Below are 72089 nucleotides of genomic sequence, written 5' to 3' on the forward strand. Positions count from 1 at the left end.
AGCATATATATGGGTCTTGTTTTTATATCCATTCAGCCAGTCTATGTCATTTGCTTTAAATAGACATGAGATATCACTTAAAATATGTTCTAAGTGCATTCCTGAATATCTGTAAGTAAGAAAAACTATTGTCTTCTTGTTTCCCATTGGCAAGACATTGAATATTTGGATTTAGACATGTTATAATTTTATAATAAAATATATAGAATCAGGTAAAGTATACTTACTACCTGTGCTTAAGACTTACTTGCTTGAAGACCATTAATATTTGAGGCTAAGGACAAGTATATCAAGTTTAAAAGTTCCCTAAGCACTTGTCAGTTTCAAAATATCCCACAGCAGAAGACAATTTATACATTTACTTTTCTCTGTTCTAGTTTTCAAGCACTTGGTGAAAGCTGCTGCCTTTGAGAAAAGACCAGGTTGATCTGAGATGAAGGCTGCAAGGAAGGGAATTAGGCAACAGGTATGGATCATAGTTATGCCTCCCGTCCTATGTGCTATTATTACATTGTGACCAACACTGTGTTCCCACCTCTTGAATTTTGCATACTTATGACTGTCCCAGCCAATAAGTCATGATGGGAAATTATGTTATTTGACTTCCAAGATGAATTCATAAAAACATTACAGCTCCTATATGGAGCAATTTATCTGTCTCTCTCTCCATTTCTCTCTCTGTTTCTCTTTTGCCATACTTGCTTTGGGGACCCATGTGGAGAGGCCAGGTTTGGTTGTTCCAACCAACAGCCCCAGATAAGGTTTCAACAAACAGCATCTACCACCAGACATGTAATTGAGTAACTTTTCAGAATATTCCAACCTCCAGACATCAGGTCAACTCAACTGGATGCCGAGTGCAACACAGATATCTTCCTCAACAATCAGAGCCCAAATTATAGATTTGTGAACAAACTAAATGCTGCCATTGTTCTAAGACACTAAGTTTAGGGGTAAATTTTTATAGAGCCATAGTAACTAGAACAACTCCAGAATTGTATATACAATTGCCTACTTGCTAAATGCAATTTAAATATGGTAAAAGCCAAATTCCTTCTTATCTTTCCCTCATACTTGTTCCTCCATCAGTCTTTCTTATCTCAGCAGACAGGTACTCTATTCTTCCAGTTTCTCAAACCATAGGCCAGAGTCATCTTTGATTGCTCTCTCCACATCTGATATCCAATATATCATTGTTGCCTCTACCTTCACACTATATCCTAAATATGACTATTTTCCTTACACCTACCACTCCCACCTAGTCCAATTCATCAACATTTCTCTTCTGGATTATTTCAGTAGCCTCTAAGTGGTATTCCTGTTTTATCCCTCAAACATCTATACCTTAATTTCTACAATGCTTCCAGCAGAATCGTTTCAGAATATGTCTCATTTTGTTATTTCACTGTTCCTTCTGAGTAAATACCAAGGTCTTTAAAATAGACCCCCAGTTTCCTCTCTAACCTCATGGCCTCACACTCTCATCTTTGTTCATTCAGCAACAGTTACACTGGTCTCCTTGTTATTCTATGATGACATCTGGTACTTGCTTTTCTTTGCTGTTTTTGCTGCCTGGAATCCTCTTTCATTAGTTATCACATTGCTCAGTCACTCACTTCCATCTTCACAAATATCATGCCTTCAGAGGAGCCTTCCTTGGCTATCTTATCCCTTAAACCTATTTTATTTTCTCTTCATTATTTACTAACATCTGACATTGTTACCCGCTCTATATTTGTGTAGTCTCTTAACACTCACTAGAATGTAAGATTCATAAGGGCAGGGACTTTGTCTATTTTGTTTACTGGTATACTCCAGCACCTAGAACAGTGATTGGTACAGGGTGCTTGCTAAAATATTTGTTGAATATAAGGCCAAGAGGCTCCTAAAATCTCCTCATGTAGTAGTCTTGAATAACAAACAGTAGCTCTCTTAATACAAGGAAAAGGATGATGCTGAATATCTCTAAGGGCCTTTACTTTAACCTCTAAATGTGCAAGTGCTATGTGCTAAGCACTTATGTTTAGATGAAGGATGCACTGAGGAAACAGTTGATTAAGATATTTTGAAATCAAAGACTTTAAAAACAAGTGCAATGAAATGTAACAGGTCATATGATAGAAATTTTAAAGGAACACAAACAAGGAAAGAGTTGTTGATTCTATCTTGAAAGAAATTTCCCTAAACCCCCTTTCCAGATAGGATTGACAACTCCTTCCTTATGTGTGTTCCTTTAAAGAAAGATGAGTAGTTTGTGAGATAAATGGGAGAGGCAGCATTACAGGTACAAGAGGGCATCACAAGCTGCAAGAGCAACATGAATAAAGGAAAGCCTGGGTAAAACAGTTTGGCCTGTTCAAGGCCTGAATACCTCTCATGGATGCAGCTTGGGTAAAATGTATGGTTATATGATAGAGGAGATTGAAGAGATAAAGTAGGCAGAGGACAATTTGTGACAGGCCTTTTTAGGCCATATTTATTTATACATTATTGTGTAATGAATGAAGATCCTATAAGGATTTTAAGCATAGGTCTTTCCTGTTTTCAGTTTCTTAATGACAAAAGATGTGGCTAAAAAAATAGGTCAGCTCATTACCCTGTGTTCTATTCACATAACACAAAGAGTTTCCAGAGACACAAAAATGCTTCTCTCAAATACTTCTCTAAGGAAGGAATTAGACCAGCTTAATTCATCAAGTCTAAGCTGGGTACAGTCATAAGTAACACTTTATTTTCCGTTAAAACAAAATGACAATTGTTTTTATGGGGTTAATATTGTGAAAAGACTGCTAAGTACTTCTATAAAAAAAGAAATGATTAACTGTCAAAATTATCTATTTTAGAATGAGACTAAATATCAAGAATAGTGTAATTGATAATTAAATTATGATGGAGTACTACATATTCATTGAAAAGGATGATTATGATGATGATATAATGAAGAGAAATGGTTTTATATATAATGTTAATTTTAAAAGTAGAATTAAGAATAGCATTTACTATAGAATTTCAACTAAATAGAAAAAAAAACCCATTGTGATAGCCAGGCTCCAAAATGGTCCCCAAGGATATTGCCTCCTTGTATGTATGACTGGTATCATCCCCTCCCACACTGAATAAGGCTGACTTGTGTAACCAATATAATATTGCAGAAATGACAGTGTCTGAGTTCTAAGGCTAGGTCATAAAATATATTATAGGTTGTCTTTTGCTTTCTCTAATGATCACTCACTCTGGGAGAAGTCAGCCATCCTATCTATGAGGATACTCTAGCAGTCATATGGAGAGTTGCACATCATGAGGACAATTGAGACCCCCTTCTGACATCCAGCAAGGACTTGCCAACCATGTTCATGAGCCTTGGAATCAGATCCTCCAATCCTAGTCAAACCTTCAGATGATGGCAACCTATGCTGACATTTGGACTGTGTTGGAAGGAAAAGGTTTCCTCTACCAACTTAGGTCCATGTGGTAGCTATGGTGGTAGTGGGGCTGTGAATGAATTGATAACAGTAGATTAACAAGAGAAAACATGAGTTCTGGAGCACTTTACAAGAAGTGGCTCTCCAAACAATCAGGGGTAAGTGTTTATATACCAGCTTAACAAAGGGAGGTGGGGATTTGTGGCTTCAGTGAGAAAGTATGGAAGGTTCTATTGGGCTTGTTTACACAATTTTTCACCCTGGTGCTAATGGGCAGTCTCCTTTTTGGCTGGAAGCTTCCATGGAGGGGGATTTATGGCAGTTTAATCCTCAGAAAGCCCTGCTTTAATCATCAATCAAAGGGATGTTCAGACAAGGCTTTTTCTGGGGCTGTTTGTCCAAAATTTTTCAGTTTATAGTAGTCTTCATGCCACTCTAGTGGGTTATTTGTCCCTTCCACTGCAACATCATGAGACACCCAGTTAAGTCACTCTTGAAAACCTAATTCAAAGACTATGTGAGATAAAATGTTCACTATTGCTATTTTAAGCTCTTAGATTTTGATGTAATTTGTTATGTAGCAAGCAGTGTAATTTGTTATGCAGCAATTGATAAGTAATTCATCCATGCATTTTATTTCCAAAAAATTCTGTAATGTGATATTAATTTTATGATGAAAAAGCATAATGGAAGAAAGTCAACTATTTGATATTGGTTAACAAAATATAGTGCTAAGGTCTCTAAAGTGATAAAGACTATCTTTTAAAAGATTTAAAATTATGAAATAGAGATGCAATGAAAAACTTAAAACACTGGACTTCATTAGACCTTTCACTAACAAAAGATTTGCATAAAACAATAGGGAACAGTGTTACCAAACACAAGTTTGGCTGCCCTCTGATCAAAAGCCAATAATCAAGAGGCAAGTGTTGGTAGAAAGGAAAGTTGTTTAATCAGAAAAGCCAGCAATCTGGGAAGAAGGTGGACTCATGTCCTGAAACCAACTCCAAAGATTCTGCTCAGCTATGACAGTTTTTAAAGGGAAAAAGGGGAAACAATCTTAGTTAAGCATTAAGGTAGGGGGTCAGATTTTTTGTCATTTTTCTGTTGCATGCAGACGTACTGACTTCTCCTGATCTTCCTTTGGATGCTATCTTTCCTGTGTGAACCACCTGCAAATTTGCTAAGGGGAAGATGGGGGTAAAGAGTCAGTTATTTTTTAACTACCTAATTACTTATTCCTACTACTTTTAATCCAGGAAAGGAATCAACAGGTTAGGCAAGGCATTTAGTAGAACAGAAGTCAGAAGTTAGGTTAAATATTACCTGGTGATCTCATTTTTATAATTAAGGTTTAAGGGAAATAGGTAAGCAGGAAAGGGGCAAAAGAGCTGCTTACAAATCCCTACTTCTCAGATATCATTTCATTTCTATGGGAAGAGTGGTGAAGGTCTATCTTCTGTAACCTCTTGCTGACATAGGATGCTGTATTCTCAGAGTGGGAGATGTCAACATGGGTCTGTAGCATCTCTTTGCTGACAATCTGAGTTGCTGGCTTACATATATGGGCAGAGCAAGCTACAGTTATTTTGATGCCCACAAAGATATAGATTATTACGGGCAATAATGTTAAACTCATTCTCTTGAGTCCAGTTCTTGGAATTGTGCTAGCCATAGATTTAGTACTGCCCCAGATTGAGCAGCTTATGTCATAGCTACAATCTGGTCATCATGCAGTTAGCTTTTTCCCTCTGGTAGCAGTTATAGTACCTGTAAAATGACTCAGGACTGTGCATCAGATACTGAATCTGTAACTTTATTGTCCTCATCATTAACTGCTTGAACCTGCTCCTTTGTGATTTAGGGAGGCCTGGGAGATTTCAGCTTTTCTACAGACAAGAGGCAGTGGACATGGAAGAGCCTTTGTACTTGGTGCACAGGGTTCTCCTCAGTTTCAACACTACAGCCAATAAACCAATACTGTAGGCAGATATGGTAAGAGGTCCCCAGGGGGAGAAAATGAGACATAGCTTTCTTAAAGTAAGAGAAGCCAATTTAAGCCTAAGCCATCTTGTGATCTAAGCCAGGCCACAATGCTTGCTCATACAGAACAGGTCTGAGTAGTTAATAATTTTAAGGGAACAAGAGAATGTAGGAACAAACAGCTATTGCCAGGCCAGAGAAATAATGATATCAGAGACAATAAATCAGTCACTAAGACTCCCAGTTCTGACACATATTTTTGAACTGTTTTACAGTATCTGAACCCCCTTGAACAATTGGCCACGAGACTAACTGGAGCCATAGAATTGATGATGTGAACTTTGCTGGCCCTTGTGACTTCAATCAATTAGAACCTGGATCCTGCCAACTTTATCCCCAATTCTACACTAAATTCTTCTTTGCACAAGTCCCTTCATAAATATGCATGCTCCCTTAGCTTAAAACTTCCCTAATTTTGCTGTTCAGGGAGACACTGCTTTGGGAAAGATCCTCAGTCTTCTCCTTATCTGTTACAAGTAATAAATGCTTCCTTGTCCTGCTCTTTGACTTGGTTGTGTCTTTTGGCTCGACAAGCACCTAGAGGTGAACCCAGTTCTCAGGTAACAATACCTCAATAAACAGAATAAGATTCACCAAAAAGAGGAATATGTTGAAATACTTTGATACCATGATCTGTTTAATGGAGAATCCAAAAATATTAATATGAAAATGGAAAGAATAATACCATAAAATGTGTTTACCTGAAATATCAGATCAAAGATGGAAAGAAATTTTTAAAGTATAAAATAATTCTGTTTTTCTCCCCTTCAGTTTAGCAAATTAGATTATGCTTAATTGTCCTCTCACTAGAAAAACAAAGAAAGATTTGATAATATCCTCAAAGAAATAAGTGATATCTAGAAATCAATAAGAGGGCTTTGGTAAACTGTTGTACAATCATATTCTAAAGCATAAATAACCGCTTTTGATACCTTGCTTATCTGGATATGTCTATACCTGAAAGCAGTCATAACAGTCATTCAAAAGCAGACACACAATGTTAGGGTATTGAAGGTAAATTGCAGCATTATATGTTAAACAAAGATGGGGGATGTGACATAGAAAATGTATTCAATAACCTGAAATAAGGAAATGAGGGGATTTGCATGACTTACATTATGTTGCCCTTTTAAAAAGGAGAGCTAAACCCTTCTTTGGTATTTTCTTCTCTTGCCTTAAAAACAAGATATGAAAAAATAGAATATTTTACATTCACCTTGAATCTCATCAGCTATTCTTAACAAATTTGAAGACATGAATTGCATCAGGAACTCATTATGGCTCCAGAGGAAAGTTAGAACAAGGAGCATACAAAACTAAAGAAAAAAAAAATGTTTGACCTTTTTTTTTCTGGAACCTATTATCATGACTTAGAAATATTTGACATTTATTGAGCATTTTCTATGTTCCAGACAATGTAATAAGGGCTTCATTTATCATATTTATTTATCTTTTTAACACTGGAAACAATGCCATGAAGTAGGTGGCATTAGTAACCCCATTTTAAGATGATGAAACAAAAAGTTTAAATATCTTGCCTAAATGTTGCCAGTATTTTAACCCATTTGTGTTGAGCTTCAAAGCCAGGACTCATAAACACTTTGTGATATAAGAGGTAAAGCCTTTCTTAAGATGACACATATTTAAAAGTGCAGTGGGACCAAGTGCTATTTCAAGGACATTTCCAGCTTTCCTAGAAGGGAGGCCTACTTGAATTTCTAATTAATTTACTAATTTTGATGCTGATTATGGTGGAAAATTTAGAAAAACTTCCTTTTCTGTTTTGGGATAAACATTGTAATAACATCCCATTTATGTTAATACAAAGCCAAAATCCTATCCTAGAATGAGGAACTTAACCACTTAACTGATTAACTACTTAAGTTTCCAAATTCTAGTTAAAAGGTTATGTACTGAGTATAGTAATGTAAAAATCTCTAGTGTGGCCTGAGTTGCTGCTTTAAAAAGTGGGCCATTTACTGAAGGTAGAGAATGTCCTTTTCTCCTTCAGGTGGGGACAGCAAGGGAGATTGAGGATGGGGACTCTGGAAAGAGAAGACAGGGTCAAAGCAAATCCAGGAAGTGAGTTATTCAAACTTCTCCTTGAATATGGAAACAGGTGGGGGAAGGCAAACTGAAATAGCCAATTAGGAAGCTCCTGTGGTAGGCACTAGACAATAAACATGAGGTAAAATATGATACCCAATTTTTGGTGATTTTTCTCTTCATTGACATTTTCATTATTTTGTTCCCAAACCTCTATATGAATAATACTGTGAACTAAAATTCATATTTTATGGCAAGACAAGAAAAGATTTATACATAACATATTCTCTCTACCAATTTGTTACCAGAGAACTGGGTTTGCCTCTTGGTGGATGTCAAGCTAAGAGACACAACCAAGCCAAAGTTGGGGAGATGGAAAGATTTATTACTTGCAGCAAGTAAGGAGACCACCAGGGATCTCTCCCAAAGCAGTGTCTCCCCTAACAGCAAAATTGGGGAAATTTTAAGCTAAGGGTACATGCATATTCATGAAGGGGCTTGAGCAGAGGACAATTCAGCATAAAATTGGGGAAAAGTTCAAAAGTCAAGAGAGTCCACCTTTAGTTGGTTGAAGTTAGGAGGGTCAACATCATCATTCCATCCTCCACTTGGTTGGGGGCCTTGGTTCCAGCAGAACTCAAAGACCTGTATCTGATTGTTACATATATCCCCTGAGGGGGAACTGGGACTCTGTTTTATCACTAAACTATTGTTCTTGACTGCTTTTCCTTTGTTCCTGCATTTCCTTACTTCCCTTAGATCATTAATTACCTAGACCTGTTCAAGGACAAGCATTGCCTTGACTTAGACTTAGATCACAGACTTAGATCACAAAATGGCTTAGGCAAAAATGGCTTCTCTTATTTAAAGAAAGCCATTCCTGGTTCCCTTTCTTTGGGGACCCCCTAACCTATCTGTTTACACTTTGGCCTCCTCTCTCCCCTCTACTTTGCATTGTGTACCTGCATTATGCTTCGACCAAACCTCCTCCATTGGCAGAAATACCTGCTCAACCATAAAAAGCAACATTCTCCTAGCACCAACAAGACAACTGCTTAAAAGATATATTCCTTCTTGATCTTATAAGGGGTCACAATGATGACACTTACATCTGGATTGCATAAACTGTCAATAATACATCCTTTAATGTATAGCCTTCTGTCTCAAAAAACTTATATAACTGTGCCTTGACTTCTAATGGGTGGAACAGTTCTCAGAGCTTTCTGAGATGTTGTTTCCAGGTTATTATCCTCAATTTGGCTCAAATAAAATTTTCCATTTTTTTTAGATTTATTAATTTTTTCATCGACAATACTTATATATCACTTACTATGTGGCAAGCACTGTTCTTAATGTTCACTTGGGATTAACCCATTTAATCTTCATGGCAGTCCTATGAGATAGATACTAGTATTATCTCCATTTTACAATAAGGAAAATAAGGCACAAAGAGTTCCCTAAAATTCCACAGCTCCTAAGTGACCAAGTTGGGATTAGAACCTAAACAGTCTGGTGTCAGTGTCCATACACTTAACCAGAATGCTATAATAGTAAATCTCAAAGAGATTTGTTATCTTCTACAACTTAGAGTTAGCAAAGATTAAGAACAGTAAGGAAGAGGCATTTGGCCACAGTGGGGTGAAGTGGCATTGAAAAAGACAAAGCAACCTGGAAAAGAGAAGCCCAGACCAGTTGTCTGAAGGAAGAGGTGATAAGTGAAAACCAGAATGAATTTTGCTAAACATGTAAGTATTTCCCAAGGATAATCAGAAATGGGGAAAGAGAATGCCATAGAAGACAATCTGGTAAAATGGGGAATCAGATTAATTTAGATATGTACTAAAGGGAATTTCTAGGGGCTTGAGAACTTGGAACATGGCAGCATTCCAAAACATAAGTTTAATTTATTATTTAAGGGTTTCTCACGTCCTGAAGAGTGCTTGACTGGGCAATGCCAAGTTTTGCTTTACGACACCTCTATATTTTTTAAGTTCTCTGGTTTAAGCCCTGCCCCCAACATACTGCACCACCATCCTCCATCACCCCCACACAAGCAGAAAGCACAGCTATATCTACACATTCCATCTTTAGGTATATATATATATATATATATATATATATATATATATATATATATAAACCTTAAAGCTGGTTATCATTAAGTCTTTACAGGGAAAAAATCATTCAATTTCTTGAGTTATGTAGGGGAAGAAAAAGTTTTCCTCCCTCCTCTTAGGTTATCTAGCTGGGTCTGAAAATTAAACTGACAAAGATTGGCAGGAGAAAAACATACAAATTTATTTAATATAAGTTTTATGTGACACAGGAGCATTCATAAGGAAATGAAAACCTCCCAAATTAAACCTGAGTATTTTATTCTAGGTTTGATGAAGAATGGACAGTTGTAGAGGAATAAGGTAGGTTAAAGCATATGAGGTAAATCTAGCAAACTGGGGGAAATTTAGCAAGAATGGATTGTTTGGATCCTTTTAGCATCCCTTTGTCTGTGGAGATAAGAATGATCCTTTCCTCCAGGTATAGGGTGGGCACCTCTCACACGAGGGTTTTATGTCCTGTTTCAGGGGAAAGGGGCAAGCCCTGCTCACTTAGAATTAGATCATTTAATCCTCAAAGGAAACCTGATAGGTACTCTCAGCTACTTTCTCAAAGTCCTTCAGCTTACCATATTCAATATGCCAAAGTAACATATTTTGGAGTAGCACGTTCTGAACCCCATCAGTTGGTATATCAATCCTTTGACCTATTAAGTGTTAATATTAACTGAATTTATTGAAGTTTCTACATTGAGATCCTACTGCTGTGTCTCTGTACATCTTGCTTAACATTTCAATTTTTATCAGAGATGTCTCCAACTTGTGTCAATTTGACTTATTAGAATACAGAGTATATGATATTTCAAGATAGCTTTTTAATGAATTGTGTATGTACTATGGTTGAAAAACAATATTCAACTGAGTAAATTTCAAAGATCTTATTGGCTTTATTCAACAATTCATGAATCAAGCAGTATTCAATTTAGCAGGTAGAAAGGAGCTCCAAGGAGCTCTACAAATGAAAGGTTTTTATAGGTAGAAAGGAGCAAGAACAAGGAAATTACACTACACAAAAAGAGCTGGTTGATTATTTCAAGGTCACTTTCCTTTAGGGGGTGGCAGAGGTTTATCAGACAGATGACCTCACTAGGGCTGATCAGGTGATTCTTTTTTTTTAAAATAAATTTATTTATTTGTTTATTTATTTTTGGCTACATTAGGTCTGTGTTGCTGCGCACAGGCTTTCGCTAGTTGTGGCGAGCAGGGGCTACTCTTCATTGCGGTGTGCAGGCTTCTCATTGCAGTGGCTTCTCTTGTGGAGCATGGGCTCTAGGCACACAGGCTTCATTAGTTGTGGCACGTGGGCTCAGTAGTTGTGGCGCACGGGCTTTAGTTGCTCTGCAGCATGTGTGATCTTCCCGGACCAGGGCTTGAACCTGTATCCCCTGCATTGGCAGGTGGATTCTTAACCACTGCGCTACCAGCGAAGTCCCGATCAGGCAATTCTTGATTGACCAGTTTAAGATTTCATTTCTGGGAGAGCAAAAACTGTAATTAAGTTGGTTTGATGACATGGGGCTTAACATAAGCAACACCATTTGGGGTCCGTTTTCTTATTTTTAACATTATTTTTTATTCTATCCAACATCAAATAAATATTTTGATTCTCTACCCAGTGCTTCCAGTATCCATTTTGTCAGTCAGATTCCTCTACTCTCCATCTCCTCTAGATACCCTATATTCCCCGGGTGAATTCAGATAACATCATAAGAGTTGAACCTGTCTGCTGACACTCCTCCTTTTCATACTATATTCAGGTCATTTATTCAACATACACACTTCACTTGCTCTGTGATCAATTCCACCTCTCTTCTGTATGCTTTGTATTTCTAACAGTTTCCTATGTTATAATACTTTTGACTCTAGATAGTTACCAACTCAGTGAAATAAGTTTCATTTATTTTATTAGATTTTATAATTTATATAAAACTTTGCTAGCTAAGAAAAGTAAAAACAAACTAGTAAACAAACAAACAACTCTACATAAATCCCTGTACAAAGAAACTATTTTCAGAAAGAGAACACAAGTTTTTAATTTTAAGCCTTAATTTATTAATTTAATATTTATTGCACACTTACTACACACAGGCAGTTTGAACCACATAATCCCTAGTTTCATTGAGCATATATTCTAGGGAGGGTGTCCCAGATAAGAATCTCATTTATGCACTCACACTTAAATAGGTCTATTAACTGTACTATGCTGGAAGTACAGAAGTGAATAAGATATTTAAAGATCTTGCCCTCATGAAATTATATTTTAGTAGGGGGAGAGAGATAGTAAGTAGGAAACTAACAAATTAAAAATATTTCACAAATTATAAGCACTAGACAAAGACAAAGCAGGGTAAGTTCTTTTCAAATAAAGAAACATGTATTATATAAGCAGTTTTATTGACTTATTTCGGAAGAGAGAACAACACTACATGGGGAATTCCAAAATATCATTTCATTAAAGAAACTGAGTGCATGATATTTTTGCTCATGGTTTGGGCTGGGAAGCTTTTAGGTTGAGATATGAGAGGCCAGGTGAGGCTTTGGATTGGTTGATTTCCTAAGACAAAGCTAGATGCAACAGAGTCAGATGAAAATATTATATGAGTCACAGGACATTCTGTGATTAGATTGCTTAGTGAAAGTGTGGCTGTTCTAATCCTCCACCCCTTAGGCCATCCTGGCCAGACCATAAGGTTAGCCACAAAATTATTCTTACAGCAGTTCTATACCACTCTTGTGATTACTAGATAAGATCATTGCCTCAGAAACAACAGTCTGGAGTTGAACCAGAGTTTGACCTTTGTGTTGATTTTGTCAAATGATGAGTTGTTGGTTCATCTGATGTGATATTAGTGTCACAGCAACATATAAAACTCTGGAGAGTACACACCTGCCCATGACAACACACATAAAGACTAACAGGAAAGTAAGGGTTAAATTATATAGAATTCTATGAGTCCATGATGCAAATGAACAAATCCAGGTGAACAAAACAAGTTCCCAAGTGGCCAGCTCTTTTGGTTTAGAGATTGATTGTTATAATTGGCAGTAGTATTTATCTGAATGCAACATTAGACACCATCTTGGCTAATAGAGAATCTAAAGTTACTCATTTTTCCATTATCTCTTGGACCAAAAGAATTACACTTGTCTTTTGAGCCTTGAGAGCTGTGGAAGTATCATTTACAACTTCAGCTACAGTTATTGATAATTGGCTGAACGTTATAGAAATCACTATTTGGATGGTAGCCATAAAAGTGGAGTAGTGAATTTTCTGTGTAATTTTCCATAGAAGCCTTTATTTTTTATATTACTGGGCTAATACCTCATTAAAAAATGGTCCACAGGGTGTATATTGGTCTTGAATATATAAAGTCTCTGACAATTATCCCATATACACAAGTCAGGCTTATAAATAAGGAAAGAGCTTGGTCCACATAAAATATAGTATGCTTGCAAAAAAATATATAGTATGCTTGTGACATAGAAATTATATTGGAGGTGTACACATTGCTTAACATGAGAGGAGTGCCCTAGTTAACTGCCTGGTTGAAGCTGAATAATTTTTATAAAGCAGGTTGGATACTTTCTGAGGAATACAAATAGACTACTATAGAAAAAAATAGTGTTAATATTTAATCCTACTCCTATTGTGTTTCTGGTCCCCATGGACAATTCTATAAATAATTTTGCAGAAGTATTTTTCTGTTCCATGATCATGGTCCAATTTTTATATGACTGATGCTGAAGTTAATAATATGAGGATATTTCTAATTCCAGAAGTGTCCAGTGGAAGGAATATGCTCCTCTGAAGTGTTTACAGGAATGCCAATTAGCTTGTTTATGCTCTTTATGGAGTATAATTTCCATATGTAAAAGTGAACATAAGTGAACAGATCAATGCATTTTAAAAAGCAGAGCACACTCATATAACCGGCTCCTAGATGTAGAAGCAGAATACACAACAACATCCCAGAATTCCCCTTTATGTGCTCTTCCAGTCACCATTTCCTCTCAAGGATAGCACTATCTTAGATAATTATTATAAAATTAATAGCTTTATACCCATCATGCAGGTCAAGAAATAGAACTTTGGCGCTCACTCCAGAAGCCCTTCCATTTGCCCCATCTCAATCATAGTCCTTTCCTCCCACCATAAGTAACCATTATCCTGATAATAACTTTCTTATATTTTTAAAATGGTTTTATAGTAATAACTTTCTTATATTTTTAAAATGGTTTTATCACCCAAGGGTGCAACCCTAGATACTATAGCTTAATCATCTCCAATTAAACATCTGATATGGCTTTTAAGTCACTTTTAATCAATAGATGTCCCTTCTATATATTTTGCTTTGTTACAGTTTATTTGTTTAAGAACCTAGGTATGACTTGCCAATATTTCCAGTCTAGGATTTTCTGCTTGTTTAATCATGGTGCGGTTCAGCAAGTTTCTTTGTATTTTCTGCAAATTGGCAACTGGATTCAGAAGTGTGATCAGAGTCAGATGCAATCCCTGTGGCAAGGTTACTGGTGGTGTTTTGTTGTTTCATCAGGATGCACATGTCTGTTTTTCACACTTTTTTTTAATGTTAGCAACTTTTGATCCTCAATGCCTAGATCCATTGGGGGTTTCAAAATGGCAACATTCTAATTGTATCATTTTGTTTGCTTTTACAATCTGAAATAATTTTATAAGGGAAGAGTTCTCATCTAATGTTTGGTTATTCTGTGGTACAGTTTGTGTAGGAAAGGCAGGGTAGATGCATGATACTTTCATTTTATTTACAGAGTTTTCAGATAATGAATTTGTGTTTTGTCATTTTCAGAAGGTGAGTAATTATTTTTAAAATTCTTATAAAATTATAGATTTAAATATATTTAATGTTTTCAATCTGTTTCAATTCTTAACCTCATTGAGGCTAAAATTGTATATTGTTTGACCAGGAGAGTCTCTTCAAGTTGACACTTGAGTCTTATTGACATGACCTTCATAGTCTTTGATAGCTTCCTTACTATCTGACATGTCAAGGGGTTCCAGACTCATCTTGTACATTCTCTGATCCATGCCTTGAATCAACCATTTCTCTAAGAAGTTTAATTTATATTAAATGACATTTCTGGTATGTGACATGGTATTTTAGCTTCATAGTCTGAGCACTAGGAATGCTCATTGTTAATAGGTTGGTCATCGTTTCTAGGCATTTTCATATAAAGAATTCTAGTAAGGGCAATAAGTTCTGCTATCTGGGCTGATTTAGTTTATGTTAAAGAATCATCTTCTAAATGTCAAATGAAACCTGTTATAGTATAACTAATCTGATAATCTCCTTTTTCTGATTTTTTGTTGTTTGGTTCATTTTGGGGTTTTTTTGGTGTTTTGTGGCATGACCCCTCAACAGAGTCTGGACTGTATAAAGGATTTTTTAGTAAGTATACGTGAGACATGGATGATTCTCAGGCAGAATCTAGACTACATGTTTTACTGACAGAAGCAGTATTCAAAGTAGTATTGTAAAGTATAATAATATATGAAGGAGAAAATTATGAATGTATCATAGTATGTAAGCCAGTTTGATAAGAAAGTGTTTTGTTGTTGTTGTTTTGTTTTTTCAGTAAATAGCAAAGAGGGACTGTTAGTTTCAAGGAAGAGCCCAAAAGTATGTCATCAGAGCCTTCAACAAATTTGTTGGTGGCTGCCATAGTCTTAAGGTAACTAGAGTATCAAGAAAGAGACTATAGTAAGCTATGAGTCTTTGGTGGTTTCTATTTGGTTTAGTTAGAACACCAAGGGCCTGATCAGATCATTCCTGAATAGGGTGAAATGTTTGCAGTAGTAAGGCAGACCTGGGGGAAGGGGTTGGTGAAGAGCTAACTTTAGTTTGCAAAATTCCTGTTCATGTTTGAGATCCCAATTGAGGGCTTTTTCAATGAGAATTTAGTTAGGTTAAAAAAAAAAGTAATTTTGGAAAAGGTTGGAACCCACTATCTACAATAGCTAGGAAAACCTAGAGATACCCTAGTTGTCTTAGACTAACTGGCCTAGGGAAGCTTTGGACAGCTTATGGTTGATCACAGGCAAGTGATTTATTCCTCTGTGGCAAATAATTCTCCAAATAATGAACCTTTTGCTGACAAAATTGTAATTTTTCCTTTGGTAATGTCTGTTCTTTATGGGCTAAGAGTTCTAAAGTACACAGAACTCATTTTAGAGATTTCTTTTTTTTTGGAGCTTAATAAAATATTATCCACATATTATATGAGGGGAAATTTTTAAAAACAAATTATGATCCTTGAGATCCCGATTAAGAACCTATAAAAATAAGCAGTAATATCAGTGACTCCCTGGGAAATGAGAGTCTCTGTATAATGTTGTTACTTCCAAGTGAAGGTGAACAAATATTCACTGTCTGAAAATCTGGGGACATTAAAAAAAGGCAGAATATATATCCTCAACTGTAAAATAGGTGACCTTAGATGGGATCATGAAAAGAATAGCATTTGTCTTTAGCACCACTGGAAAGGAGGCTGCAGCCATACTCTTGACAGACTTAAGACCTTGAACGAATCTGAACTCTTGTTCATTGGGTTTCTTAACAGGCAGGCCAGGATTATCACAAGTACTAGTGAAAAGTATGAGTATTATTTTGTTTAGTATATCTACTGTGGGCCTTAATCCTTCTTTTCCTTAGGGTATTTTATGCACATTGAGGTAAAGGTATGGATGGATGAAACTGAACCTTGATGGGCTCAGTATCATCAAATCTGCCAATATATGTAGAATTTTTAATCCATACAGAATCTGTTTTCTCCTGGGGATCTTCAAATTTTATCTAAATATAAGGATACCAGTAAGGCTAGGTCCAAGTTAGCTACAGTCTGATTATGACTTGAAAAATCCTTGGGAATTTCAAGTGGCCTACCGAATTAAATTGATTGGTGTGATATCATAAAAGAGACCCATTTCTCAGTCAAAGGACCAAGGGTAATTGGCTGGGAGATAGGGGGTGGCTGAGATTTCTTGCAATGGTACAATTTGGTAATATTGACTCCAAGAAAGATGGACGGACGTAGTGGTAAGTTTATTGAACAAAGTGTAGGAACTGTAACTATAAGAGAACTGTAAAATTAGCTGCCAAAAGTTAATGACAAATCTTGCAAGTTTAAGGGAAAACCTGGAAGCTAGGCCCCTCACTTTTCTCTTGCTGGTCCCTCACTTTTATCAGATTTGTCCTTGCCTATTAATTTTTGGGCAACACTGGGAAGTTGTTTGTTTAGTATTCATTTTGTTTATAGTAATATCAAGTATCCTTATCAGTGAACCCTCTTTTGGGGAAGAAAATGGGAGAACATGGAACAATCCTATTGTTTGATCTGTAAAGCTATTAACTTATTTTGGATTGTTTTCAGAACAAGTTTGGTTTTGTTGTAAGACCTTTTCAGAAATTTCCAAATGCTATAGGTCTATTAGGTGACCTATTTCCTATTCTAGCCTTTGGTTATGGCTAAATATCCCTATTTTTATCTTAAATCTTGAAAGGGAGCAAAATATACCACCCCAAAATGTATCTCTGATGTAAGATTTATCTTGGGCTGATTATTTTTAAGAAACAGCACACACAGGAGAAGCTTTGAAAACCCAGAAGAAGCTACCTTTTTTTAAGAGACATTTGCATTTATAAGTGAAATCTTTATTTGTAAGGGTGACTTCCTCTCTGTATCAGGTAGAGAAGGATGACTAAATCTCTAGAAACACTTATCAATGGAGAAGGCAGCAACTTAAATCTGCATAACAACCTTACCTTTGTTTACTGTGCTTTTCCTGATAATCACCAATAACTGGCTCCCCTAGTCCTTTACCCAACATCTTGTTTTGTCTGTAGCTGAAGATGGTATTTAAGGTGATGGCTTGGGCTTTTACAAGAAGTTAGTTTTCCTGGGCATCTTCCATTCATACAGGAGGTACATATCTTATTAAACTTCTGTTTATTTTTTTCTCCTGTTAATCTGTCTTTTATTACAGGAGGTCTCACCCAAGAATTTAGAAGAATAGAGGGAAAATTATCTTTCCTCCACTATAGACTTTTCACAATAAGAAAAATAATAATAATAACAACAACAACTGTGGCATGAGCATCTGCCTCTATATCTACCCTAGAATGTTGTTTGAAGGCATTGAAAAGACATTCATTAAAATCTCCAATGGATTTATCTTTTCTTTGCTTGCAAGACTGGAGTACCGCCTACTCTTTTCTTCTTTCAATTGAGGTAAAGTTTACTTAACAGGGAAATGCACAGATTACAAAATATTTTATGAGTTTTAACAAATGTATACACTCATGTAACCAACAGTCCAATCTAGACATAAAATATTTCCAAAATCACAGAAATTTTCCTTATGCCTCATTCCAGTCAATTTTTATCCCACACTGTTCTGATTTCTATGGTCAAATATTAGTTTTGCCTCTCCTTCAAATTAAAATAAATGAAATCACACAGTCGACATCCTTTTGTGTCTGGCTTCTTTTACTCATGTTTTTGAGATTTATCCATTTTGTTGCTTGACTCACTAATTTATCTCTTTTTATCCCTGAGAAATATTCCATTGTATGGATATACCACAATTTGTTTATCCATTCTTCTATGGATGAACATTTGGATTGTTTGCACTTTTTTCTGTTTTTCGCGGTACGTGGGCCTCTCACTGTTGTGGCCTCTACCGTTGCGGAGCACAGGCCCCGGACGTGCAGGCTCAGCGGCCATGGCTCACAGGCCTAGCCGCTCTGCGGCATGCGGGATCCTCCCAGACCGGGGCACGAACCTGTGTCCCCTACATCGGCAGGTGGACTCTCAACCACTGTGCCACCAGGGAAGCCTGGATTGTTTGCACTTTTGAGTTACTATGAATACAGCTGTTTTAAACATTCTTTTATAAGACATATTTTGTATATGTATACTGTCTAGTAAATATTTAGTGGAAATATGAGTATAACCTTCAGAAAGGACTGTCACATATCTTATGTTTTCTCTAGTATCTGTTCTGTTCTGTGGACCTCAGGCATAGCTAAATTCTTTGCAAGATCCTTGCAATTTACTTTGTTGAGCCAGGTTTTATTGTCTGAATGTCCTACTAATATATGTACTAGCTGTTAAAGGTCAAGAAAGCTGAGGTTTTAGATTCCCAGTATTATTCAACTTCTCCAGTAAACATCTTTCTCTTTTCTCAGGTTTGAAGAAAATCCTTGATGATTGCCATTAACTCAGACCGAGGCAAGTGTCTAAAATTTTCCTGCAAAAGTTTACCTTCATGTTTGGCAATCTTATTATTAAAGAAAATTGTGGTTTGAGTACAGAATCAGAGATGGAAGATGATCAGAGATTGGGAAAGTCATGGGGGGATGGGATCAGAATTTGGAAGAAAGGGAGGAGGAGAAGATTCAATTGGGAGTGAGGAAGTGAGCGTAAAAGGAGGAAAAAAATTTATTTGATAAGAGCAATGACTAAAGGAATAGGATTATGATGTATCCAAAATTCAGATTGTCTTAAGTTTTTCACATTTTCATTAGCTGTAGCCAAAGAATCCTTTAATGAAACTATTTTTCATCAGAATTTCATTTAGATTCTTCTTTACATCAATTTTAAAAAGTAGACAATTGAATGGAGTAGTATGGCTTGAACTGAGATGACTCAAAGTATGTTGATAATGGTCAGTTGAATGTATTGTTTCTGCATCTTGTGTCTTGTGTCCCTTACCAGAAGTTAGCCATCTCTAGCCACTAACCAATCTGTGTCCTCTGAAAGATTTAGTGTATGAAGGTTTTGTCACAGAAACGGTACCAAGAGAAAAAGAAAGACCTTTTAAGGCTTTTGGATGCTGACCCAAAGAAAACTTCCTTCACTGAAGGGCAATGGCCTGGCAAAATCTTTAACTTGTCAGTGTTTAGGACCAGTTTTTGGTCATTGATTTACAGGCTTTTGTGGGTTTACTTTTTTACTGTCTTTTTTTAACTACACAGACTAATGGTGCTCATGACAAGATAAGACAAGTTTGATATTAGATGAAAAGCAAAATTTCTACAGAATTTTTAGAAAGACAAGTTTGATGAGAACAACAAAGAATTGAATGAATGACAATCTAATTATCCTGGGATAAAATAAAACCCAGTACTCATGACCTTCATCAAAATTGTACCTCATAGCCAGCATGGGACTCCTTTATCTGCCTTGAGTTGGGACCTTCATGTGGCAGAGATGCAAAAGCCTTGAGTATATACACACAGAGTCAGTATGGATCAAGCATTCTAGTCTAAGGCAGGGGTCTTATAGTAGAAACTTGGGTCATACAAATTATGGAAATCCCCCTTCTCAAAGTAATAATTATATAATGAAATGAGCAAATTGAGTTTTATTGACTTACTTTAGTAAAGGAGAACATCATACCAACAATTCTGAGATGATCATTTTAGAAAGTGAGCATTTCTTGCTTATAAGTTTTCATTAGTTTTGAACAGAGGATTTTTAAATAAAGATATTTCATAGAAATCTTTAGGGCATAGAGTGACTCTTTGGATTAGGTGATTTCATAATGTAAGAGTTGAAGTGGTGAAGTTCTGGGAAGAGATAGGTTCTGCCCTGGACTATGGCACCTGACTGACTTGATTAGCTCAGGCTGTAAACAGGGCATCATTGCTAAAGACAGTTAGCCTTGGTGGGAGTATCTTATATGTAGCTTAAGCCTTGATGAGCCTGTAAATAGAGAATGGAGTCCTCTTGCTTGCCATATAAAGAATGACCCATGTATACATACACATACACAATCACAAAACACACACATTCATATAACACAAAGCAAACAAAGGTGAGTTTCTGAAAGATGGATAAAGTATTATGCAAGTCACAGGGCATTCTGCAGTTGTAATTACATAAATGATGGAAATGTTTATTTGAGTTATCCAGAGTTAGAAATTGAAGAAATCAGGGGGAAACTACAGACTATTTTGGATAGCTGCTTATGGAAGGCTGCTGAAAAAGTGAAATTTGGGCAGAGACCTAAATACTATGGGGGAGGGAGACTTTCAAATATCTGTGGTAAGAATATTCTAGGCATATTAACCCAATGAAGATCTGCGTGGCTAGAGTATAGTGAGCAAGGAATAGAGTAGTAGCAGATGAGGTCAGAGATGACACAGAAAGCAGATCTAGCAGGGTCTTGTGGGCCACAGTAAAGTCTTTCAGTTTTACTCTTAGATTAGTGGGGAAGTTACTAAAAGGTTTTGAGGAGAGGACTGATATGATTTGCCTTACATCTTAAGTGGACAATTCTAACTGTTGTATTAAGGACAAATATGGGGAGAATTGTTAGGAGGTGTATCCATCAGAGTGTCAACAGGAAAATAATAGTATGATCTAAGGGTTTATTTGCAGAGATTACAAGGGTACCAAAATGTTAGGGAAACCAAAATGAGATGGTGAAGCACCCACTGAACAGCAGTTGTACAAAGACATTACCATTCTGTGCCGGAAATTCTACATTTGTCACTTCAGCTCCACTCTCCACTCTTTTTCCACCCAGCTTTGTGTCCTAAGAACCTGATCTATATAAATAGCAATCAATAGGCTACCTTGTCGGGCTTCCCTGGTGGCGCAGTGGTTGAGAGTCCGCCTGCCGATGCAAGGGATGTGGGTTCATGCCCCGGTCCGGGAAGACCCCATGTGCCACGGAGTGGCTAGGCCCGTGAGCCATGGCCGCTGAGCCTGCGCGTTCAGAGCCTGTGCTGCACAATGGGAGAGGCCACAACAGTGAGAGGCCCAAGTACCAAAAAGAAGAAAAAAATTAGGCTACCTTGTCATATGGCCTCTGTTTAGGTTTGGCAGATGGGTGACAATGGCAAACAAGTTTAGGAAACAAGTATAAGATAGGGGTATTTGCCCCCACCACCACCAACTCCACTTTCTACCACCCTTACCGCCCACCCCATCAACTCTTAGGGTCAAATTTTAAGAGTGGTTGCATTTCTCTAGGATTATAGCTACTTCAGGTAGTTCTTCATATAGCTTCCTTTCCTGGTTACCCTCTTTTACTAGCTCAGGGGTTATGATTCATCCCTTGTTACTTTCCATATACCTAACCACACCTTTGTAATAATACCATTATTAAACTACCATCAAATTCCCCAATTTGAATGCACTCTTTCCTGCTGAGACTGATGCATCCCAGCCCTGAAGTGACAGTTGTGGAAAGTGTTAGTGGAACACAGAGAGTTACAGCTGATAGGAGCTATAATCCTAGAGAAATGTAGTCATTGCTAAAACATTGCAATGGTAGGAAAGGAGAGCAGGCCATATATGCCCTGATTTCTTTCTCTTTCTACCATCCAATGTCTCCCATTTTTTGACTCCAACTTGAAGCTCAAGGGAAAGAGAGCCCAGGTAATGCTGTCAATAGAATTCAACCCCCTATATAGTCAACAGCATTCAGAAAGGTAGAGAATGGCTCTGGGAGAGACAAATGGAAATTAACCATCTAAGGAAACTATTGTAGTAGCCTAGGCATAAAACATACAAGATAATTACAAATTGTGAAGGGAACTAGGATGGAAATAAATCCGGTGATGATACGAAGTAACAAGGAAGCTATTTTTCTAAAAAGTAAGAGAAAGCTTTTTTGAAAGGTGGCATTTATGCTAAGACTTGCATGATGAGAATGAGCACATTTTGCATAGAGCTTGAAGAAGAATATTCGAGGTGGAGGAAACTGGAAGGGCAAAGACCTGGTGGTTGCAAATGAATTAGAACACTTAAGAAACAGTAAAGAAGACCTAAATATTGCTGGAGCTTAGAATAAGGCATGAGAATACAGTTTCAATCAATAAACACCTATATTCTCTGTAAAAATAAAGAAATATACCTTTGACACTTGGAAATCACAAGCCTCATTTTTACCATCGTCATAGTACTTAGTTTCAAGAGGAAGGAATGGTTCTCTCAATGGGAGAAGAGTCAATGTCACATTATAAGAAGATCATACAAGATGAGAAATTTTGTCACAATCATCTTGGAAAATATAATCTACTAGTTTGCCAGCTAATGGTAAATAATATTACAGCATTTGCTATGAGAATTAAGTGTAAAATTCTTGGAATATTATAAGTATCCAGTAAATATCAATGAACCTTTAATTTAAAAAAAAAGAAAGAAATCTACCTTTGAATTACTGCACAAGTAAAAATTCTGTTCCTTACAGCTTATTTTGATACAACAAAACTTATATTTCTTATTTTATCACTAAGTTATCTTTGAACTTTCTTTCTCTTTAAGAAGTTAACATTATTACTGCAGAAACTCAGATGTAAGATTTTTTTTCTAGCTAGATTATTGATTGATCTGGCGATGGAAAATTACCTATGTCTTAGTTGCTCCTCTGAAATAGAAAGAATATACTTGCTGCTAACTGAATATTTTTAACAACTAGTAATAGGAGATACAGAAAAAACGGTTTATACCTAAAGCTAATTGTTGTGGAAAGTTGCCATGGCATGAGCTGTTGCCCCTCCTCGGGACTGCCCAATTAGTGTCCTGGGCCTAAAACATTCCCCTCCTCAATGGAAGCCAGATGCTGAGCTGTCACTTGGCACCGGATTCTTCTTCCTTATTAGGAGAAACCTTTCCCTTATTCTGGGTATTCAATGAACTTCTTTATACTACTGTGTCATATGGCACCTAGCCAGCGCTACCAGTATATCTGCCCCTTGCAGGAAGGGAATAAATCTTTGCCTGCAGAGCCAGAAGGGTGTATGCAGTCCATTATCCTGTGTTGGCTATTGGGGCAAACCCACATGCCATGGGAGACTAGCACAGACTACAGGTACTGATCTTGCTGTGTCTCTTCTCCTTTCTGTGACTAAAGCGTTGTTCCAACCAGCACCTTGTGTGTTGAGTCCTCCTTGGCAATTCCAAACATGTAGAAAATGTGGCAGATCGAGGTCTGTGGGCCCCTATTTCTGGTGGTTAGTATCGTTATGACCCTTGCCATACTCCATGTGGTGGAAATTCTCATGTAGAAGTGGTAGCTTGATCTCCTCCTCAACACTAATGTAGTATTCAATGAGTGCATGATCTGTTTGGCAAGACATTTTCTTACACATAGAACTCTGAATCAGTCAAGGTAAGAGAAAAGTTTTTTGCATTGATATTAAAAAATACCAATAATGAAGAGAATAGATTATTTGTTGATTATACATTTGTCAATCATTCTACAAATATTTATTAAGCATCGACTATATGCCACGCTCTGCTCTAGGTCATTGGGATGTAGTGGTGAGCAAAACAAAGGACTTGCTTTCATGGAGTTTAATATCTAATGGGGATGACAGACAGTAAACATAAAGAGATTAATATTTAGTAAAATGTCAAACAGTAATGAATGCTATGAATAAAAGTAAAACAGAACAAAAGGGTAGAGAGTGATAAAGGTGGTGGTGACTATTTTAGGGTGGTCAGGGATGGCTTTTTTGAAAAGACTACATCTGAGCAAATTATAACATTAGGTACAAGTTCAGTTAAAATTACCAAACTAGCCACAGTCATAAACATAGAAACTAGAAATTGTGTAGAAAAAATATAAGCAAACAACAAAGAATTTGCTGTTAGAAATGCAACTGATCAAAGTTTTTCTTATTACTTCAAAGAAGTTAGAGCAGTGGTTCTCTGTTGCCTGCACATTTGAATCACCTGGGGAGCTTTAAAATTTATGGATATCTGGGTCTCACCCCTAGAAATTGATTTCACTGAACTGGGGAGCAGCCTGTGAATTAAAGATTTAAAAGTTCCCTAGTTGATTATAATGTGCAGCCAAGGTTGAGAACCTTTGAATTCTAAAGGATTCAAGAAACTACAGCTGAAATTGATATATTTAACTTTAATCACTTCTCCCTATTCCTATCTGCTTTCTGGTGAACATACTAACCATCAGTAAAGTGGTCAAAATATAGGCAAAGTCTGTAGAAAGATATAAAATATGCTTAGATAATTATCTTGAAAAGTTAAGTATTAGCTACACTGCAAACTTTCTCTTTCCAACACAGAAGCAATAACATTGAAGCAGAACCTAACACTGAAGATTGCTTCTACATGTCTAGAATATCCTAAATGATGTCTGCCTCATTTTATTCAGATCCAAAAGATCAAGACAATCACCTTATCCATCTTACTATTATCATTGTTCTTCATCTTGAGTTTAGCTTAGGGGTTTTAGGGACTTAGTATTCATTTGGATCTTTGAAAATTTTTGTGCCAGTCTAAGAATCAAAAAAGTCTATAGTCTAAAAAAGCTCTTTTTCTTTCCCAAGAAAAATAATGAAGCTGTTCTTATTCACCCAAGATCAAAACTCTAGAGTCCAGATGGCTAAAGCATCATTTCAGACAAGTCATCTGCCACACTTAGAGCATGTGCAGTTTTCAAAATCTGTACTCACATGCTTGGAAGAAAATGACTTGAAGAGAGGCAGCACCTGGTTTAAACTTGCATCATTAACTCTAACTTTCTAAGTAATCATCTCAATCAGGAATAGGATAAAAAGTAAATTAACTCAATATTCCAGTGGGTGGAAGGAAAAGATAGATAACAGCTGTTTTTTCTATAGTCTTCTTAAACCAATAGACTCATTGAAAGCTTTTTGACATTTCAGAAACATGTCCAGGGTATACTACAAACTAAATAAATGAAGCAGTCTGTTATAAGCATCTCTATTCAACTAAGTGTTTGCTGCCAAGAAACTAACATAAAACTATATTTTAAGGTATACTATGAAGACATCTTAAAGGATGTTTTTAAGATAGATCATATGATTATTTTGAATAAAAAGAAAACCTTATCTCTACAAACGTGTTTTGATGTCAAAAGAAGTGAAGTTAAAAACGTAAACATGTAATCATTCCCAGTAGTACCCATAGTGATCTTTCAAATGTCATAATAGACTGTACTTATTTATTATTTTTTGCGGTACACGGGACTCTCACTGTCGTGGCCTCTCCCGTTGTGGAGCACAGGCTCTGGACGCGCAGGCTCAGCGGCCATGGCTCACGGGCATAGCCGCTCTGCGGCATGTGGGATCTTCCCGGACCAGGGCACGAATTCGTGTCCCCTGCATCAGCAGGCGGACTTTCAACCACTGCGCCACCAGGGAAGCCCATATTCTTTTAAAGAATATTTTAAGCTTAGTGAAATGCTAAGAAATTCCTTTGCTGTTCTGCCTGCGTTTCTCTCCTGATGTGCAGACAAGACATTCTGCAGCTAAACAACTGGATTCTCTAACTTCTTTTTTTCCCATCTCTTTACCTGATATCTAAGGTTTTCCAAATTTATTTTCTATATAACATATCCAGAATAACTGAAAACTGTAACCATGTGCCAACCAAAATATAGCACCTTAGAAAATTTTTTCCTGCTACTATTACCTCACAATAGCAGCAGCATCTGGAAAAGAAAATTAACAGTTATTGATCACCTACTCATTTTGATTATTTTTATTTTATAGGTGAGAAAACTAAGACTCAGAACTATATTGCTCAAGGTCACACAGTCAGTAGGTGGTGGAAATCATATTCAAACTCAGATCATTCTGATTCCAAAGCCCAAATTCATGCTCCTTCCACTGTACCACATTATCTTTGGATCTATTTTTAACCTCACTGACAGGGCTGGGGGTGAAGTGGGAGGCAAGAGGTGGGTACATGAACAGATACCACCTTTAGAATTTTAAAATTGATTCTAATTTTATTCCCAACCAATCTTGTTTTGTCCTCAGATATGTTAAATTGTGCTATGAGACACAGCCTTGTCTCTTAGAGCAAAGACCTGTCTTTTATAGAAAAGACCTTTTCTTTGCTTTGAATTTCAGCTTTGTCTACTGCATCTATAAGAGTGAAAATCTTTGATCTTTTTTTTTTACTGTTTATCTCAGTATTGCTTCAACAAAATTGAGTTTAACTTAATTCAGATACTGTTAATGATAGTTCTTTTGTATGTACAGTAATCAGAACAAAGGCTGCAGTATTTGAAACATGCATGCACGTGTACATGCACAACTTCCTTCAAATTTGAGTGAAGCCAGTAAGATTATATCAAGAGAAGTAATCATTAGTAGATGAAACTACCTCTAGACATTCTTTACTCTGCATTAATGATTGAAACTTTCCTTAGGAAAAAAGGAATTGTTCAATATATTTCCTATGAATTCCAAGAACATTACTGAAAACAATTATGTGAATTACTAAGAAATTAGTATTCTGCTTTATATAAATATATTAAAAATGTTACATTTGTATTAACCAGTAAAATTTTCTAATAATATAAAGGGCCAAAATTTAATGTTTCTGTATCAAGTTGCTACTTTTCAAACACAAATTTTGGGGGGTATGAATAAGCTAGAGTGAGTAAGATTAAACATTTGCCTAGATTAATAAAAATATTTGGTTACAAATTATGCTACTGTGTTTTATAAATAAAAATCAAAACACTTCACTATGAAATATTAGAAATATTCACACAGCAAGGTTCTAAAGTGTTGCATAGGTTGACCTTTCAAAAAACTTTTTATTATAAAAAAAGCTGTAACCATATTAACTTGCAGCAATGCTGACAAGGAGTCACATTCTCATCTGATCCTTTATTTAGTATGATAATTTTTTTCTGTAATTCAATAAAATCACCCTAGGTTTTAAATTTATTTTCTTTCACATTTTCCCAAGTTGCTATGAAGTTACTGTGTGTGTAGCTTTCATAAACCCACAAGCTAATTTTAATTTTTATATGAATAGCACATTCACAAGTTTCAAAATTCAAAAAATGAAAAGGAATAGGTACAATGATAAATTTCTGCTTCTGACCCTAGCTGTCCTCCCTTCTCACATACTACAAATATTATTATTTGGTTTATGTCATTCCAGGGATATATACTTTAAATAAAAGCAGGTTCATGCCTATATATCATAATCTCATTCCTCATCCTTTTTACACAAATGGTAATATACGAATCACACTCTTGTCTATCTACTTTTTCAACTTAATATATTTTGGAGAACTTTCTAGATCCACACATTCTATGTTATGGATGCACAGTGTTCCATTATACAAATATTAATATATCCTCTACTGTTTATTTATCTAATAATTTAATCAAATTTTGGCAGCATTTTGACAACTCCTTTTCACTTACACATCACATAGAATTCATCAGGCACTCTTGTTAGCTCTACCTTCACACTGTATAGACAATCTGACCATGTTTTACACCTCCACCTTGGTCCAAGCCACCATCAACTCTCATATGGATAATTGCAATTGACTCATTACTGGCCTCCCTATATAGTCTCAAGCCTTTACATTCTCCTCTTCTTAGAATATCTGAGGTGATCTTTTAAAAATCTAACCCCAATCAATACAAATTTCCTGCTGAAAATGCTTCGCTTGCTTGCAGTATCACTCAGAACAATTACCAAAATCTTTGAAATATGCCTCTGTATCATCTGAACATTTATAAGGGACAAATCTAGCTATTGTACCTGTCTTGGGCCACCTGATATATATTTTTTTAACATCTTTATTGGAGTATAATTGCTTTACAATGGCGTGTTACTTTCTGCTTTATAACAAAGTGAATCAGCTATACATATACATATATCCCCATATCTCCTCCATCTTGCGTTTCCCTCCCACCCTCCCTATCTCACCCCTCTAGGTGGTCACAAAGCACAGAGCTGATCTCCCTGTGCTATGCGGCTGCTTCCCACTAGCTATCTATTTTATATTTGGCAGTGTATATATGTCCATGCCACTCTCTCATTTTGTCCCAGCTTACCCTTCCCCCTCCCCATATCCTCAAGTCCATTCTTTAGTAAGCCTGCATCTTTATTCCCGTCTTGCCCCTAGGTTCTTCATGACCATTTTTTTTTCTTATATTCCATATATATGTGTTAGCATACAGTATTTATTTTTCTCTTTCTGACTTACTTCACTCTGTATGACAGTCTCTAGGTCCATCCACCTCACTACAAATAACACAATTTCATTTCTTTTTATGGCGGAGTAATATTCCATTGTATATATGTGCCACATCTTCTTTATCCATTCATCTGTTGATGGACACTTAGGTTGCTTCCATGTCCTGGCTATTGTAAATAGAGCTGCAATGAACATTGTGGTACATGACTCTTTTTGAATTATGGTTTTCTCAGGGTATATGCCCAGTAGTGGGAATGCTGTGTCACATGGTAGTTCTATTTTTAGTTTCTAAGGAACCTCCATAATATTCTCCATAGTGGCTGTAACAATTTACAATCCCACCAACAGTGCAAGAGTGTTCCCTTTTCTCCACACCCTCTCCAGCATTTATTGTTTGTAGATATTTTGATGATGGCCATTCTGAGTGGTGTGACGTGATACCTCATTTTAGTTTTGATTTGCATTTCTCTAATGATTAGTGATGTTGAGCATCCTTCCAAGGGTTTGTTGGTAATCTGTATAACTTCTTTGGAGAAATGTCTATTTAGGCCTTCAGCCCATTTTTGGATTGGGTTGTTTGTTTTTTTGAAATTGAGCTGAATGAGCACCACTTATTGAACAGACTGTCTTTTCTCCATTGTATATTCTTGCCTCCTTTATCAAAAGTAAGGTGACCCTATGTGCATGGGGTTATCTCTGGGATTTCTATCCTGTTGCATTGATCTGTATTTCTGTTTTTGTGCCAGTATCATACTGTCTTGATTACTGTAGCTTTGAATTCTGGGAGCCTGATTCCTCCAGCTCCATTTTTTTTCCCAAGATTCCTTTGGCTATTTGGGGTCTTTTGTGTTTCCATAAGAATTGTGAAAATTTTGGCTCTAGTTCTTTGAAAAATGCCATTGGTAGTTTGACAGGGATTGCATTGAATCTGTAGATTGCTTTGGGTAGTATAGTCATTTTCACAATGCTGATTCTTCCAACCCAAGAAAATGGTATATCTCTCCATCTGTTTGTATCATTAATTTCTTTCAGTGTCTTCTAGTTTTCTGCATACAGGTCTTTAATCTTCTTAGGTAGGCTTACTCCTAGGTATTTTATTCTTTTTGTTGCAATGGTAAATGGGAGTGTTTCCTTAATTTTCACATTTTTCATCATTAGTGTATAAGAATGCAAGAGATTTCTGTGCATTAATTTTGTATCCTGTTACTTTACCAAATTCATTCATTAGCTCTAGTAGTTTTCTGGTAGCATCTTTAGGATTCTCTATGTATAGTATCATGTCATCTGCAAACAGTGACAGTTTTACTTCTTTTCCAATTTTGATTCCTTTCATTTCTTTTTCTTCTCTGATTGCTGTGGCTAAATCTTCCAAAACTGTGTTGAATAATAGTGGTGAGAGTGGACAACCTTGTCTTGCTCCTGAACTTAGAGGAAATTGTTTCAGTTTTTTACCATTGAGAACAATGTTGACTGTGGGTTTGTTATATATGGTCTTTATTATGTTGAGGTAAGCCTACTCTCTGGAGGGTTTTTAGCATAAATGGGTGTTGAATTTTGTCAAAAGCTTTTTCTGCATGTATTGAGATGATCATATGGTTTTTCTCCTTCAGTTTTTTTAATATGGTTTATCACATTGATTTGCATATATTGAAGAATCCTTCCATTTCTGGGATAATCCCCACTTGATCATGCTGTATGATCCTTTTAATGTACTGTTGGAATCTGTTTGCTAGTATTTTGTTGAGGATTTTTGCATCTATGTTCATCAGTGATATTGGCCTGTCGTTTTCTTTCTTTCTGACATCTTTGTCTGGTTTTTGTATCAGGGTGATTATGGCCTCATAGAATGAGTTTGGGAGTATTCCTCCCTCTGCTGTATTTTGGAAGAGTTTGAGAAGGGTAAGTGTTAGCTCTTCTCTATATGTTTGATGGAATTCACCTGTGAAGCCATCTGGTCCTGGACTTTTGTTTGGTGGAAGACTTTTAATCACAATCTCAATTTCAGTTCTTGGTTTTTGTCTGTTTATATTTTCCATTTATTCCTTTCAGTTCTTGGTTTTGGTCTGTTTATATTTTCTATTTATTCCTGGTTCAGTCTCAGAAGGTCGTGCTTTTCCAAGAATTTGTCCATTTCTTCCAGGTTGTCCATTTTATTGGCATATAGTTGCTTGTAGTAATCTCTCATCATCCTTTGTATTTCTAAAGTATCAGTTGTTATTTCTCCTCTTTCTTTTCTCATTCTATTGTTCTGAGTCTTTTCCCATTTTTTCTTGATTATTCTGGCTAATGGTTTATCAATTTTTTTATCTTCTCAATGAAACAGCTTTTAGTTTTATTGATCTTTGCTATCATATCCTTCATTTGTTTTTCTTTTTTTTTCTGATCAGATCTTTATGGTTTCTTTTCTTCTGCTATCTTTGGGAGTTTTTTTGTTCTTCTTTGTCTAATGGCTTTAGGTGTAAGGTTTGGTTGTTCATTTGAGATGCTTCTTGTTTCTTGAGGTAGGATTATATTGCTATAAACTTCCCTCTTAGAATGGCTTTTGCTGCATGCCGTAGGTTTTGGGTCACTGTATTTTCATTGTCATTTGTTTTAGGTATTTTCTGATTTCTTCTTTGATATCTTCAGTGATCTCTTGGTTATTAAGTAGTGTATTTTTAGCCTCCACGTGTTTGTAATTTTTACAGATTTTTTCCTGTAATTGATATCTAGTCTCACAGTGTTGTGGTCAGAAAAGATATTTGATACAATTTAAACTTTCTTAAATTTACCAAGGCTTGATTTGTGACCCAAGATACGATCTATCCTGGAGAATGTTCTGTGTCCACTTGAGAAAAAATTGTATTCTATTGTTTTTGATGGAATGTCTATAAATATCAATTCAATCCATCTTGTTTAATGTATTATTTAAAGCTTGTGTTTCCTTATTTATTTTGGTTTTGGATGATCTGTCCCTTGGTTAAAATGGAGTGTTAAAATCCCCTACTATGATGGTGTTAATGTCGATTTTTCCTTTTATGGCTGTTAGCATTTGACTTATGAATTGAGGTGCTCCTATGTTGGGTGCATAAATATTTACAATTGTTATATCTTCTTCTTGGATTGATCCCTTGATCATTATGTTGTGTCCGTCTTTGTCTCTTGTTATAGTATTTATTTTAAAGTCTATTTTGTCTGATATGAGAATTGCTACTCCAGCTTTCTTTTCATTTCCTTTTTCATGGAGTATCTTTTTCCATCCTCTCACTTTCAGTCTGTAAGTGTCCCTAGGTCTGAGGTGGGTCTCTTGTAGACAGCACATGTATTGGTCTTGTTTTTGTATCCATTCAGCAAATCTATATCTTTTGATGGGAGCATTTAATCCATTTATATTTAAGGTAATTATCAATATGTATGTTCCTATTACCATTTTCTTAATTATTCTGCAATTGTTATTGTAGGTCTTTTCCTTCTCTTGTGTTTCCTGCCTAGAGAAGTTCCTTTAGCATTTGTTGTACTGGTTTGTTGGTGCTGAATTCTCTTAGCTTTTGCTGTCTGTAAAGGTTTTAATTTCTCCATTGAATCTGAATGAGATCCTTGCTGAGTAGAGTAATCTTGGTTGTAGGTTTTTCCCTTTCATCATCACTTTAATTATGTCCTGCCACTCCCTTCTGGCTTGCAGAGTTTCTGCTGAAAGATCAGTTGTTAACCTTATGGGGATTCCCTTGTATGTTATATGTTGATTTTCATATTTTTTATTTGTATTTAATTTTTGATAGTTTGATTAATATGTGTCGTGGCATGTTTATCCTTGCATTTTTCCTTTATGGGACTATCTGTGCTTCCTGTAATTGACTGACTATTTCCTTTCCCATATTAGGGAACTTTTCAACTATAATCTGTTCACATATTTTTCTCAGTCCCTTTCTTTTTTCTTCTTCTTCTGGGTCCCCTATAATTTGAATGTTGGTGTGTTTAATATTGTCCCAGATGTCTCTGAGTGTGTCCTCAATTCTTTTCATTCTTTTTATTCTGCTCTGCAGTAGTTATTCCACTCGTTTATCTTCCAGGTCACTTATCCATTCTTCTGCCTCAGTTACTCTGCTACTGATTTCTTCTAGAGAATTTTTAATTTCATTTATTGTGTTGTTCATCATTGTTTGCTCTTTAGTTCTTCTAGGTCCCTGTGAAAGCTTCTTTTATATTCTTCATTCTATTTCCAAGATTTTGGATCATCTTTACTATCATTACTCTGAATTCTTTTTCAGGTAGGCTGCTTATTTCCTCTTCATTTGTTTGGTCTAGTGGGTTTTTACCTTGCTCCTTCATCTGCTGCATATTTCTCTGTCCTCTCATTTTGCTTAACTTACTGTTTTGGGAGTCTCCTTTTTGCAGGCTACAGGTTCCTAGTTTCCGTTTCTTTGGTGTCCGCCCCCAGTGGCTAAGATTTGTTCAGTGGGTTGTAGATGCTTCCTGGTAGAGGGGACTGGTGCCTGTGTTCTGGTGGGTGAAATTGGATCTTGTCTTTCTGATGGGCAGGACCATGTCTGGTGGTGTGTTTTGTTGTGTTTTTGACCTTATTATGGTTTTAGGCAGCCCCTCTCCTAATAAGTGATGCTGTGTTCGTGTCTTGCTAGTTGTTTGGCATAGGGTGTCCAGCACTGTAGCTTGTTGGTTGTTGAGTGGAGCTGGGTCTTAGCGTTGAGTTAGAGATCTCTGGGAGAGCTTTTGCTGTTTGATATTACGTGGAGCTGAGAGGCCTCTGGTGGACCATGTCCTGAACTCGTCTCTCCCACCTCAGAGGCTCAGGCCTGACACCCATTTGGAGCACCAAGACCCTGTTAGCCATACCGCATTAGTTTTGCCACCTGCATCTTCTCACTGAGATTTAGCCGAGTCTGCAAGAAATGCTCTGATAATTTTCTGGACCCAGCCTTTGGTCTAGGAGTATCCAAGGAACTCTTAGCCTGCAGGTGCATCACTGGGGAAGAGGGAGTCAGACACTGGCCAGGATGCAGTTTCGAGCCTGGAGTCAGACCCACCTGATCTTGTATCTGTTTATCTTTGATATCTGCTTCTTTCTGCTGTTTCTCTACACAGATCTCCCTTCTGCCTATCAATGCTCATGGGCTAAGAATTGATGCCCTGGTTTATTTTTAAAATTCTCCAGTTAGTAGTCCACAAATAGATTAGTTTAAATTATAAGGAAGGAATCATATTGGCTTGCCTATGCTGGGAAAGTTGTGTGCATTTGGCATAAGCAATCTCTCAGCTGGGGATATGGAGGCTACTTCCAAAGGAAGGGACATGGATTTGGCAGGCATTCCTCACATGTCCACTATAACCTGAAATATACTAGCAAATAATTATCCTTCCATAATTCTAAAAAATTTTTCAATTAAAACTTCTCATAACTTTTTATAGCTCCCTCAGAAAACCTTTGTATTTTAGTATGTCTTTATCTCAAGAGAGCAAATGTCATAGAAAAATAAGGCTTTGAATCAACTAGGTAAAACAGAAATAGCCTAAAAGCTAGTGAAGGTTCATTTAATTTTTTATAACCTCCACTAACCATATGAATTGATAGCCACTAAAATGGCAAAATATGCTGTGTGTCTGATTTTCACAATAATGTATAAGAACCTCATTGGCTTTTACAGTATGGTTTTGGTATAGTGTTGCCTAGAGGTAGGAGGAATGAAGGGAGATGATCTTTTCAGGTAATTTCTGATCCCACTAATTTAGGTGTAATTTTAAAGATGTACTCTGAAATATTTAAGATAAACAAAAAGCATAAAGAATGATTAAATAAACCTCCACTTACTAGCTTAGAAAATAAACTACCAGAAATACAGTTGAAAGCCCCTCTCTTCTTGTATGCAATTTCTTTCCCCTTCAGTTCCCCATACTTGCTCTTATCCTGACATCAGGGTAATCACTATTCTGAATTTCTTTTTATTATATATTCTTTGGGAAGAAAAGAAAAAATTTCATCATTATAGGTTTGTTTTCTCCTGCATCATTCTACCTCATCAGAATATATTTCCCCTCCCTTTTAATTACAAAAATCTTTTCAAATTAGCTTTACTTACTTTTTACCATTAAAAAAACCTTTTTTTAAAAAAAACAAAGATATGGCAATGCTTTTCAATTTAGAAAAATAATTTCATCTATTGGTTATTGTTCCTTTTTTGTCTCAGCTTAAATGAAAGTAGGAGAAATTCAAGTAGTTTATTGGATGGACTGAGATTTATCTTTTCCACATATTGGGTCAGATGTGATAACTCAGGAGAGACAATAAGAGGAGTTGGTAATTGAAACTTTTTCTCTCCTGGGGGATAAATGAAATTTCTTATTCCAGCACTCCATACTATATATATATATATATATATATATTTTTTTTTTTTTTTTTTCCAGAGTATGAGGACTTGGCTCCCATTTGTCTTTACTCTTTTGGTAAAAGTTGTATTTTTTGGTTCTGTTTTGTTTTGAGGTATATATAATCCTTGAAGGTTAAATTGTTTTTCATAAATATGTTGTATTTTTTTAATCTTTGATTGCTGGTTTGCAGAATCATTTATTTTAGAGAACATTTTTTTTAGTATGATTTCCTGTATTATTATTTTTTTTAAATCCAAAACTCATTAATTTACTAAACTGTTTCATTCACATTGCCATTGTTTCCTTGACTTGGGCAAAGAAATCAGATTTCTGTTTTCATATACTAACAAAAAGACATTAAAAGAAAGGCAACTATGTGCTTTACAGATATGAAGAGGTTTTTAAAATTATTTTTCTAGTTATGTCCTGTGAAAGCCTATAATCAAGATATATTGTAGGCATTCTAAACTGGGATTTTCACATGAACAAGACCTCATTTAATTCTGCAAGCTTTTTTTCAGTTTTCAAGAAAAGATATCCTATTTTGCTGCTATTTGAGATGTTTATATTCAACATAAAATTTTCATTTTTGATCATATAGATAAGCTTTCCCATTTTAAGGTTTTCAAAGATGAGTTTCCAATTTGGCACACCAGGAGCTTAGAATTCACCACTCTAACAAGTAAAAGGCTGAAGAAACTGAAAAATCAACAACCCTTCTTAGATATGTCAGAGAAGCAAGGTTACAGGGAAAGCTGCTGTCCCCCAAATTGGAGAGCCAGACATGCAGATACAGAGAATCACAATTTGCAGGAGCTGAAACCCGCAAGCAGAAACCTCCACAGGAACTACTACCAGGAAAGGAAAACTCGAACTGTAATTGATGAGTTGCTGCAGGCTCAATGTGCAAAACTCTGAGAATTAAAAGCTCCAGGGGAACCCAGGTATAGGTGGGGTCCCCACACTTTTGTGAGTTTTACCTCTAAGAGCTCTACCAAGTCTTCACAGTGAATATTGGAGAAAAATCCCAGTGTGCTTCTGGCAGGGGGAGTGGACAAACAACCATTTTGAAATATGCCAGAGCACTCTGTTCTTCTGAAAAAAGACTGCCCTCAGAAGAAAGTATTTTACCAGAATTTAACCTTTTGGGGTTTTATAAAATTCTAACCTAACAAGAGGAAAAGAAATACCCAGCTCTAGAATCACTTAGCCTTTCATGTGGGGAAAGGGAAATATTCAACTCCAGTCCCCTCTAGCTATCCTGTTCCACATAAGAGGGGGAAAAATAAATTTAGAAGTATTGCTGAAGTTCACAGTCCAGAGACACGGGTTCAACAAAAGACAGAGCTAATCATAGGACTATACAATGCTTTTCTTATCCACATACCTTATCTCTACATTAGTAAAAGAATATTCTCATTTATTTACATCTTTTACCAAGTACATCATGCCCAGCTTTCAAAAATAAATAAATAAAGGCAAAAAACATAGTTTGAAGAGACTAAACAAGCCTCAGACCCAGAGTCAAATATAGCAGGAATGTTGGAATTATCAACCCATTAATTAAAAAATAAAACTATGACCAATATGTTGATTGCTTTAATGTAAAAAGTAGACAACATGCAAGAACAGATGGATATGTAAACACAGAGATGGAAATTCTAAGAAAGAATCATAAAGAAATACTAGAGATCAAAAACATTGTAACAGGAATGAAAAATGTCTGTTATGGGTTCATTAGTAGACTAGGCATGGCTGGGGAAAGAATCTCTGAGCTTGAGAATGTTACAGTGGAAACATAGAAAACTGAAAAGCAAAGAGAAAAAAAAATAAGAGTGAAAAAAACCCAGAATAGAATATACAAGAACTGTGAGACAACTACAAAATGAGTAAAACATGTGTAATTGGAATATAAGGAGAAGAAAGAAACACAAGAAATATTTAAAGTGATAATACTGAGAATTTCTTCAAAATAATGTCAGACACAAAACAACAGCTTCACAAACCTTAAAGACCACCAAGCAGGATAAATGTAAAAAACAAACAAACAAACAAAAAACTGCACCTAGGCATAACATTTTAAAACGTCTGAAATTCAAAGATAAAGAAAAATTTTGAAAGAAGTTAGATGGAAAACGCACCTTATTTATAGAGAAGGAAAGATAAGAATTACATCCAACTTCTCCTCAGAAAGTACGCAAAAAAGGAGAAAGTATACTGAAACATTTAAAGTTTTGAGAGAAAAAACCCCAACAGCCTAGAATTCTGTCTCCTCCAAAATTATTCTTCAAAGTGAAGAAGAAATACTTTCTCAGACAAACAAACATTGAAGGAATTTGTTGCCAGTAGACATGCCTTTTGAGAAATGTTAAAAGGAGTTCTTCAGAGGGAAGGAAAATGGTATAAGTCAGAAACTTGAATCTACATAAAGAAATAAAGAACTTTATGTTGTATTTCTACATAAAAAAATGAATACATGAAAGTAAAATTTTAAAAATTGTATATATATTATATAAATGCTTATGTATGTTTACATACAAATGGAATGAATGACAAGAATAATGCACAGGAAGGGAGAGAGGAATTACAAATATTTTGTTATTATATGGTACTTTCATTATTCATGAAGTGGCGTAGTGTAATTTAAAGTGGACTTGTAGGGAGACCTTCAAAATGGTGGAGGAGTAAGACATGGGGATCAACTTCCTCCCCAAAATACATCAAAAATACTTCTACAGTAGAACAACTCCTACAGAACACCTACTGAATGCAGGCAGAAGACCTCAGACTTCCCAAAAGGCAGGAAACTCCCCACGTACCTGGGTAGGGCAAAAGGAAAAAGAAAAAACAGAGACAAAAGAATAAGGATGGGACCTGCACCTCTGGGAGGGAGCTGTGAAGGAGGAAAAGTTTCCACACACTAGCAAGCTGCTTCACTGGCAGGGAAAGTGGCTGGGGTGGGGGGAGTTTTGGAGCCACGGAGGAGAGTGCAGTAACAGGGTTGCAGAGGGCAAAGTGGAGAGATTCCGCACAGAGGATAGGTGCCGACCAGCACTCACCAGCCTGAGAAGCTTGTCTGCTCACCCACCCGGGAGAGTGGGGGCTGGGAGCTGAGGCTCTGGCTTCGGAGGTCAGATCCCAGGGGGAGGACTGGGGTTGGCTGTGTGAAGACAGCCTGAGGGGGCTAGTGCACCACAGCTAGCCAGGAGAGAGTCCAGGAAAATGTTTGGACCTGCCTAAGAGGCAAGAGACAATTGTTTCATGGTGCGTGAAGAGAGGGGATGCAGAGCACTGCCTAAACAAGCTCCAGAGATGGGTGTAAGCTGCAGCTATCAGCACGGACACCAGAGACGGGCATGAAATGGTAGGGCTGCTGCTGCAACCACCAAGAAGTCTGTGTGCAAGCAAGGTCTCTATCCAAACCCCCACACCCCCCAGGAGCCTGTGCAGCCTGCCACTAACAGGGTCCCATGATCCAGGGACAACTTCCCCGGGAGAATGCACAGCATGCCTCAGGCTGTTGCAATGTCATACCAGCCTCTGCCACCACAGGCTCACCCCGCATTCCAATTATAACTAATGTACCCCTCCTTCCCCCCAGCCTGAATGGCCAAGAGCCCCCTAATCAGCTGTTGTTTAACCCCCACCTGTCTGGATAGGAACAGATGCCTGAGGGTGACCTACACACAGAGGTGGGACCAAAACCAAATCTGAACCCTAGGAGATGTGCCAACAAAGAAGAGAAAGGAAAATTTTTCTGTGCAGCCTCAGGAGCAGTGGATTAAATCCCCACAATAAACTTGATGTGCCCTGCATCTGTGGAATACCAGGATAGACAACGAATCATCTCAGAATTGAGGCAGTGGACTTTAGGAGCTACTGTAGACTTGGGGTTTGTTGTCTGTGACTGATTTGTTTCCGATATTTATGTTAACCTTAGTTTAGTTTTTAGCACATGTTTTCACTGGAGGATTTGTTTATTAGTTTGGTTGCTCTCTCTTTCTTTAAAATTATTATTATGTTAATGTTTAATTTATTGGTTTTTTTTCTTTTCTTTTCTTCTTTCATTTGTCTCCCTTTTCTTCTGAGCCATGTGGCTGACAAGGTCTTGGTACTCTGGCCTGGTGTCAGGCCTGAGCCTGTGAGGTGGGAGCACTGAGCTCAGGACATCGGACAAGCAGAGACTCCCTAGCCCCACATAATATCAATCGGTGAGAGCTCTGCCTGAGATATCCATCTCAACACTTAGACACAGCTCCACCCAACGGCCAACCAGCTCCAGTGCTGGAGGCCCCATGCCAAACAACTAGTAAGACAGGGACACAGCCCACCAAATAGTAGAAAGGCTACCTAAAATAATAATAATTTCACAGACACCCCAAACCATACCACCAGATGTGGCATTGCCCACCAGAAAGAAAAGATACAGCATAACCACCAGAACACAGGCACCAGTCCCTTCCACCAGGAAGCCTACACAAGCCACTGAACCAACCTGACCAACTGGGAACAGACAACAAAAACAACAGGAACTATGAACCTGCAGGCTGTGAAAAGGAGACTCCAAACACAGTAAGTTAACCAAAATGAGAAAACAGAAACACACAGCAGATGAAGGAGCAAGGTAAAAACCCACAAGACCAAATAAATGAAGAGGAAATAGTCAGTCTACCTGAAAAATATTTCAGTGTAATGATAGTAAAGATGATCCAGAATCTTGGAAATAGAATGGAGAAAATACAAGAAATGTTTAACAAGGACATAGAAGAACTGAAGAGCAAGCAAACCATGATGAACTTCACAATAAATGAAATTAAAACTTCTCTAGAAGAAATCAATAGCAGAATAACTGAGGCAGAAGAATGAATAAGTGACCTGGAAGATAAAATAATGGATATAACTACCACAGAGCAGAACAAACAAAAAAAGAATGAAAAGAATTATGGACAGTCTCAGAGACTTCTGGGACAACATTAAACACAGCAACACTCGAATTATAGGGGTCCCAGCAGAAGAAGAGAAAAAGAAAGAGACTGAGAAAATATTTGAAGGGATTATAGTTGAAAACTTCCCTAACATGGGAAAGGAAATAGTTAATCAACTCCAGGAAGCACACAGAGTCCCATGTAGGATAAATTGAAGGTGAAACACGACAAGACACATATTAATCAAACTAACAAAAATAAAATACAAAGAAACAATCTTAAAAGCAGGGAGGGAAAATAACAAACAAGGGAATCCCCATAAGGTTAACAGCTGATTTTTCAGCAGAAACTCAGCAAGCCAGAAGGCAGTGGCAGGACATATTTAAAGTGATGAAAGGGAAAAATCTACAGCCAAGATTACTCTACCCAGAAAGGATCTCATTTAGATTTGATGGAGAAACTAAAATCTTTACAGACAAACAAAAGCTAAGAGAATTCAGCACCAACAAACCAGTTCTACAACAAATGCTAAAGGAACTACTCTAGATAGGAAACACAAGAGAAGGAAAAGACCTACAAAAACAAAAACAAATCAATTAAGAAAATGGTAATAGGAACATACATATCAATAATTACCTTAAATTTAAAAGGATTAAATGCTCCAACAAAAAGACATAGACTGCCTGAATGGATACAAAAACAAGACCCTTATATATGCTATCTACAAGAGACCCACTTCAGACCTAGGGACACATACAGACTGAAGGTGAGGGGATGGAAAAAAAATTTCCATGCAATGTAAATGAAGAGAAAGCTGGAGTAGCAGTTCTCATATCAGACAAAATAGACTTTAAAATAAAGACTATAACAAGAGACAAAGAAGGACACTACATAATGATCAAGGGATCAATCCAAGAAGATATAACAAATGTAAATATTTATGCACCCTACATAGGATCACCTCAATTCATAAGACAAATGCTAACAGCCGTAAAAGAGGAAAACAACACAATAACACTAGGGAACTTTAAAATGCCACTTTCACCAATAGACATATCATCTAAAATGAAAATAAATAAGGAAGCACAAGCTTTAAATGACACATTAGATCAGATGGACTTAATTGATAATTGATATTTATAGGATATTCCAACAAAAAACAACAGAATACACTTTCTTCTCGTATGTTCATGGAACATTCTCCAGGATAGATCATACCTTGGGTCACAAATCAAGCCTTGGTAAATTTAAGAAAATTGAAATTGTATCAAGTATCTTTTCCTATCACAATGCTAAGAGACTAGATATCAATTACAGGAAAAAAAATCTCTAAAAAATACGAACACATGGAGGCTAAACAATACACTAATTTGTAACCAAGAGATTACTGAAGAAATCAAAGAGGAAATCAAAACATACCTAGAATCAAATGACAATGAAAACATGACAGTCCAAAACCTATGGGATGCAGCAAAAGCATTTCTAAGAGGGAATTTTATAGCAATAAAATCTTACCTCAAGAAAAAAGAAACATCTCAAATAAACAACCAAACCTTACACCTAAAGCAATTAGAGAAAGAAGAACAAAGAAAACCCAAAGTTAGCAGAGGAAAGAAATAATAAAAATCAGATCAGAAATAAATGAAAAAGAAATGAAGGACACAATAGCAAAGATCAATAAAACTAAAAGCTGGTTCTTTGAGAAAACAAACAAAATTGATTAACCATTAGCCAGAATAATCAAGCAAAAAAGGGAAAAGACACAAATCAACAGAATTAGAAATGAAAAAGGAGAAGTAACAACTGACACTGCAGAAATACAAAGAATCACGAGGGATTGCAACAAGCAACTATATGCCAATATAATGAAAACCTGGAAGAAATGGACAGACTCTTAGAAGAGCACAACCATCCAATACTGAATCAGGAAGAAATAGAAAATATAAACAGACCAACCACAAGCACTGAACTTGAAACTGTGGTTAAAGTTTTCCAACAAAGAAAAGCCAAGGAATTGATGGATTCACAGTTGAATTCTATCAAATATTTAGAGGAGAGCTAACAGCTATCCCTCTCAAATTCTTCCAAAACATAACAGAGTGATGAATACTCCCAAACTCGCTCTACAAGGCCACCCTAACCCTGATACCAAAACCAGACAAAGATGTCACAAGAAAAGAAAACTACAGGCCAATATCACTGATGAGCAAAAATACTCAACAAAATAGTACTAAACAGAATCCAAGAGCACATAGGAAAGATCATACACCATGATCAAGTGAGGTTTATCCCAGGAATGCAAGGATTCTTCAATATACGGAAATATATCAATGTGATAAACCATATTAACAAATTGAAGGATAAAAACCATAGAATAATCTCAATAGAGGAAGAAAAAATCTTTTGACAAAATTCAACACAGATTTATTAGAAAATCTATAGAAAGTAGGCATAGAGCGAGCCTACCTCAACATAATAAAGGCCATATATGACAAATCTCAGCCAACATCATTCTCAATGGTGAAAAACTGAAAACATTTCCTCTAAGATCAAGAACAAGGCAAGGTTGCCCACTCTCACCACTATTATTCAACATAGTTTTGGAAGTTTTAACCACAGCAATCAGAGAAGAAAGACATAAGAGGAATCCAAATCAGAAAAGAAGAAGTAAAATTTTCAGTGTTTGTGGTTGACATGATATTACATTTCTATCTATCATTGCAACAAAAAGAATAAAATACCTAGGGATAAACCTACCTAAGGAGACAAAAGACCTGTATGCAGAAAACTATAAGACACTGATGAAAGAAATTAAAGATGATACAAACAGATGGAGAGGTACACCGTGTTCTTGGATTGGAAGAATCAATACTGTGAAAATGACTATACTACCCAAAGCAATCTACAGGTTCAATGCAATCCCTATCAAACTACCAAGGGAATTTTTCACAGAACCAGAACCAAAAATTACACAATTTTTATGGAAACACAAAAGACCCTGAATAGCTAAAGCAATCTTGGGAAAGAAAAATGGAGCTAGAGAAATGAGGCTCCCTGACTTCAGACTATACTACAAAGCTACAGTCATCAAGCCAGTATGGTAGTGGCACAAAAAAGGACATATAGACCAATGGAACAGGATAGAAGACCCAGAGATTAACCCTCACACATATGGTCACCTTATCTTTGATAAGGGAGGAAAGAATATACAATGGAGAAAAGACAGCCTCTTCAGTAATTGGTCCTGGTAAAACTGGACAGCTACATGTAAAAGAATGAAATTAGAACACTCCCTAGCACCATACACAAAAATAAACTCAAAATGGATTAAAGACCTAAATATAAGTCCAGACACCATAGAACTCTTGGAGGGACACATAGGCAGAACACTCTATGACATAAATCACTGCAAGATCCTTTTTGAACCACCTCCTTGAGAAATGGAAATAAAAACAAAAATAAATAAATGGGACCTAATGAAACTTAAAAACTTTTGCACAGCTGGGAAACCAAAAACAAGACGAAAGGACAACCCTCAGAATGGGAGAAAGTATTTGCAAACGAAGCAACTAACAGAGGATTAATGTCTAAAATATACAAGCAGCTCATGCAGCTCATTATAAAACATATGACCCAATCCATAAATGGTCAGGAGACCTAAATAGACATTTCTCCAAAGAGGATATACTGATTGCCAACAAACACATGAAAGGATGCTCAATATCACTAATCATTAGAGAAATGCAAATCAAAACTACAACAAGGTATCACCTCACAACTGGCAGAATGGCCATCATCAATAAATCTACAAACAATAAATGCTGGAGAGGGTGTGGAGAAAAGGGAACACTCTTGCACTGTTGGTAGGCATGTAAATTGATATAGCCACTTTGGTTAACATTATGAAGGTTCGTTAAAAAACTTAAAATAAAACTACCATATGACTCAGCAATCCCACTAATGGGTGTATACCCTGAGAAAACCATAATTTTAATAGAGTCGTGTGCCGCAATGTTCATCGCAGCCCTATTTACAATAGCCAGGACATGGAAGCAACCTAAGTGTCCATTTAGAGATGAATGGATAAAGAAGATGTGGCACATATATGCAATGGAATATTAGCCATAAAAAGAAACGAAACTGAGTTATTTGTAGTGAGGTGGATGGACTTAGAGTCTGTCATACAGAGTGAAGTAAGTCAGAAAGAGAAAAACAAATACTGTATGGTAACACATATATATGGGATCTAAAAAAAAAGTTTCTAATGAACCTAAGGGCAGGACAGGAATAAAGTCTCAGACATAGAGAATGGACTTGAGGGCACAGAGAGAGGTAGGGTAAGGTGGGACGATGTGAGAGAGCAACACTTACACATATACACTACCAAATGTAAAATGCATAGCTAGTGGGAAGCAGCTGCATAGCACAGGGATATCAGCTCAATGCTTTGTGACAACCTGAAGGGGTGGGATGGGGAGGATGAGAGGGAGACACAGGAGCGAGTGGATATGGTGATATATGTATACATATAGCTGATTCACTTTGTTGTGCAGCAGAAACTAACACAACATTGTAAAGCAACTATACTCCAATAAAGATGTTACAAAAATAAAGTGGACTTGTATTGATTGTAAATGTATATTACAAACTCTAGGGTAACCACTAAAAATATTTTAGTGTTGGCAATGATTTTTTAAATATGACACCTAAAACACAAGCAACAAAATAAAATATAAGTGAGATTATATTAAACTAAAATGCTTCTGCATGGTAACAGAAACAATCAACAAAGCTAAAAGGCAACCTATAGAATAAAAAAAATGCAAACTATATACCTGATAAGGGGTTAATGTCCAAAATATATAAAGAACTCATACAACTCAGTAGCAAAAAAGCCAAAATAATTCAATTTAAAAATAGACTAATGACCTAAATGGTCATTTCTTCCAAAGACTATATATGAATGGCCAACAGGTACTTGAAAAGATGCTCAACATCAGTAGTAATTAGGGAAATGCAAATCCAAACAATGAAATATAACCTCACACCTGTTAGAATGGCCATCATAAAAAGTCAAGAGGCATGGATGTGGAGAAAAGTGAACCCATGTGCACTGTTAGTGGGATTGTAAACTGGTACAGCCACTATGGAAAACAGTATGGAGATTCTTAAAAAAGTCAAAAAAAAGCTACCGTATGATCCAGCAATTTCACTTCTGGGAATACCCAAAGGAAACAAATATACAACTAGAAAAGATATCTCCACCACCATGTTCATTTCAGCATCATTTACAATAGTCAAGACATGGAAACAACCTTAGTGCCCATTGGATGAATGGATTGAGAAGTTGTGGTATATATATATACATGCACACACACACAATGGAATATTATTCAGCCATAAAAACCAGGAAATTCTGTCATTTGCAACAATGTAGAGGGAACTTGAGAGCATTATGCTAAGTGAAACAGAGAAAGACAAATACTGTATGAGGTCACCTATATGTGGATTCTAAAACATACGAAAAACACCAAACTCATAGAAAAAGAGATTAGGTTTGTGGTTACTAGAGGTAAGGGTTGAGGGGAGGGGGAATTGGAGGAAGGTGGTCAAAAGGTACAAACTTCCAGTTAAAAGATAAATAAGTACTAGGAGTGTAAAGCTATTAAGAGAGTAAATCCTAAGGGTTCTCCTCACAAGGAAAATGTTTTGTTTTTTTTTCTTGCTTGGCTTTTTCTTCGTATTGTTTGTACATGAGATGTTGAATGCTAACTAAACATATTGTGGAAATCATTTCACAATATCTGTAAGTCAGATCATTATGCTGTTATACCTTAAACTTATACAGTGATGTATGTCAATTATATCTCAATAAAACTGGAAAAATCTTTTAAAAATTAGTATGATTGAAATAGTAAGAAATGAGAGAAAATGGAACCATATAAAATACTCAGTTAAAACCACAAAAGGCAGAAAAAAATTGTGGAAGGTAAAAATGGAGCAGAGGACAAAGGCACCAAATAGAAAACTGTAACAAATGTGGTAAATATTAATCTAATTCTAGCAATGATCACCTTAAATGTCAATGGTCTAAATACCCCAATTAAAAGACAGATATCATCAGAGTGGACCAAACACTAAGACCTAAAGAAAAAAATCTTTAAATATAAATATACATATATATAGGTTAAAATTAAAGGGATGAAGAAAGATATACCATGATATCAGTAATCAAAATAAAGCAGTAAAAGTTATATTAATTTCATACAGAACAGATTTCAGAGCAAGAAAAACTTATCGGGGTAAAGAGGGGTATTGCATAATCAAAAAGGGGTCAGTAGTCCAAGAAGTTATAACAATCCTTAATGTGTATGCACCTAATGACAGAATATCAAATTATATGAGGCAAAAACTGATAGAACTGCAAAGAGAAATAAATGAATTCACTATCATAGTTGAAAACTTTAGCACTCCTCTATCAGAAATGGACAGATCCAGCAAACAGAAAATTAGTAAGGACATAGCTGAACTCACCAGCATGATCAACTGGGTATAATTGATATCTATAGACCACCTCATCCAACAACAGCAGACTGTATGCTCTTCTCAAGCTCATATGGAACATTCACTAAGATGGACCACATCCTGGACCACAAAACAAATGTTACCAAATTTAAAATAAGTGAGGTGGATGGACCTAGAGACTGTCATACAGAGTGAAGTAAGTCAGAAAGAGAAAAACAAATACTGTATGCTAACACATATATATGGAATCTAAAAAAAAAAAAGTGTTCTGAAGAACCTGGGGCAGGACAGAAATAAAGACGCAGATGTAGAGAATGGACTTGAGGACAAGGGGAGGGGAAAAGGTAAGCTGGGACAAAGTGAGAGAGTGGCATGGACATATATACACTACCAAATGTAAAATAGATAGCTAGTGGGAAGCAGCTGTATAGCACAGGGTGATCAGCTCAGTGCTTTGTAACCACCTAGAGGGGTGGGATAGGGAGGGTGGGGGGGAGACGCAAGAGGGAGGAGATATGGTGATATATGTATATGTATAGCTTATTCACTTTGTTATACAGCAGAAACGAACACACCATTGTAAAGCAACTATACTCCAAAAAAGATGTTAAAAAAAAAAAGAATAGAAATCATACAATGCCTGCTCTCGGACCACAGTGAAATTAAACTAGAAATTAATAACAGAAAGATAGCTGGAAAATCCCCAAATACTTGGAGATTAAATAACACACTTCTAAATAATACATGGATCAAAGAAAATATTTCAGATTTTGAAATATTCTGAACTAAATGAAAATAAAATCCCAGCAAGTTATTTGATGTATATTGACAAACTGATGCTAAAGTTTATATGGAGAGGCAAAAGACTCAGAATATTCAATTCAATACTAAAGGAGAATAACAAAGTCAGAGGACTGACAGTACCTGACTTCAAGACTTGCTATAAACCTACATTTATCAAGACAATGTGGTATTGATGAATAAATAGACAAATACGTTAATGGAACAGAATAGAGAGCCCAGAATAGACACAAATATAGTCAACTTGTTTTTGGCAAAGGAGCCAAAACAATACAATAGAGGAAAGGTAGCCTTTTCAACAAATTGTGCTGGAACAAGTAGACATTCATATGATCCATATGCCTTCCCCAACCCCACCACCCCCCAAAAAATAATCTAGACACAGACCTTAAACACTTCACAAAAAGTAACTCAAAATAGTTTACAGACCTAAATGTAAAGTGCAAAACTCTAAATTTCCTAGAAGGTACCATAGGAGAAGACCTAGATAACCTTGGGTATGGTGATGACTTTTTAGATATAACACCAAAGAATAAGTCCATGATATAAATAGCTGGTTAGCTTGACTTCATTAAAATTAAAACCTTCTGCTCTGTGAAAATGCCAAAAGAATGAGAAGACAAGCCACAGAGGAAAAATTACAGCAAAAGATACATCTGTTAAAGGACTGTTATGTAAAATATAAAAAGGACTGGTAATACTCAGTAATAGGAAAATGAACATTCCAATTTAAAAATAAAATGGGCAAATGACCTTAACAGACACTTCATCCAAGATGATACACGCATCACATACACGTATAAAAAGATATTCAATATCATATGTCATTAGAGAATTGCAACCTAAAACAACAATGAGATCCCACTACACACGCATTGGAATGGCTAAAATATTAAACACTGAAAACACCAATGAAAATAAATTTTTTAAATGACAAGAGAAAAATACATATACTTAAAGGGTAGCCTCAATTTTCCTACCCAGTGCAAGTTTACAGGTTTTGGTCCAACTGGCTATTTTCACTAATTAAAAACATTTTGAACCACACATAAACCTTTTAAACCATCTGTAATAACAAGAAAGGTCAAGACAGAATTTCAATTACAACCTGAGTTTACTTCATACTCCATAAAGAATACTTGTTCCAGAATGAACAGCAAAACATCTCATCCACTGCTGTGGGGAATGGAAAATATCACAGATCACATTGCAAACTTTAAATGAACAAGATTTCATCATGAAGAGACTTGTAAAGACATCTCCTCACCTGTGCTTTATTTGTTTTATGTTTTAATTTTGGCTTTTGTTTCCTAGAAACACACTTTTCTAAGCAAGCTCAAAAAGAGTGCTCTGGAAGCAGTGGATTGGTTATAAGTAATTCTTCAAATCTGCCTAGAGATTTAAGACATTCTAGAAAAATAGTTAGAATTGGGATTCTAATTGGCATTTAAAACTTCTAATAACATTTTCCTACAATGTGTTGCAAACTAGGCACCATTAACACAACATTTATATAACATGAAACTCAGAACCATCCCAGACTTCCAGCTCTCCCCATGTCTAATACCCAGTGTTAAATGCAGAAATTAAAATTCTCTGTCTGGGAGTAAAAGTTTACATTCAAGTTAAATTTATACATTTCTTGCTTTAAAGAGATACCCCAAAACATTTCAAGCCCTGAAGTTACATTTACCTCTACAATAAAAGTTTATTGAAGAAGAGCTTCAGTATAAAAAAAATAAAAACAAATCCAAAACCAATGAGATCCCACTCCACACCTATTAGAATGGCTAAAATCTAAAACAGTAACAACACTAGATGTTGGCATGGATGTGGAGCAACAGGAATTCTCATTCATTACTGGTGGAAATGCAAAATGCTACAGCCACTTTGGGAAAAAGTTTGACAATTTCTTAAAAAAACTAAACGTGCTCTTACCATATGATACAATTATTACCATCCCTGGTATTTACCCAAAGAAGTTTCAAAAATGTCCACACAAAAACCTACACATGGATATTTGTTTATAGCAGCTTTAATCATAATTGTCAAAACTTGGAAGCAACCAAGATGTCCTTCATTAGATGTATGGATAAACTCTGATACATTAGACAATGGAATATTATTTAGCACTAAAAAGAAGTGAGCTATCAAGCCATGAAAAAGACAGAGGAAATTTAAATGCATATTACTAAATGAAAGAAGCCAATCTGAAAAGGCTATATAATGTATGATTTTATCTATATGACATTCTTAAAAAGGCAAAACTATGGAGACAGTAAAAATATCAGTGGTTACCAGGAGTTAAAGATAAGGGAGGCCTGAATATGCAGAGCACAGAGGATTTTTAGGGCAATGAAAATTCATTCATTGCTGGTGGGAATGCAAAATGATCCAGCCACTTTGGAAGATAGTTTGGCAGATTATCAAAAAACTAAATATACTTTTATCATATAATCCAGCAATCATGCTCTTTGGTATTTACACAAATGAATTGAAAATTATGTCAACACAAAAACCTGCCCATGTATATTTATGCAGCTTTATTCATAAATAAAGCTGCCAAAATTTAGAAATAATGATGATGTTATTTAGTAGATGAGTGTTGTACATCCAGACAGTGGAACATTATTCCTTGCTAAGGGAAATAGGTTATCAAGCCATGAAAAGCCATGAAGGAACCTTAAATGCATATTACTAATTGAAAGAAGCCAATCTGAAAAGGCTACGTACTGTATGATTTCAATTATACAGCATTCTGGAAAAGGCAAAACTATGGAGAGAGTAAAAAGAGCAGTGGTTGTCAGGGATTAGGGAGGATGAAAGGATGAATAGGCAGAGTACAGAGGAATTTTAGGGCAGTGAAAATACTTTGTATGATACCATAATGACAGATACATGTCCTTATACATTTGTCAAAACCTACAGTGTACAACACTAACAGTGAACACTAATGTAAACTATGAACTTTAGGTGATAATAACATGTCAATATAGGTTCATTGATTGTAACTAATGCAACACTCTGGTGTGAGATGTTTATAGTGGGGGAGATTGAGCATGTGTGGGCACAGGGGAGAAATGAGAACCCTCTGTACTTTCTACCCAATTCTTCTGTGAATCTAAAACTGCTTTAAAAAATGTTTATTAATTAAAAATATTGTCAAAGGCAAATGAGCCAACTTCAATTCCTTGTTTCTAAAACAAGATGAGATGGAATTATTACATTTATCAGAAGATGACATGTTTATAGCACTAATCTTGTTATGTGTGTTATAATTAAAACTCTGCCTGTCAGGTAGCCTGACCATGATCTATCTACCAACTTTCAGGTTCATGATCCATTCTCTAAGACTTGGCCAATCAAAGATTCAGTAATTGAAGCCAAGCTGGTGGGGGACACTTGAATAAGTACTTCTATAATATGACAATGAAGGGATTTTTATGTCATTTTATTGTTCAGGCAACACTAGTATCTACCATTCAAAATGGCCATTGCCATTGGATTAAGTGCTATGCTGAGAATCTGCCCCTCTGTTAGCAAGAGGTATGATGTAGCATAATCAGCCAATGGTTGGATTTGAGGTGAAACAAGAAACAAGAATAGTTTGGAATTAGTTTAATCTTACCTCAGCCAAAATAATTGCAAAAATATAATATATTCTAGATAAACATAGAAGCATGTGCTAGTAAGAGAGTTATTTTAGAGAGAAACACTCTTTTGATTTCAGACAGAAACATTCCCTCTCTCTATGGTTTCAGGAAATAGAATAATTTTTCTGGGGTGTCCTGGCTAGGAAAGGACATTGTATAGATGCAAAAATATGTAGAAACAAAAGGCCAAGGTGTCTGTGTGTCACTGTGGCACTAAGACCTGAAACAACCTGCTTAGATCACTATATAGAAACATACTGTGATTGCCTCAAAGTATATTGGTGAAAGTTCAGTTTCAGAGAATGAAATCAATTTACCCACTTTAAAAGAAAAGGATTTATTAAAGGGTGTGAATTATAGACTTGTTGAGAAGGTTGAAGAACTAGACTCTAGATTAAGCTTTCAGGAACAATTTCAACAGTCATATTGAAAAACTAAACCACCAAGGGGGCTATGGCCTCTTCTAAGGTTAAGAAGCCTCTTGTTAAGGTTTTACTGCCAGGAGCATTGATCTGCTCTCCAGTGAAACTGGTGAAACTTATATATACAAAAATTTTTTTTTTTAATCTTCAGAAATGGTCTTAAGGGCAGACAGCAAATGAAGAAACATTGATTCAAGAAAACCTGCTAAAGCACAGGAAGAACAGCAAGTGTCTGTGTCATTTCAACCATAACACATTCCCTGTCAATTCAGCATAGCAAGAAGTCTACTCAACCAAGAACAGGACTTGATCACCCTCTCAGCTACTACCTGGAGAGCTGTGGTACCTTCCAAGGAGGCACAGGACATCAGCATTTCTCATCCTACTCTCCAGTTACTTGTGGCAGATACTACGTTTTTGGGTAGTGCAGCTGAGAAGTGAAGGTTTTCTTCTTCCATTCATCTCCCACTCCTGGGAAAGAAGCTCTGTACTGAGCACTGTGTACTAAAAATACTGGGGCCTCAATTGACCTTGCCCAGCTCATTCATAAAATGGAGGTTCTTCACCTGACAAGGCAAGCCGAAAAGAACAGAGGCTACAGCCAACTTTCTCTTCTGAGTACCTACCTCTAACAACAGGAGTGCCATTCAGAGACAAAGTGCCCTGCCCAAACCATTGTGATCCTAAGTTTACCATGCACAAACCCAAGTCTGCACCTTCTGAAGAGAAACAAAAATGACTTCACACCAACGGGAGCATAGACATCACTAAAATAATTTATCCAGTAACTCAACAAATAAATAATCAACTAGCAATAATAAACCTTGGAAATGAGGATAGTCTAGTACCCCAGAGTTGCCACAATATACTACCTAAAGTGTCCAGTTTCCTACAAGAAATTATGAGACATGCAAAAAACAAGAAAGTCTGACCTAAACATGGGGGGAAATAAGCAAGGACAGAAACTTCCTGTGAGAGCAACTAGATTTCAGTTTCACAGAGAGATATTTCAAAGTAGTCATTGTAACTATGTTCAAAGAAGTAAAGGAAATCATGTTTAAAGAAGGAAAACAATGTATGATCACAAAGTTTCATCAACCAGAGAATGTAAGTAAAGAGATAGAAGTTATTTTTAATTATTTTTTTTCTCTCTTAACTTTGAGGTCTCTGTTCAAATATTACTTTCTTTGCTGGTTTTGCCTGAACATCCAATAAAAAATAGCATCTCACTATCCATTCTCTCCTTTTTATCTGCTTTCTTTTTCTTCATGCCACCTGTTACAATCACACATATTATATGATTTTCTTTCTTTGCTTATATAATGTATCCATTATGGGAATGTAGGAACTTCTGTTTTTCAGCACTCTATACTGTTTGCTACACAATGCCTGGAACATGGTTAGCACTCAACATATGTTCCTCAAATGCATGAAAGAATTTCTCATTAAAACTGTAGATTACATGAACTCTTGGAGAAAATGCTGAGTGTGGGACAAGAATTCTTAATCAGAGAGGGCAAGGGGAAATCCCTTGAAGAAGACCAGATTGATACACAAAGTTTTGAAATTAATTACTTGACTTCAAAACATAATTGTAATATTTCAACTATGTGAGTAAAATCAGTTTGGGTGAAAATTAATCACATCATTTTTCTCTATCTTGTAGTCACCTCCACCACATGAATCCAGGGAAACTTACAAGAATTACAAAATTACTTCTTCTGGGAGTTTCAGAGGAACCGGAACTGCGGCCTTTCATATTTGAGTTGTTTCTCTCATGTACCTGATCACTGTGCTTGGAAACCTGCTCATCATTGTGGCTACTATCTCTGACTCCCATCTCCACATGCTCTTGTACTTTCTGCTCTCCAACTAGTCCTTTGTAGACACCTGCTTCACCTACACCACCATCCTGAAGATGCTGCTGAACATCTAGACGCAGAGAAAAGTCATAACTATGCTAGCTGCATCACCCAGATGTATTTTTGTCATACTCTTTGCAGGATTGTATGACTTTCTCTTGACCATGATGGTCTATGACTACTTCATGGTCATCTGCCACCCCAGGCACTACGTAGTTGTCATGAACCCCCAGCTGGTTCTGCACTCCTTATTATTATTTTTTTTATAACAACTTTTAAAGTCACCTCTACCCTTCAGTTTATTATACATTGTTTAAGTCTGCTTTGACTACAAGGGTACCTACTTTTGATGGTATCCTACCATGAGTAATACTCTTATCCAATTCTTAGTGTCCCTGTTTATCAGAATAAGCCAGTCCTCTAAGATTTCTTCCACATGAACAAAACAAGTAGAAAATAATAAGCAAATTATGCCATTATACCACACTTTTCAAAGGAAGTTTTGAAAATCTCCCCTCTCCATTTTCCTTTCATGCCACAAATCAAAATGGGATAGCTTTCTAGGTTGCTTAGAAGAATTTTTCATGTCTTCCAGAGGTTGCTTCATCTTCCTAACCTGAAGCTACTTATCTCCAACTATAACTTCATGAACCCCTGATCAAGAGCAAGTTACCACTACTTTTGCATAAAACATTTATCTTTTCAAATTTTTGTGATGGGCAAGATGATGATTATATATTCCCTAGGTTAATTGGACAAAGTATTTACAGAGAACTAATGTTTGGGACAAACTTCACCCCAAATTTAGCATGTTTTATCAGAAGGTCACAGATAAAAATTCCATGTGTCTATAACTCCAAACAGACTTATTTTTTCTTTTTACCTTTCGACGCCCCCACCCTCATCCCTTGCCTCTTGCAACCACGAGTCTGTTATCTATCCTAGCCAACTGAATCCAGCTGCATATTAAATGAAATATACACCATGATCATCTGGGTTTTTTTTTCCCAAGAATGCAAGGTTCTCTTAATATCCAAAGATCAATCAATGTCATATACCATATCAATAGATTACAAAGCATAAATCATATAGACATAGAAAAGAATTTGATAAAATCCACACCCTTTCACTATAAAAGTACTGAACAAAAAGTAAGAGGGGAGTTCCACAACCTGACAAAGGGTATCTACAAAAAGCCCAAAGCTAATATCATACTTTACGGTGGAAGACTGGATCCCAATCCCCCAGAATCAGGAAAAGTCAAGAATGTCTGCACTTACCACTTCCATTCAGCACTGTCCTGGTGATTCTCACAGGGCAATTAGTAAAGGAAAAAGAAATAAAAGGCATCCAGAATAGAAAGGAAGAAGTAAAATTCTCTCCATTCATAAATGACATGATCTTGTATATAAACATCTCAGGTAATTCAATAAAAAATATTAGAACTAATAAATGAGTTTAGCAAGTTTTCAAGATATAGGAGGATTAATAAACAAAAATCAGTTGTATTTCTATACATTAACAATGAACAAACTGACAATGAAATTAAGAAAACAATTTAATTTACAATACCAACACAATGCTTAAGAATAAATTTAACAGAAGTGTACCATGAAAATCTGTATCATGAAAGCTGCAAAACTTTGTTGAAGAACTTAGAGATCTAAATAAATGAAAAGACATATGAAGACCATTAATCAGAAAACTGATTATTGTTAATATTGTTAAGATGTTAACCCTCCCCAGTTGGCCAATAGAGTTAACACATCCCTACCAGAATCCAAACTGGGTCAATCATAGAAGTTGACACACTAATCCTAAAATTCATATGGAGACTGAAGGGACCTATGATATCCAAAACTATCCTGACAAAGAAGAATAAAGTTGAAGGACTCATAATTCTCATATTCACAAGCTAATACAAAGCAACAGTGATCAGTACATTATGATATTGGCATAAAATAGACATATAGATCAAAGGAATAAAATTTAGAGTCCAGAGATAAATCTTTACATTTACAGCAAAAGTACCAAGACAATCCATTGGGAAAATAATAGTCTTTTCAGCAAATGATACTTGGGTAACTGGATAATTCACATGCCAAAGAATGAAGTTGGATCCCCTACCTCTCACCATATTTTAAAAAATAACTCAAAATCGATCATAGACATTAATGTAAGGGTTAAAAGTATAAAACTTTTAGAAGATATAGGAGTATACTTATGTGATCTTGGATAAGCAATTATTTCTTAGACATCACACCTGAAACACAGGCAATCAAATAAAAAATATATTGGACTTCATTGAAATGTAAATTTTTGTGAATCAAAAGACACTATATGAAAGTGAAAAAGAGAACCCACAGAATGAGAGAAAATATTTGCAAATAATATATCTGATAAGGGACTTGTATCTAGAATACTGTTGACTCTTGAACAACATGGGTTTGAACTGTAAGGGTCTGCTTACAAGAGGATATTTTTCAGTACTAAATACAACAGCACTACATGGTCTGTGGTTTGTTGAATCCGTGGATGCAGAGGAGCTGCAGATATTGAGGGCCAACTATAAATTATACACTTATTTAACCCCAGAGTTGTTTAAGGGTCAACTGTGTATGGAGAGCTCTTATAACTCAATAATAAAAGGTCAACCAACCAAATTAAAAATGGGCAAAATATATGAATAGGCATTTCTTCAAAGAAGAACTACATATAGCAAATAAGCACATAAAAAAATTGTTCAAGATAATTAGTCATGAAGGAGATTGAAATCAAAACCACAATGTGACATCCCTCTAAATCCGTGAGGATAGCTGAAATTAAAAAAAAAGAAAAAGAAAAAAGAAATAACAAGTGCTAGAGAAGATGTGGAGAAATTGGAAATCTTGTGCATTACTGGTGGGAATGTAAAATGGTGCAGCCACTGTGGAACAGTTTGGAAGGCCCTCAAAAAGCTAAACTTAGAATTACCATACACGACTCAGCAATTCCACTACTAGGTATATGTCCAATAGAAACTAAGGGCTCAAATGGAGGCTTGTACACGAATGTTTATTGCAACATTATTCACTACAGCCAAAATGTGGAACCAAGGCAAGTGTCCATCAACAGATGAATGGATAAACAAAATATTGTCTATACATACAATGGAATATTATTAATCCATAGAGGTTTGGGTTTATTTCTGGACTCTAAATTTTATTCTGTTGATACATATGTCTATCCTTGTACCAGTATCACACTGTCTCAATTACTGTAGCTTTATAATAAGTTTTATGTTTTTCTTTTTTAATTGAGATATGATGCACATACATAAAATTCACCCTTTTCACATGTACAATTCAATGGATTTTAGTATATCACAAGGTTCTGCAACCATCACCATTACCTAAATCCAGAAAGTTTTTACCACTTCAAAAGGAAACCACAAACACATTAGCAGTTACTTCCCATTCCTACCTTCCCCCACTCCTGGCAAACACTAATCAACTTTCTGATTCTATGGATTTACCTATTCTGGATATTTCACATAAATAGCAATCATATATTATGTGCTTTCTGTTCTGGTTTATTTCAAACAGCATAATGTTTTGGGGGTTCATTCGTGTTGTGTGTGTTACTTCATTCCCTATTATTGTTGAATAATATCCCATTATATGGATATATTCAGTCTATCCATTGTCAGTTCATGTACATTTAGGTTGTTTCTACTTTTTAGCTGTTATGAATAAGGCTGCTATGAACATTTGTATATGAAATTTTGCATGAACATATTTTTTAATTTGGGGGGATTTTACCTAGGAGTTGTATTGTTGGTTCTTTGGGTAACACTATGTTTAACTTTTTGAGGAATAGCCTATCACTTTCATACATGGTATGTGCTATTTTACATTCACACCAACATATGTAATGGTTCTATTTTTCTAGTTCTTGCCAACATAGTTTATTATTTGTCTTTCTGATTGTAGCCATCTTAATGTTTGTGAAGTGGCATCTTATAGTTTTTACTTGTATTTCCCTCATGACAAATGATATTGAGCATAATCGTGCTTATGAGTCATTTGCACATCTTTTTTGAAAAAAATGTCTATTCAAAGATTTGCCCATTTTTTAATTAATTATTTGGGGGTTTTTTTGCTTCGGTTGAGTTGAAGGAGTTTTTAAAATATATATATTCTCAGTACAAGTCCCTTATTTCATATATGATTTGCAAATATTTGTTCCCATTTTTGTGGGTTGTCTTTTTACTTTCTTGATTGTGTCCTTTGATACACAAAAGATTTTAATTTTGATGAAGTCCAGTTTATTTATTTATTTTTGGTTACTTGTGTTTTAGGTGTTATATCAAAGAAACCATTGCAAAATCCAGGGTCATGAAGATTTGTCCCTATGCTTTTTTATGCTCTATAATTTTAACTCTTAAATGTTGGCCTTTGCTACATTTTTGTGGTAATTTTTGTGTATGATAAGATGTAGCAGTACAACTTCATTACATTGCAAGTAAATACCCAGTTGTCCCAGCACCATTTCTTTGAACCACTAATCTTTCTCTTTGAATCATCTTGGCACCCTTGTTGAAGAGCAATTGACCATAGATGTATTGGTTTATTTCTGGAATCTTAATTCAATTCCATTGATATATGTGTCTATCCATATTCCAGTACCACATTATCCTCATTACTGTAGCTTTGTAGTTAGTTTAGAAGTCAGAAAGTGTAAGTCCTCCAACTTCGCTCTTTTTCAAAATTATTATGCATATCCTGGGTCCTGTGTGTTTCCATATGAATGTTTAGTATCAGTTTGTCAATTTCTATAAAGAAACAAATTGGGATTCTAATTGCACTTGCCTTGAATCTTTAGTTAATTTGGGGGAGTATTGCCATCTGATCAATATTAAGTGTACTGATCCATGTACCTGAGATATCTTTCCATTTGTTTAGGTATTTTACAATTTCCTTTAAGAATATTTTGTATTTTTTATTGTATAACTCTCCTACTCCTTTCTTTGAATTTATTCCTGTGTATAGTATTCTTTTTGATGTTTGTAAGTGGAATTGCTTTCTTAATTTTATTTTCAGATGAATTATTTCTGGGATATAGAAATACAATTGATTTTTGTATTGATCTTGTGTCCTACAATGTTGCTGAATACTTTTATTAGCTCTTACAGTATTTTTTTTCAGATTCCAAGGAATTTTCTATGTACAAGATTATATCATCTGAAAATACAGATAGTTTAAATATTTTTATTTCTCATCTGGATGCTTTTAATTTTGTTTTCTTGCCTAATTGCCCTCACTAGAACCTCCAGTACAATGTTAAACAGAAGTGATGAGAATGAACATCCTCTTGTCTTGTTTTTTAATTTAGGGGAAAGTGTCCTATCTTTCAACATTATATATGATTCCAATTGTGGGTTTTCATAGATCTTCTTTATCAGGCTGAGGAGGCTCCCTTCTATTCTTAGTTTTATTTTCATGTTTTTTTTAACCACTTTATTGAGATATGAAACCACCATTCTACACTCTGATTCTGTGAGTTTGATATTTTAGATTTTACATATAAGTGAGACCAGTTGTTACAAATGGCAGGATTTCCTTCTTTCTCATGGCTGAATAATATTCCATTGAATAGATATACTACATTTTCTTTATCCAATAATTTGTTGATGGACATTTAGATTGTTTCCATATCTTGGCTATTGTGAATAATGCACTAGTGAACATGGAGTGTGGGCATCACTTTGAAATATTGATTTCAGTTCCTTTTGGATAAATATCTATAAGTGGGATTGCTGGATCATATAGTAATTCTATTTTTAATTTTTTGAGGAAACTCCATACTGTTTTCCATGGTGACTGCACCATTTCTCATTCCTGTCAATAATGTGCAAGTGGTACATTTTCTCCATATCCTTACCAATACTTGTTGTCATATATATACATGTATATACGAGCTATATATATTTTATATATCTTCACCAGCAGTTGTTGTCATATATATACATTTTTAAATATACTATATAAATAAAATAGCTGTTCAAGAATGTGTGAGGTGATATCACTGTGGTTTTGATTTGTATTTCCATGATGATTAGTAACATTAAACATTCTTTTCATATACCTGTGGGCCATTTGTATGTTTTCTTTGGAGAAATATCTACTCAAATCATTAACCCATTTTTTAATTTGGTTATTAGTTTTGTTTATTTTTAACATTAAGTTGTAGGCATTCCTTATATATTTTGGAGATTAACCCCTTATCAATTATATGATATGTAAATATTTTCTGCTATACTGTAACTTGGCTTTTCAATCTGTTGATTGTTTATTTTGCTGTGCAGAAGCTTTTTAGTTTGATGTAGTCCCACTTGTTTATTTTTGTTTTTATTGCCTGTGCTGTTGGTGTCATATCCATAACATCATTTCCAAGACCAATGTTATGAAACTTTCTGCTATGTTTTCTTTGAGGAGTTTTATATTTTCAGGTCTTACCTTTATGTCTTTCATCCATTTTGAGTTGATCTTTTTGTGTGGTGTTAAGCTAGGGGTCCAAGCTTTCTTTTGCCTGGATAGCCCGTTTTTCTAGCATCATTTGTTGAAATTTATCCTTTCCCCCTTCTATATTCTTGGCATCTTTGTCAAAGATCAGTTGATCATATATGTATGCATTTATTCCTAGTCTCTCATTTCTGTTCCATTGGTCTATGTGTCTATATTTATGCCAGTACCATGCTGTTTTGAATACTGTAGCTTTGTAATATAAGGCATATAATATTTCCAGCTGTGTTCCTTTTTCTCAAGATTTCTTTGGCTATTAATGGTCATTTGTGTTTCCATATGAATTTTAGAATTTTTAATAATTATGTTAAAATGCATTGGGGATTTTTACAAGGATTTATTGAATCACAGATCATTTTGGGTGGTATGGATATTTTAACAATATTAAGTCTTGCAATTCATGAACACAGAATGTCTTTCAACGTGTGTCTTGTTTAATTTCTTTCATCAATGTTTTGTAGTTTTCAGTATATAAGTTTTCACCTCCCTAGTTAAGTTTATTTCTAAGTATTTTTTTGTGTGTTTGGTGTTATTGTAAATTAGATTATTTTCATAATTTTCTTTTCAGATAATTTGTTGTTATTGTATAGAAATGTACCTGATTTTTATATATAGATTTTATATCTTGCCACTTTTCTGAATTGATTTATTAGTTCTAATATTGTTTAATGGAGTCTTTAGGATTTTCTATATCTAAGATCATATTATCTGAAAACAGATATATGAAGAATTTCAATTCTTCCTTTCTGATTTGGATGTTTTGTATTTATTTTTTTGCTTAATGCCGTGAGTATGGCTTCCAAGACTGTTGAATAGAAGTGACAATAGAGGATATCCTTGTCTTTTCCTGATTTTAGAGGAAAAGTCTTTAATTGTCACATTAGAGTATGATGTCATCTGTGGATTTGTCATATATGGCCTTTATTATGTTGAGGTAATTTCCTTCTATTATCAGTTTGTTAAGAGGTTTTATAATGAAAGGCTATTGAATTTATGCAAGATTGCCTGAGGAATAGTTCACTCATTGATTCTTCTATATCAGGGGTTGGCAAACTTATACCCTGAACTGTTTTTGGCCTGAGACTAAAGAAAGGTTTTTATAATTTTCAAGTGCTGTGAAATAAAAACAAAGCAAATAGCAAAGGACAATATGGGACAGAGACCATATGGCCTTCAATGCTTAAAATACTGTCTGCTGGCACTTTACAGAAACAATTTGCTGATCCCTATTTGATATGTTTTAAGATATATTCCTGGATTAAGCCATATTATAAAATAATGCTTTACACTTGCTGGTGGAAAGTTTAAACTACATTTGCAGCTTATTTCTAGACAATATGCCAGATAATTTTACCATGTATTTGTATACTAACCTTACTCCCGACTTTCTCTTATTTTTTTCTTATCACCTTTACAACAGTATCCCAATTTCAACTTTTATTTTATCTTACCATACTTATTTATGGTATGATAATTTTAATAAATTTAGCTTGAATCTCTTACGCTTTACCCCTGACAGAGTATGGATTTACAGTATTGTAAACCTTCATGACTTATGAAAAAGTGTAAGTTTGCTCAAATGAATTGACTCTTTTTGAATCTTGACAATCTGTACAAGATACATTATTACATCTGTACCAAATGGAAGTCCAACAAGGGGAAAATAAGCAAGGACTGAGATATAAGCTTCCTTATACATCCCCAAATTCTTGCTCTTCATCAAATACTGAATATACTTAACCTGGGTTCCATGGATGCATGGGGGTACAATAATAGATGTTGGGTAATCTGTAACTACCCTAATGTTATTGTTATATACATGTGTATTTTTCTAGGAAAACGTATCATAACTTATATCAGCTTCCCAAAGAAGTCTGAAAAAAATAGTTGATTTAGAAATCAGATTAGAATAGAGTTGACTGTCAAACCCCAAAGATCCTACCCCTCAAGCAGAAATTCAGAACATTCTTGAGATTCTCAGCCTGAAGTGGTCTCAGAGTCCTGACAATAAGAAAATCTTTATTTTAGACTTGGAGACAGATTATAGAGGTCTTAAAACTGGGAATTTTTGTCTCCAGATTGGCATGAGAGTATGAAATAACAAGCTTGGGTTATTATTATTATTTTCTCCAGTATGAGTTCTTCTATTTGTTACATGTAACAACTTTGTGGTGGTGGAATTTTGGAGTATTTCACAAATTTTGCTCTTAAGCTCATCCTCACGGTATTAATTTTCTTAATTTCTTGGCTTAGGATTTCCACATCATTGGGTAGTTTCAACCTCAGCCACAAATATTGAAACTAGGGGTATTGATTCTTGCAGATGACTTCTTTACACTTCTGTTCCAAAACAAAATGTTCATTTTCAATCCACTGTTTTGGGGCCAGAAGACAGAGTCTATCTGGTCTACATTTAGGATAACACATATGATAGTCCTTTCCAGATTTCTGTATTTATATATGGAATCAGTTTCAGCAACCTGACATGAGTAGAAACTGTAAACTCAATTCCCATTCCCAAATGTATGTAAAAGGCTTTTTCCCTTAAGTTATTGTTTCTCAGTTGGAAATACAACTGTCCTCCCTCTCCAGCCTGAGAAAGTTTGGAAATGCTTTAGGGCATCCAGACTTTGGAGGATCTGAAATTTTATACAATTTTATAGTCTCCACAGTTCACTATCTTGAGTAGAAGTCTAATTTTTCTCCCCATCAGGTAACAATGACAAATATCTCCAAAACAGCAATACATGTTGAAATTCTGAACTCTGTACAACATGGCTGGATGGATGGGCTTTAGTGCTGAGATTTTCTGCTTAATAGTTTTTGCTTTGATGGTGTCATTCAAATGATTAATATTTAGGTGTGACAGGGCTCCATCACCCTAGACTCCTAATAGTATCTTAAAGAAAGGAATTTACAATAATAATAATCATAAATTGACATAGCATTTCCTCTGTACCATACATTAAATGTTTTACATACATTAAAACCTTTCAACTTTAATCTTCATAATTACATGAGGCAGGTATAATTGTCAACATACACATTTTCTAAATGAGGATGTGGACAAAAAATATTGCCTACAATTTTAGTAAACAAAGAACGTTGCCTACCATTCCAGTAAACAAAGAATGTTGTCCACATCAAGCCATCAGCCACTGAAGCTGCACACCCTCCCCCCAAAGTGTGTGCAGAGGGGAATTCAGGATGGAGAAAAATAGGATACTGGCCCTAGATAGTTAAGATGCATATCTAAGGAATAATTTCAATGAGCTCAGACTCTTGCATCCTCCCATACATAGAAAAGCACAAAAATCATTAACCTGAGATATCTGTTTTTTGTAATTAGCAGTAATCTTTTGATGTTCAACTACATGGTTTTCTTTCTGAGCAAAATCTCCCATGTATCCTGGCTCCTCTCTTACCTCTTTGGAGCAGTTCCTCAGAGCTATGTGAGAGACAGCCTTCATGACTATAGTCCTCAGTAAGGTCCCCAAGTAAAGCATAACTTGCAACTTTTAGGTTGTGCCTGTTTCTTATTCAACAAGGATAGGGTGACACAGAGAAGTCAAGTAATTTTTCTGAAGTTACATAGCTAGTAGTAGTAGAGCTGGTAATCAAAACTGAGTAGTCCAATTTCAGAGTCCATGTTTTTAATCACTATGTTACACCGCCTCTCCTTTTTATTCATTTAACAATGAGGAGGAAATGTAAAGATCACCATCATGGAAATATGCATAGGAAACAGGAAATAGCACTGTCTTGCAAACTTATAAAAGTGATTGTGCAGTTCAATTGGCTGAATCCAGTATGATTATTATTGGATCATAGCACACCATTTCTCAGGCAGAAAGAAGTATTAGAACATGTCACTACAGCAACCCAGAGTTGAGGGACATGTGAACTGCTTATGCTGAGACTAAGAGAGGAGAGAATGTAAGAAGCTCCCATGCATAAGCCCCTGGAGAAAGGCCCTGGAAACTCCCTGAAGTCTCCTAGAGGAATCAGATGGCAGCCATTGTGAAAAAACAGGGAAATACTGTATGCTTATTGTTATTGTGACCTCATTGTTAAGTCTGGGGGAAAAAAAAAAAACACAGGTTACATGAGAGAGGAATTAAAAAGTTAGGTAGTATATGAACTAATATATCAGTTCATGTTTTTGATATGATTATGAAGTTGAAATTTGCATTTGGGCCCAAATGCCAGGAATCACTTAGAAATAATTACAATCCTATTTTAATAAAGTTAACAGAGTAGATCTCATTTCATAATAACAATTTCAGCAGCCCTGGAATGTGCAAGATCATTTTTGGAATATGCATTTTTTTCTCTATGCTTCTAAAATATCTTTATTATAAATACAAACTTTATTAAAAAATTAAAATGGAAAAATATAAATTGTCTGTCAAATATTCTCTTTATATAAAGCATATGATCTGGACAAGATTATAACACAATTCTCTGAATGCTTTGCTGTAAGATGTGTTAAAGAACACCTAAGACAAAATGCATTTTATAATATCATTGATCTTCAACTATCCAAAATTACAAAATATAGGCAACAAAACTGATGAACTGCAGAGCCATTCTAACCAAGGCAATGCTCAGTATAACACTATGAAAAGCAGCTTTATCAGATCTTTCTCCCACATCCTGAAAAATCTTTACAATGATTAGAACTCTACCACTTCTCAGGGATTTGCACAAAAGAAGTCTTTAATGACAGCTTCAAGTGCAAAATCCCACTAGTAGCTGGAGAAATTATTGCCTAAGATTAACTCTGCAGTCAAATTTGGTTAGTTATACACTCATAACACAACTTTTGAAATTATACCAGGTGAATTGCAGAATGATCCTTTTACTAGAAAATAACCTAAAATAAAAAGAAATTGTGAGACTCCTGTGAGAATATCAATACAGCATATACTTATAGCTCCTGGGCCAACCCACAGGGTTTGCTGATAGTGAGCAAAGACTAAATTATAGCTTTATTACTCATTAAATGTGGCTTATTGTAGTTGAAAGTTGTTATTCAGAGAGATTTCTCACAATCACCTCTTAATAACCACAAGGCATTTTTTAAAAATCCAGTGAGAACTTGCAGTATATTGCAACCTAATCAAGACTGTCACTGGCAAAATATTTTAGCTAGATATCTCTCCTGGCTGTTAAAGAAAGGAAAAATCAAACAATATAATAAAGATTGCCTGTAATATAAATTAGTCTTATATGACTTGTCTTATTATCTTTAAACATTGACTTCTATCAATGTTCTTATTTCTTTGCCCCCAACCTCTCCAATATCTCTCGCTATCCCCTTTGTTGTCCCCATTCTAGACCTGCCCTTTGTTTTGATTCCTCAGGCCTCTGTCCTTACATGTTTTATGTGATAAAAATAACATGTATATTTTAATGTGTTAGATGGATAAATTAATGTCCTCTTAGGTAATATGCACTTTTAAAAGATCTTCTGAATATAATAACTTAGTCATAGAGGACTGAGAGATTTTTATTGAATTCTGAACTGATCAGGATATAGTTTTCATCCCCACATACTAAGAGGAGCCTTAGAAATCTATAACATGCATACAAGAGGGCAAGGGAAGATAATAAAACTCTAAATTCAATATGTGACTCCACTACAAACTTGTCATGTGAACTTAGGTAATTTATTTTTTTGAGTTTTCTATCTGTAAAATATAATTAATAACAGTACTTAATCAAGTTGTTGGTAAGGATTGCATGAGAACATTTATTTAGCTATCTCCTGCTACTGTTTCTCATGAGTAGTAAGTATTAGATTCTCTTGGTTTCCTTTTCCACATCACTGAAAATGTTCAGGGAAAAATTGAATGGCTTTTAAGACTGCAAGTAGACCAAAGGTCATAGGGAGAAATTGGACTTCTTAAATAAAAACAAGAGCCCACTACCAAGAAAAGATGCTCACAGTTACCTTAGTTAACAGGGTGGCAATAGCTAACAAGCCTTTCAGAAGAACTCACCTCTCTAGTACAACAGTACTTGACCTGTTTGGTGCTATCCTCACTGATTCTGCAGTTTTCGTGATATTGAATCTCAGCATTCTGACTACTGATTTACTAATTTGTCTGCCACGGTTCACAATTCTGACCTTCCCAGTAGCTCCATGTACTCTCCTAAGTCACTTTGTTCCATCATCACTTCCTGCTTCAGCTGTTGCTCTGCCATTTTTCTTCTTTGAAGTTTGACTTTTTTCTGCCAAACTCAACTTAGTTGATCTTACCCCAGCTCAAACTGACAACTTGCCCCACTATTGCATTTGTGGATTTATGAAATATTACTGTCAGTGCTTTCTTTTTCATCTAGGGCCTTGCTCTGAAACAATTAATAAGCTCTTGTCAGATATTCTGCAGAGGGATTCCTTGTTAGGTGTCAAAATTCAACAAGATGATTCCTAGAAATGTTGTATATATCTTTCATATTCTACATACATATATTTGTATGCATTATATACATATATTATTATGTACTATAGTAGGTGAGTGAGAGAAACACTTGGAGGTAGAGAGACCTTCTTATGCCTCTCATATCATTCTACATGGACAACAATTTTCTCTTCCTATAAACATGCATAGGGACATACTGGATAGATAGTGCATGCTGTTCCTGAAAAAAGATAAAATCTATTGGCCGAAGTAGCAGTTTCCAAAAGCTTTTAATTGGAGCAAATCTTTATTCAAGTAAAAAGTTGAGTAAAAAATTATTTTACTAAATACATAAAATTGTGCTGTTTTGTTGAAGATGGAAAATGGGAAAGTGGGGGATAATTTAGACTCCCAACCACTTGGCTTCTACTTTACCCTTGCTCCTCAGATCGAATGATAACTTCCAAAAACCTTTAGAATTGCATAGTATTCTGTTTAGCTAATGGAATGTGATGAGTCTGAGAGCTTAGAAGATAATTTGTATAAACATAGGGACACACCCTAAGCTTCTTTAACAAAATTTTTTCCTCAAAATTGATCTCTGAACAGAGCTGCTCTCTCTAATACAATGATCACTAGCCACATTTATCTACTTAACTATAAACTAATGAAAATGAAATAAAATTAAAATTCAGTTCCCCAGACACATCATCTGCATTTTATTTGCTCAAAAACTATATGTAGCTACTAGCTACTCTGTTGGATGCACAGATATATACCATTCCCATCACTGAAGAAAGTTCTATTTGACAGTATTGCTCTGATCAACAGTGTGATTCTAGAAACAACCTTAAAATCCTCTTGGCTATTACAAATAAATCATCACATAAAAAAAAATCATCACATAGACTCTAGAACAGGGAATATCAATATTAAATATGTCACCTGGATTAAATATATGAACAGTTACACAGTTATAGAATCTCTCTCTCTCTCTCTCTCTCTCTCTCTCTCTCTCTCTAAGCTAGTTGTAGAGAGGGGAGAGAAGCTTCCATCAAATAACCACACAAACAAAACTAAATTAAGCTGTGTCAAATGCCATGAAGGAGAAATACAAGTTACTATGAAATCACATAAAAAGATGATTTAATCTAGTCAATAAGGTCAAGGAAGTTTTCAATGAGGAGCTGATGATTAAATAGAGTGAGTTTGTATGTCAGTGGGGAGGGGTGGTTTGGGAGATTTCTAAGCAGAGAAGAAAGCAGATGTGAAGGCCTGTGGCATATATGAAAAACTGAGAGAAAACCAGCATGACCCTAACAAGAAGAACAGGGCAGAATGTGGTGCAAGGAGAGGTAAAGGCTAGACTATGTAGGATCTGTAGGCCAATGCTAAGTTTCTTTTTTTTTCCTAAGAGAATTAAAGTCATTACAAAGTTTTCAGCAACTGGGTGACAACAAATTTGCATTTTGTAACAATCTTTACAGATACAGAGAATAGATTGGAGAGGGAAAACAGTAGATGCAATTATATCAGTCAGAGGACTAATGCAGTAGTCCAGTTGGAAAAGATAATAGCCTGGAAATATTTTACAGTTGAAGATGGATAAAAGTGAACCTATCTGAGATATTTAGGATGCAAAATCTACAGAACTTGATGGCATTTTGGGGAGAGGAAATGAGGAAGAAGAAGCTTGTCACAGATGACTTGTGCTTTAAAATTTTGCCCGATTAAAATACAGTACACTGAGATAAGAAAAACTATTTTCAGATTGCATAGAGATAGATCATAAGTTCAGTTTTAGACATAATGAAAGGTATCTTTGAGTCACAATAGGAGATACAGAGTAGGCAATTTACATGTAATATTTATTTCTCATCTTGCACCAAAAGACAACTTTGGTCCACTTATAAGATAATAAAAAATAGCAAAAATAACAGATTATAAGTATACAACAAAGAAAAAGCTAAATAAGGTCAGAAAATAAAATATATCTACAAAGGAGGCTAATATGAAAAGTACATGCCATTAGATCCCATACACTTGCTGAGGAAACCAAATCATAGTTCATAGTGTCTGTAAGATAAAAATAAACCAGTGGCTCAGGAAAATGCACACATATTCTTGACGTTAAGGATAAGAAGAAACTTATGCTGAAAATTCTCATGAAGAAAGCAATAAATAATATGATAACTAATGTCTTTAAGAACATCAACAGAGTAGACACAATACAAATATATAGAATGACATCTTATAGAATTCTTTAATATAGAATAATGTATCTTACAGAATTTATACAAGTTTGATGTAAGATTTGATGAAAGTCAAGTCTTGCATTGTATTAAAAGGATTTAAACAATGAATGAAGGTAATTCGTTCCAAGAATACAAGATTTGTTCAACATAGAAAAATTAATCAATATAATACAACATATTAATAGAAAAAAAGCACATGCCCATCTCAGTAGATGCAGAAAAGCATTCAAACAAAACCAGTCCCCTAATCATACATAAACTCTCAACAATCTAGGAATAGAAGGGAACTTCCTCAATCTGATAAAGGGCAGCTACAAAACAATCTATAGCAAACATCATACTTAATGGTAAAAGAGTAAAAGCTGTCCCCCTAAGATCAAGAAGAAGACAAGAATTTTCATTATTGCAACTTCTATTCAAAATTGTCCTGAAAGCTCTAGCCAGGGCAATCAGGCACAAAAATGAGATCAAAGTCATCCAGATTGAAAAGAAGAAATAAAACCATTATTTGCAGATGACATGATTTTATATGTAGAAAATACTAAAGAATCCACATACAAAAAATTAAAATGAATGATAAATGAGTTCAGTGAGGTTGCAGGATAAATCACTATAAAAATCTACTGTATTTCCATAAACAAGTATTGTACCATCAGAAGATTAAATTAAGAAAACTAATTACATTTACCATATCACCAAAAAGAATAAATTATTTAGGAATACAAGTAACCAAACAGGTGCAAGATTTGTAGACAGAAAACTATAAACCATTATTAAAAGAAATCAAAGACCTAAATAAAAGGAAGATATTTGGTGTTCATGAATTGGAAGTTTCAGTATTTTAAAGATAGCATTGCTGATCTACATATTCACCATAATCCCTATCAAAATCCTGTCTTTTTTTTTTGTAGAAATTGACATTCTGTAATTCATATGGAAATACAAAGGATTCATCCAAAATAATCTTCAAAAAAGAACAAAGTTGGAGGACTCACACTTCCCAATTTCAACATTCCATGTGAAGCCACAGTAATCAAGACAATGTGATATTGGCATAAGGATAGACATATAGATGAATGGAATAGAATTAAAAGACCAGAAGCAAACCATACAAGTATAATAAATTGATTTTTGACAAGGTGCCAAGATGATGCAATAAAAAGGAATAATAGTCTTTTCCAAACCATGGTGCTAAGACAACTGGAGGTTCTCAAGAAAAATAATACCTTATACCCTATAAAAAATTTAACTCAGAGTGCATAAAAGACCTAAATGTAAGGGCTCCAACTATAAAACCTTCAGAAGAAAACTAAGGAGTAAATCTCTGTAACTTTACATTAAGCAATTGTTTCTGAAATATGATGCATAAAGCCTGAGCAAGAAAAGTAAGAATAGGTACATTATACCTCATTGAAATAAAAATAAATAATTATGCTTCAAAGGACACTAAAAAGAAAGAGAAAACACATCCCAGAAAATGGAAATAATATTTGAAATCATATATCTGGTAAGGGTCTAGTGTCCAGAACATGCATAAGATACTTTCAGCTCAATAATGAAAAGACAACCCAATTAATAAATGGGAAAAGGATTTGAATAGATATTTCTCCAGATATGTAAATGGCCCATAAATGCATGAAAATATGACCAACATCATTGTCCATCAGGGAAATGCAAATCAAACCATGAGTTAATATTTCATTCCCACTAGGGTAGGTATAATTTAAAAAAATGGAAATAACAAATGTTGAACAGGATGTGGAAAAAATGGAACCCTCATACATTACTGGTGGGAAAATAAAGTAGCACAAACACTGTGGAAAATATTTTTGCAGCTTCTTAAATAATCAAACATAAGATTACCTCATGACTCAGAAATTCATAGATGCCCTTTATCTGATTGTAAAACTTCTTTCTGCATTCTATCCTATATTATGTTTTTTGTTTGTTTGTTTGTTTGTTTTTTGTGGTACGGGGGCCTCTCACTGTTGTGGCCTCTCCTGTTGTGGAGTACAGGCTCTGGACGCACAGGCTCAGCGGCCATGGCTCACGGGCCTAATCGCTCCACGGCATGTGGGATCTTCCTGGACCAGGGCACGAACCCGTGTCCCCTGCATCGGCAGGCAGACTCTCAACCACTTCACCACCAGGGAAGCCCTATGTTGTTTTTTTTAACTGAAAGCGTTTTGAGTTTTGTTAAATGCTTTTTCTGCATGTATTGAGATGATCATGTGGTTTTTATCATTTATCAATTTGGTATATTATGTTGATTGATTTCAGATGTTAAACTGTCTTTGCATTCCTGGGGTAAATTCCACTTGAACATTGCATATAGTTTATTTTATAGGCTGTTGGATTTGTTTTGCTAGCATTTTCTCCAGGCATTAGGGGAATACTGTCCTCATAGAAAGTATTGAAAGCTATTCCCTCCATCTCTACTTTTTTGGAACAATTTGTGAAGAATTGGTGCTAAATTTTTTTTAATGTTTGATAGAATTCACCAGTGAAGACATTTGTCCAGGCTTTTCTTTATAGAACTTTTAAAAAATCAATAATTTGATCTTTGTCTTGCTATTTATTGTCCATTCTATTTTAAATGTTTCTAGGAGTTTGTCCATTGTATGTTAGCATATGGTTGTTCTTAGTATTCGCATATAACCCTTTTTAAATTTTTACAAGTTGATAAGGTTTATGTCCCTCTTTCATGCCTGATTTTATTAATTTTATTCTCTCTTTTTTTCTTGGTCAATCTAGCTACAGTTTTGTCAATTTTGTTGATTTTTTTTAAAAAACAACTTTTAATTTCACTGTTTTGTTTAATTTCTTTAATTTCTGCTCTATTTTCAAATTTTTCTTCTTGCTGCTTGCTTTTTGTTTGGTTTACTCTTTTCTTCTAGTTCAATAAAGTGTGAGGCTAGGATATTAATTTGATGCCTTTGGTTTTATATTATAGTCATTTACACCTCAAAATTTCCATCTAAGCACAGCTTCAGCTGCAGTCTATAAATTTTGGTATGCTTTGTTACATTTTTTACTCACTTCAAAGTAATTTCTGATTTTCCTTATGGTTTCTTTTTGACCCAATTTTTGCTTAAGAGTGTGTTGCTTAATTTCCACATATTTGTGAATTTCCCCCATTTCCTTCTCTTACTGTCTTCAAATTTTATTCCACTGTAGTCAGAGAGTATGTTTTTTATTAATGAGTACAATTCTTTTACGTTAATTAAGGCTTTTTTGTGGCTTACCATATTGACCATACTGGAGACTGTTTCATGGAATTTGTATTCTGCTGTTGTTTGGTGGAGGGTTCTATAGACATTTATTAAGTCTAGGTGGTTTATAGTATTGCTCAAGTCTTCTATTTACTTGTTGAACCTATGTCTAGTTCTTTGATCCATTATTGAAAGTGGGATATTGAAGTTTCCAAGTATTATTTTTAAGTTGCCTATTTTCCCCCTTAATTATGTCAGTTTTTTGATTCATGTATTTGGGACCTCTGTTGTTAGGTGCATATATTATTAAAATTGCCTTCTATTCCTGTTCAGTTGATTCTTTTATTAATACAAAGTTCTTTCTTTGTCCCTAGTAAACTTTTTTGTCTTAAAAATGATTTTGCCAATATTAGTTTAGATACAGCAACTCTCTTTTTTGTTTGTTTGTTTGTTTTATGCTGCAGGTTCTTATTAGTCATCAA

Source organism: Delphinapterus leucas, chromosome X, assembly GCF_059928025.1.
Source record: "Delphinapterus leucas isolate spDelLeu-1000000601 "Yukka" chromosome X, BTC_Dleu_Yukka2, whole genome shotgun sequence".
NCBI classification, from domain to species: domain Eukaryota; kingdom Metazoa; phylum Chordata; class Mammalia; order Artiodactyla; family Monodontidae; genus Delphinapterus; species Delphinapterus leucas.